This window comes from Mastigoproctus giganteus, chromosome 1 (assembly GCF_048544385.1).
Source record: "Mastigoproctus giganteus isolate SK-2022 chromosome 1, ASM4854438v1, whole genome shotgun sequence".
In the NCBI taxonomy this organism is placed as follows: Eukaryota; Metazoa; Arthropoda; class Arachnida; order Uropygi; family Thelyphonidae; genus Mastigoproctus; species Mastigoproctus giganteus.
This window is the reverse complement of record NC_143575.1, coordinates 175,698,661-175,755,171: the sequence shown is the minus strand read 5'-3', so window position 1 is coordinate 175,755,171 and position 56,511 is coordinate 175,698,661. Positions and strand designations below refer to the sequence as shown.

At 38.4% G+C, this 56,511-nt stretch overlaps 1 protein-coding gene across 1 annotated transcript; it reads left to right on the top strand.

Annotated features, from left to right (window-relative positions):
* Positions 1-17,912: 17,912 nt before the first annotated feature.
* On the top strand, positions 17,913-32,542 carry LOC150091290 (uncharacterized). The gene is made up of 2 exons (XM_090383131.1): positions 17,913-18,033; positions 30,910-32,542. Exons 1-2 carry the CDS (start codon positions 18,020-18,022, stop codon positions 32,339-32,341), a joined length of 1,446 nt encoding a protein of 481 aa, XP_090239257.1. The 5' UTR covers positions 17,913-18,019; the 3' UTR covers positions 32,342-32,542.
* The last annotated feature ends 23,969 nt before the right edge of the window (positions 32,543-56,511 follow it).

Sequence of the window (56,511 nt, the reverse complement as noted above, 5' to 3'; positions counted from 1 at the left end):
AGGCAGTTTAGACCACGAGGTTTTCATATATCGTATGTGTGAATAATGTTAGTCTATTGTTGGTTTGACACTTTATGGGCTCCAGTTTTCTTGAGCGAATATCATGCAACTCTCCCTTAGACCGAATAACTCGGCCAAGGGTGAGTAAAGCCCATTAAATAATTCCTCCCTTCTAGATGGGAATTGAAGCGAAGCCTTTTCCACAAGGTATGTAGGAATAGCAGTTGTAGTCACTGTGCTAGAAACATTTTTAGTGGCGAGCGAAATTCGGAAGTGGAATCCTACAGGTGGACCCAAGTTGTCTTCTGGCTAATTTAAAGCAACTTTAACACTTTCACTAGTTTTAATCGTTCTCTTCAAACGAATTCTGCTATTTCCGCCGAAATTAGCATGAAACATCTCCGAAGGGCTTTCCACCCAACAAACGAGACCCATAAGAATAACTGATACTTGTCGAGAATAAATGGCACGATCAAGACTCTCCTTTGAATGGCCTCCTTGTTTCTGCAGAGATCTGTAGTCGTGCAGTTGTTCCAAACGACTAAATTTAATCAACGTAAAAACTAAACCATCCCCATGATGAAAATCGATTTGCTGTGTTCTCAGAAAGCAACTATAAATTTGGCCTACTAGCATTTTTTACATATTTATTTATTTACACTATGTACGAAGTTGCAGTACCCGGTGGTTGCCATAGATTTTCATCTATACTTATGAAAAATAACTGCCATAAGCATTGCTGAAACGAGTTCTCTTGTATTTTTCTCAAAGACGATTTCATTGGCCCCCTTCGATGCAAAATGAGACGAGGCATTGGGCATTCGTCCAGTACTCTGAAAGAACTTTCACAAGGTGTAATCCGAGTTTTGGTTAGAAATCACGATTGCAGGTTCAGCCAATCCCTACAGCTTTATGTTACAGCAAAGTTAGGGTTCTCTGTGAGCGAGTGTAAGTGTACGTACTTTTACAGCCCTCCTCATAATTTATTAATTAAGTACATAAATATATTCGCTTTAATCCTGAAAACACCGAAATATTTGATGCTTAATTATAATTTCGTTTCTCAGAAAATGAATATTTGAAATCCTCTGAAGCTAGCGATTGTATCTTTGGCTGTGCATCAGCAGCAAAAATATAAAAAAAAATAATAATAATAAAAGCAATAAATTTTGAAGTCAGAATTTGTTAGCGAAGTAGGATAAGCTTATATTTAGTACACTCGCTTAGGACTGCCACGAAGCCCAGTCTAGAACTAACAGCACAAGACTCTGAATAATCATTATCCTATTGAGGTCGCAAAAATATATACCCACCCTCCCGTCCTGATAACAAACTCCGCATGCAGCACAGAATTCTTTAAAACCCATTCGTCTCTACTTCTTTTTATAATCACCGTCTCTCGTGATCTTGCTCTCCACTTACTCTCTCTGTATGCTTTATTTTCTTCCTATTCCGATTGATATCCGCCGCTCCGCGTTTTTCCATTAATTTTTTTTCTCTGTCATACATTTTAAAGCACATTTTACAGTTTATCAATGAAAAATGAAGAAAGAGCATAACTTAATCTGTAGCTTTTGTTAGGAAGAAAATGCCCTGAGTTGAAACGGAGAGTAGCAAACACAAAAAAAAAAAAAAAAAAAAATCAAATACATTTAGTACACCTGCTATTGTTTTTTAAGGGATAAAAGTAAACGATGGTAGTAGACGTCAAAGAAGGAGGCTACTTAGGGAAATAGTAATGCTCTTGTTAGGGTTTCCATGGTGATAAGAGACGAGATGCCAGAACATTACATTTGCGTGTGGTTCTCAGTTTGTGTATCTTTTCCTTTTACTCTACTCATCTCAGCTGAATAAAACAGGCCCTGTTCGAAATCGGCTTATCCAACATTGCAGAGAAGAAGGTTCATTACAAATACAAACTGTAATCAATCTTGATCTCAGCTGAGATGGAACACAGCTTCTTGAGGGAGCCCTTTGAGAGGAGGCGCCTTGGAATAATAAGGTAGTGTTGCACTTTTCTTGTCACATGTTGCAAAAATGAAAATATTTGCTACAAAATATAACACCAAGATTCTTCGCATGGTTAGTTTTTTTTTTTTTTTTTTTTTTTGAATTTCAAATGATCCCCTATTCTAATTAAAATTACGCAGAGTGATGGCTCTAGAAGCACAGGAAGACTGTGCTTTTAGGGCCATCTTCTAGAGCCACTTGTTAATTGTATAGAATTATTATTAATTTGAATTGAATTTCAAAAAATCATCCTTTAAAATGTTCCGAAAGAGGAAAGTCGATTTGGAGTATCGTGTTTTAATCAAAGATGCAGCACAAATTTATTGGTGGCACTAGATCACAGTACAGTGTAAATGACACAGCCCAACTCGTTATCTTCATACGTGGAATTAATGATAATTTTGTACCAGTTGTTTGAGAATCCATTTACTTCTATGGCTCAAAAAACTACAATCCCAGCTTGCATTTTGAAATTGATATTCAAGCCAAAACATGGTTCAACAATAAGTATGTGGACTGCGAAAATAAACTACTATACTTGAATTGTACAAGACTCTCCCATCTGAAGATGTACTGCATATAAAATGCCATGAAAACGCTACTTTGTTCTGATCAACGTATGTATGTTTGCAAGCAATTTTTTTCACGCATGAAATCAAATAAATATTCAAAAAGAAATAAAATAGCAGACGAACATTTTATTAATTTTCAACAAATTTCCAAGGAGCTGACCACATTTATCATTGGATTACATTAGAACTTGCCAATACCAACGGCTTATTACATATTCCGATTCTTTGAGCGTATTACAGGCTTTATTATTAGCGTTGAGATAATTCTTATCCAGTCCTCTCTCGGGTTTAGCAGATGCAATATTTTCTTTCTGAGCGTGAATTTGACGTCAGCTTCTGCTGGATCCCCTGCGACATTGGGATTACGAGAAATGGCTGCCAAGACAGTAGTTCCAACGTATAATCTTCGCCTGTCAGTACCCTATCCCGACTACAGTCAAATAATACATAATAACATAAATTCTAATGGTAGGATTTATGGAATAGAGTCACTGTTACGAGTAAATCATATCAGATAAAGCGTGTAATTGACTAACTTGAATTTCATATCCTGTGTTTTTGAATATACTGTGATATTAAGTAACAGGGAACAACCAAATCATAAGTGTAAGATGCATAATTTTACCCAAATTATGTCAAAATTTCCTTTTTTGGGACATATATCATCCAAGCCAACTAAAAAATCATCAGATCTTTCTTATCTAGCAATACTCTAAGAAAATCGACTGCTATTAACAGTCTTTAATCTCTTTCCATCAAATTTCACATAAATTTTTTTATTGATCCATTGAAAAGCTAGAGGGGGGGGGAATCGTCGCTCTCTGCTGCGACGTTTTTTGCTTCTTCTGATATTTAACATTTTTAAATTTAATTTTGTGGTTACCATGTTTTTGTAAGCATATCATATTTGTATACTAGCAAAGTAAATTATCAAATAAAAATATATAAATTATCAACATGAAAAATAAATTAAATAAAGTTATTCAATTCATTTAAATGAAATCACATAAAATAAATTTTAATAAAATTACGAAATTTATAAAATAATAAATTAATAAAATATTAAAACTATACCCCTGTAAAGCGTGCACCTCTGCACAGCAGCACGACAATGCAGAGCATCATTCATTGGAATACCAGTATACAAAGACAGAAGAATAGTCAAGAACGTTGCAAGATTCATTTAAATGAATGATTTTATTTTAATTCATTTCATGATTTCAATTAAAATAAAATAAAATTTAATGAAATTTATAAAATAAGAAATTATCTAAAATAAATATTTTAAATAATATTTAAATATATTAAATAATATTAAAGCTACCCCTGTAAAGCATGCACCTCTGCGCAGCAACACCACAATGCAGAGCATTATTATTCATTAGCATACCAGTACAAAGACTGAAGAATAGCCAAAAACCGAGACAAAATTGAGTGTATAACCGAAAATCTACAATAATAATAATAATAATAAAATAAAAATGGGACAACGAGAACTTCAGCATGTTTTGCTAATTGCTAATATTCGCTTTTAAATGAAAAACAAATATTAACAAAATAGGAAGTATGGTAAAAATTAGATTGATTCACTAAATAACAAACCTAGCTCGCTCACGCTAGAGAAAGTTTAGCTAGTTCGTTCACGCTAGGTTTTCCCAATGATATTAACCTTCTTACTGCCTAATCATATTACAAAAATCTCTACGTGTTAAATTTATGTTAATTTATAACAATGAAATAATTTTTTTCGCATCCAGACAGTTTTGTTCATTTGAAACAGTTTCGATTAATTGATTTCTGAAAATATTCTTTTAATGTTTCCATTGTGTGGAATAGCAAACAGCCACCTATTTTCTGTTTTTCTTTCTTTTTTGATTTCCGAAGTCTGCTCTAGAAATACAAAACTCAAAAAATTATCACAGTACAGTCATCATTCCTCGCTTTTAGTGATTCTAAAATAATATTTTAAGGAAAAATTTACTAAAAATGATTCTGTTAATTTGAAATAATATTTTTCATATAATATTTTGTATTTTCTCCCAAAACTCGTGTACTTTTCGAATATTCATTCCATAAATTTTACTTATGGAAGGGTTCGACTCTTTTAGTATCCACCTCACAACCTTTCGAAATTTGATACTTTAAATTATAAATAGGAAAATGTTTGCGTCTTTTCTCTCCCTTTGTGAAGAAGTATTGTAAGCAAGAAAATCTCAACGATAGAACTTCACTGTTTTCGATAATACGTCTGACCATCCTTTTATCACTGAAATCTGGATGACAACATGTAAGTTTACCTTGCAAAGTATCCTTTGGTGTAACTGATGAACCAAATGGTGAATAGCGGCTTTTATATACAGCGCGTTATGCGAGAGCTGATCAACAAGAAAGATGACGCACACCAATCTTTCGGGATTTCTGTAAGGGCTGGAGTGTTAAGAAATCTACATAAAACATTGGGACACCTCGGGAGAAAGTCACTCGGGGGATGAATGATATATGGCGAGATGTGTGGTCGAAATGCGCTCAAGGTGTTCAAGGAACTTGTAATGTCAGAATCTAGTTAAAATTTTTGATATTGGCAGATGAGATTATTTTCTAAAGTGGCGATAAGTAACACGAAGGAGATTCTGGAATTCCACGATGCTGAACTGATCATTGAGGATCTGGTTGAATTGGTAATTTCAATAAAAATGAAAGAAAACCCAACAACTAAGGGTAAGAGTGCTGTAAAAAGAGGAAAACCAGCTAGCACGGTCAAAAAAAAAAAAAAAAAAAACAGCTCACATCAAAAAGGTTGCCTGAACCTTCAGGTTGTTCTAGAAAGTGAAGGACATTCCCGTTAAAGAAGAAACGAACGTGGAACGTAGTTACAAGTTCAGTAGAGAACTAAGTAATCTTTTGAACTCATATAATGATTTGCATTTCAAACTTTGGTCCTTGGCTTCTTAAAACATGAATAATTTGGTATCACTAGCCAAGTATCTTAATACTCAACGTTTATGTATGTAAAGGTTTATTATTTACATTCATTCATCGAATGAATAAAGAATCATCTTCCTCAATTTCACGCACCACTTGTTCGGGATCTTACAAGCCTCTTCTTATCCTTTAAGCTGATCAAAAGCTTCTTTCTCCATGTTCATATTGCTTTGTGTAATGATGAGGGATGGATAAATTTTGACAAAATACTTTTTTTACCCTTTTATAGTTATTATGAAAGATAATGATTCAGGTTGTATTTCTTTTCTTTTTTCTGTAGAAAACTCCATCCTTCACAATCAGAATACGTTCTTACGTTGAACGAACAGGAGGAGAAAATATATAGAAATCAATTTGTTTCAAACATTAAGGGGGTCTGTCAAGACATTGTATAATCTTAATTATCAGTTTAAAGTAGCTCTATTGATATCAAACTCTACGAATTGTATACAAGATTCTTCATAAATTTACGTATTATGAATTTGAAATAACCAATAAAAATAATATTGTTTGACAAGAAAATTAGCATGTCTAGTTCAGTATATTAAAATATCTTTCTTTGAGATCTGATGATTGGCAAACTTTATTTCGATAGTCATTCAATTCCAAAAAAAAGTACAATATATTTAGGGCGATAATAGAGTAGATTTACACTTCTACAAGATATTGTAGCCAAGAAGAGGAATGGTTCTTAGATTCTTGGGTTTCCAAAATATACCCAGTCTTTATCTTCGAACCTTTCTCCTTAGTAATAAGTGTGTATGAAGAGGATTATCGAAAGCTTTCTAACTGGATTTTAAAAGAGGATTTTGAAGACATTTTGAAATATGGTAATTTGCGCAAACTCCAAAAACGAAAGAGTACAAATAGGCGAAAGGTTTTCTCTCTAGAGGCAGGCGGCTTAGTTGGATTAAAGCATCTCTTCTTCTTCTTCTTTAATGCTGCCGAATGGCGTTTGCGACTTCGTTTTGATATTGTTCTCTGTCTAGCGCTGCGTGTAGAATTTGTGCTGTTGTCATGTGAAGCCAGGTGTTGATGTTATCTAGCCATGCCATTTTCGGTCTGCCTGGGCGTTTCTTGCCTTCGATTTTTCCCTCCAGGATGAGTGGTAGTAGGTGATATTTTTGTTGGTTCCTAGCGATGTGACCTAGGTATTTGCATTTCCTGCTGATGATGGTTTTGAGCAGGTCCCGTTCCGTGTGCATGTCCTGCAGGACCTGTGCGTTGGTTATCTTGGCTGTCCACGGAATTTTCAGCATTCTTCGGTAGAGCCACATTTCGAAGGCCTGGAGCTTTATTGTAGTGGCTGATGTTAGAGTCCAGGTTTCTACACCGTAGAGCAGTATTGGCCAGATGTAGCATTTCAATGTGCGTAATCTATCATTGAAGTTTTCAAGGGAAGGATAATCCAAGTAGTTTCCCGTTGCTTTCTTGGATCACAATTTAGTTGAAAAGGTCGTGTGTGGACCTTTTGAAACGGGTTTCGTCTGACGTCTCCACTGAAACCCATGAATGATTAAAGCATGAATGAGAATAATTTTTCCGCTGTCCCTGTCAACTACCGAAGCCCATGCAGTGTATTTTGAAATGCTTTCACTATGCTACTTCTTGAAAGCTCGCTTAGGCTTCTGAGGACGCGTAATTCGTTAGGAAGGATTAATGTGTGGGTGAAAACATCTCAGGTGAAGTGTGTGTTGTGAGGTGCGTTGCTGTTTATTGTCTTTCTCTGACCATAAAATTTTCTCCAGAAGCTTATATTTTTATCGCTTTCAATACCTCGTCTTAATAGAGGTGTCAGAATTTGGAAACTTTTAGTTGACACAAATTAATCGATGTAAAGCTGATATTTTTAGATATCCCCAAGAATAAAAAATCATAAATAAACAAAACGTTTGTTGTTTAAAATGTTTGAACATTTTAATAATACGATTAAAATGTTCAAACGAAAATCGCACATATAAATAATATGAAATATAAATCGGATAAATTGCAGTTTCAGTAATTTTGATAGCACAGTGTACATTGCTCTGCTAAAATATCTTGCTTCAGCATTCACAATAACCATTTTCAACTTAATAAATATCTGCCCTCAGTACATAATTCATAATTTAACTTGGTGAGAATTGTGCTTGTATGAGGATAATTAGATTAGCGCTTCGACTTCAGAATATGAATGAGAATTCTTTGGAATATTTCTCCTTTGAAACTAATTCATCGTCCCGTCCATCTATATCTGAATTGTGCCAATATATGTGTGTGCGTGACATGGAGTAGTTGGTTTAACGATAAATTGGGGGCAATCTTTCATGAATTTATCCCCAACTAAAATCCTATCTTTAAATAAACAAAGTCACCAAGTTCTAGTGTATTTGTTCAATAATTTGAACAGCGGAGAGCAATCTCCTTCTTTCCCGGTTCAGTTATCTTCCCTCATGATAGTCAACGCGTTGTCAACAACAGCCCCTATCGCCAATTGCCCTCTAGATCGTTTACTACTGTGCACCTGTGACCAATAATACGAACTTTGTCTTCCACTTGCAAGCAGGCCATTGCATTGGCCAAGCTAATTTATGAAAGAACTATTGGACGATTATAAACAATCCGTACATGCACACGCCATCACTTGTAACCAGATAATAATCTCTAATTTAAAGTGTTACCCAGTTATTCCTCAATTTTTACAGCACATTGTTTTTATAATAAATTTTAGTAGGCTTTATAATAAAGTTTTGGATTATTTATCTGTTTCTCTTTTTCCTCTATCTTTTCCATCTTTTTTAAAACTTTCCCTTTTATTCCTTCTTTCACTGTTTCTGTCTCAATTTGTTTGAATTTATCTCTCTCTTTCATCCTCCTTTTGTTCCTCTTCCTCTCTCCATCTCTCTCTGTCTCTTTGTCAATGGTGTTCTCTTTTAATCCACGCGCTTATGTTCTAATCAACATTTAATGGACTAGGACACGTCAACGGTAATGATTCTTCAGAATCCTCTTACCCTACAGATAAGTCATATTCCAGGACTGTCTCAGCGATAGCTGTCAGATAGGGCATGCTTAATAATCTTCGGACTTCAGTACCTCTTGAAGTGTTTCTTATTTCTATACCATCCACCTTTGACAAGCAAAAAAGCAATAACTGTCTGTTCGCTCGAGCTGAGACGTCATATAAATTTATTGAAGAGAACAGAATGGTTTGAAGTCGACTTATCTAATATAAATGAGCTGTCGAAGTCGCAGTTGTCTAGGAATAAAAGTATTGTACAAGGTGTATATCGAATTCCTTGCTAACGCGAGATATCTGTTGAAAGAGGATCATGAAAGATGGAGCTCAATAAAAATGCGGTTTTTTTTATTCAAAGAAAGATTATTCTGTCGTATTTCTTCTTTGTCTCAGTCTTTCATTATTCAGTTAAGCCTGGAATATGGCTTGTGCTCTGACTTGGCATTTCTATAGAAAAGTTGTCTTCAAAGTTGTATGACACTTACAGCTGTTGGCTTCTTCAGGAGTGTAAGAAATTGTCATGGATTCTGTTCGCTAGTTCTCTTCTTAATTAATGAACAGGTATTATTTTTGATGAAGTAATTACTGCAGCTTTCTGCAGTAGTTTTTGTGGTATTATGCTATTTATTTGAATAGCTTTATTGCATAAAATAAGCATATTCTTCTACCAGAACACGGATCTTTTCTCTTTTTAATAACTTCAGTTTATTAAGGTCACGTAGATTATGATAATAAGAATTATTTTTGAGGCAATTCTCATGACAAGTGATGAGCATTATTTTACAGCTCTTCTTAGCATCATAACTTCAGTTTATATCCCTCATAAGTTTACTCTCAGCATGTGGTACTAGCTATTCGTTAGAGAACAAGAATTTAATAATTGAGATAAAGGAAAAAAAAATATAGTATTTTAATCTGTTATGCGTTTATTACGGTGTTTAGATTTTCAAAAGAAAAACAAATATAAACAGTGAGTAATTAATTAAAACGACTAATTAAACTTTTAAAAAATAATTAAACTCGACCAGTTAATTAAAACGCAATTATACTTGCTTGTACTTCACTAATTGACTGAAGGAAACGGCCCTGAACTTCTAGCTATGAATTCACACCAGAAGGGCATCTATATTTCAATTCACTATGCCCTTACAATGTATAAACATATATGTCGGTCTGTTTGAAGGAGGAAACCCTCATTTTATAGGGATCAGTTATTTCCGGTGTAATGTTGAACACTCCACTTTTGTTTAAGGTTAGAAATTGAACCCGCATCTTCCCAAAATAGTGGGGATACCCAGTTTTGTTCAAGGATTGACACAGGCTGAATGTGATTTCTGACTGGGATCTGTGAGTGCCAACTCTCCTCCTTAGGGCATCTCAGGTATGAACAATGGATTTGAAGTCTAAAGAGCTGCTGAAGTCATCAAGACTGCTAAGTGCTGGCTAAAGACTAGCTTGAGTGTAATCTGAAGGGGGACAGCCTCAAGCAGGAATACGTTAGAACTAGTTCTTACGTATTTAATTCAACGATTTATACAACTTTGGTTAACAGATCAGAGAGAGACAGAGATTGTTTTATTTTATAAATTTCAAATATTTGGTTCTATTTTTATTAGCGTTTAAAAATGTATTCGCATTTTTCTGTTTGTTTGTTTCTTAGAGTTTGAACACGAGTTTAGATGTGGATGAGAACGAATGAATATTCTAAAATGCCCAGACCGTCAAATATCCAAGATCAGTGAATCTAATGGACTCGAAATAAAGAAGTGTAAATTGTCCAAAATTTCTTTTCTAAAATAAAAGAAATTTCGGATAATTTATTCCAATATTATTCCAAATATTCTAATTGGAATGACATGCCATATTGCAAATTATCTGAGCAGCCTGGAGACTTTTGTTTGTTTCCCACTTGAAAGAAAAGGCTTTTGTTTAATTACGACTTTTAAGAACGGGGTATTTTTTCTTGGCACAAAAAGCGCTCTAGTATTTAAAGTCACCCTCAAGGAGTTCTTTTATCTAATATACTATTGAAGAGAAATGTGTCCTTTTCAATTATTTTATCACGTGATATCTTAATTAAATATTTGTCGCTGTATAAACTGTTTTTTTTTTTTTTTTTTGTAAACCAAATAGTGTGCAGAACACCAGGAATTCTTTCAATAGTCGAATGAAAGTAAGCATGCTAAGTTCATGCTAAGAAGTCGAGTCTATACAGCGTAGATGATTTTATAAACATATTAAATAATGTACCCAATTACTTAATGTTGGGTATGAGAAGTTCGCATTCACAAGAACTATAGATGCGATATCTTTTGCGTTTTAGGTACCCTCCTATCGCTGCTATCCTTTTCAAACCCCTTCTCCAAATTTGTGGGCCCAGAGTGTCTGCAAACAGAGCTTTAATTTTCATGTGAAATCACAATAATTCAATTCAAATTCATTAGAAAAGTTTTGTTTCTGAGTAATTTCCAGCAATGGCCAAAAAATGGTGAAGAAATAAAATAAAAAGCGAACGAATAACAAAAGAAACATTTAATTTTCAGAACAGAAGGAATTGCTCATTTACGAATCGTACTGGAATCAAATTAAATGCAAAGGAGGAGGAATTTATGTAATCTAAAAGAAGGATGCTCTTTTCGGTATGGACGATGTTGAAAGAATCATTCATCGTCGACAGCTGAACGAGATGCAACTCACAGAGTGCTTTTATGTTAAAAGAAACGGCGAGAGATCTTGTTATTTAATAGAATCCTTGATTGCATTCTCCTCACCAGCGAAGGCAACAAACGGGTTCAAGTGAGCAACAGAAACAGAGCAATTGTAATCTGCCCAGTAAAAACTCCACGTATTTAACTGTGAAACGGAAAACTAAGATGCTAATGAGTTACAATGCAAATAAAAACGATTCGATTTTAGTTTAATGTCAGGGTTCCTATGGAAGCGCATATTTGATGTGAGCACAAAGGAATGAAAGTTTCAGATGCAGATGTCGGAAATTTCTCGAAAATTATTTCTGGATTTATTTAGAATTGTTTAGAATTTCTTGAAATGATTTAGACTGAATTCCATTGCCGGAAATCGATCTGAATTGCATGTTAGGCGTCAGAATCTCATGCTTTAATAGCAAATGCAAACTTTCACACTAAACAACTCGTTTCACATACAGGATGATTGCGGGTTTCCTATGCATGCCATTAGTCATTTCTTAATGAGATTTTCGTGTGTTGATGGCGTAAGAGGCAGGTGCCATCATCTGGTAATGAGAGATGTATGCGAATGTCGATGACGAATGTTACATCGAATAAAAGATGCATGGCTGCTATTGTAATAAGTGGAGATGCAATAGGTTTATCCATCCAAAGCACTTCACATTGGTTTATCCATCCAAAGCACTTCACGCATACGAAATAATTATTTAAGTAAATGTTGCCAGTGGTGATCACAGTACAATACAAGAGATGAATTGTACATAACAACACACAAGCTTCCTTATAAGAATACGGGGGGTAATTACTTTGAGATCTAATGGATATGAACCTATTTGGAGACAGATAAAAAGCGCGCAGCCTCCATACAGGAAAAGTACTATTTTCACTCTTATGAGATATATGTATTACAGATTATTGCAGACACTCAATGTTTTTCCAACATTTTCATCTGTTTCTGAACGAAAATTAGGCTGTTATCTCGATTGTTATTGTTGTAGGCAACTTGAGCCATATTTCCAGATAGAATAGGTCTGTAAATTGGGTGTGTTCGGTGGTCGATTTTCAGTTCGTTGGAAGAAAAACCTGAGTTTCTGGGAGAAAAAGCCATGAGACCTTTGCCTGAGACCGACTAACTCAGCATTGTTATGAAAAAAGTCCCATAAAAATCCTCTTGTCATCTATGGGACTCGAACTCAAGCCTTTACTACCTCGTGTAGTGGGTGGGATGGCGATTCTACCAACTGTGCTACCCATGAGGGCTTTTTCTCCACCAAAATAGGCAAATTGACCAGAGAACACACGCATTTTATTGACCATAATACACATGGGCTATTAGTTCGGTGTTCAGTGTTTCTAATATGACAGTGCTGTTTTATTTATTTTTTTATGATATAAAATAATTTCTTTCAATAAAAATGTTCGGGCTCTTTAAGTTAATTATAATCAGTTTAATTTGTAATTAATATTATTGATTTATTTTTATATTTATTTTATTATAACTTATGAAATGTAGGTTTTATTCCTTAATTTTATAGTTAATAATCCCAATATAATGTACCCTACTCTTTTCGCTAAAGGATATTTTCGCCAAAAGGAACAACTATGGAACGATGCGAAGTTTTAGAGATCTTTTTAAGCTTTCGCTATCCTTTACTACAACTATGGAACATAAATGTGTTTCCTCTTCTGGAGCCGACAAGCTCTCGACCAGACATAGAAACCGAACATGACACGTCGCAACCGAAGAGGTTTAAAACCAACTCCTCAGCGACAGATTTTCCTGCATTTCTCATAATGCACTCTCTTACAGATCAGCCTCTGACTACACTGTCTCCGTTTCTTATCCAAAACACCTGGAAAGTCTGGTAGGATCTCCTAAGACAGTGAAGAGACTGCAATCAGAAGACCTACTAGTAGAAACAAACACAAACAGTCGGAAACATTCAGAGCATCTACTGAAAATTACAAATTTTGTTGGAATTCCAGTAAAAGTTTCTCCCCATGGAGCCCTAAACACATCTAAGGGAGTTATATCCAGCTGGGATCTATTGAATGTCTTAGAGGAGGAGATAAGTTAAGAGCTTCAGGAGCAAAATGTAATTGCAGTGAGAAGAATCATGATTAAAAAGGACAATACACTCACACCTACAAGGAATATTATACTCACTTTTAATACCCCAAACCTACTTTCGTCCATAAAAGCAGGTTATCTTCTTTGTAGCATTCGACCGTACATTCCTAATCCCTTGAGATGTTATAAGTGCCAAAAGTATGGCCACTCTCAAATGGCATGTAGAGGAAACCCAGTTTGTCCCAACTGTGGATCCTCCGATCACATTGAAAATGATTGTTCGGTAACAGAAATGAATTGCTCTAACTGTAAAGGCAACCATCCTGCTTATTCTAGGACATGCGACATGTAGAAAACTGAAAAGAAAATTGTGAAGTATAAGATTGAAAATAAAGTAAGCTTTCAAGAAGCGAGGAAATTAATTTCTCCCAGTATTACTAAAACGTACATATGACAGTGTTGCGCAAAAATACCAATCAGTGGCCACCCAAACTGATGTTACAGTCCCTTCAAATACCTCAATTTCTGACTGGGCTCGAACTGTTCTCTCCCAGCAACAGGCAAATATCCCCAAGCAGCTAAACCAGGCAAGCAATACTGCTCTTAAAGTACCAGCGAAATATTCGTCTCCTCCTCCTCAATGATTGCTGCTGCATCAAATAATCGAGGTTCAAACAAAAAAAAAAAAAAAAATTCACGATACATCCATCCATACAATTAACTCGTCCAGACAGGAAGACCCAGTCTTAGAAATATACGTGGAAGAAGATATGGACACCGGTTGGTGGGCCATTCTTTTCCAAAAATGACAAACCGAAGTGTGAACGCCATAAACCAGTCACATCAAAAAAACAGTCAGATACAGCTTCTTTTACTAAACACCAATAATGCCTTATATTCTATAATGGAATTGTAGAGGATTTCGTAGAAAGTTTAACGATATTCAAGACTTAATTTAACCACTACTCTCCGGTTGGTTTCTGTATACAGGAAACCTATTTAACTTCTCAAATTTCTACCAGCATAAAGAACTGTTCTATCTATCGACGTGATGGTAATATTTCAACTTCCGCCCCTGGGGGTGTGGCCATCTTGGTCAGCTCAAAGATCCCAACCAAGCAAATTGTTTTGAAAACTGAAATTGAAGTTGTTACTATACGTTTGATAACCCAGATTGAGTTAACATTAGTATCAATTTATCTCCCACCAAGTCATACCTTCTCTTATCAAGATCTTGAAAATCTACTAATACAGCTACCCTCCCCTGTCTGTCTCTTGGTGGATTTCAATGGCCACCACCCCTTATGGGGCTCTACTAAATTTGATAGGCATAGCCGACTGATTGAAACCTTTGTAGATAAGCAAAACCGTACGTATTAATACCGGTGCACCTACTTACATACAATTACCAACTGGACAAACTTCTGCAATCGATCTCTCGATATGCTCCCCTTTTCAGTTTCCAATCATGGAATGGTCTGTTGTGGACGATCCTATGGGCAGTGACCATTTTCTAATTATTTGTAATTTGCTCACTGCACAACCACCATTAGCCAAACCCTGAAAGAAATGAAAGTTCTCTCGAGCCAGCTGGGTCAAATTTCAGTCAGCTGTCGCTCTGGATGAGAAATTTATATGAACACAGTCGATAGATGAAGCCACAGATTATATCACTTAACACCTACTATCTGCACCTAAATGTCCAATTCCATTGTTGAATCCCCGGTCCCGACGGCACCTTAACTATTGGTGGAATGAAGAATGCACAAAAGCAAAGAAGTTAAAAAATAAACCATGGAATTTATTTCGTAGATCCCCAACCACAATTAATCTTATCAACTACAAGAAATTAAGGACACAAGCACGTCTCATTCAGAGGCAAGCCAAGAAGAATTCTTGGATTCGGTTTGCATCTACCATAAATAGAAACACTAACTCCAGGTTAATATGGAAGAAAATTAGGCAGATTTCCGGCCAATTTCCAACCAACCCTTCACAAATTCTTTCATGGAATGAGCAAGAACTCTCTGCTCCTGAGGACATAGCAAATGCCTTGGGCAAAACCTTTGCCCAAGTTTCAGAGGCATCAACGTATCCTCCGGATTTCCAGAAAATAAAGACCACGACTGAGCAACGTGCCATCAACTTTCGAACCTCAGTTTCCCTTCCGTATAACCAGCCTCTTCAATATTCTGAACTAACACCATTAAAACAACACGCAACAGTGCCGCTGGGCCAGATGGAATATCTTATATATCATGTAACAAAACCTTGGTTAAAAAATTTACAAATACTGCTAGTCTACTATAACCTAATATTTCTGGAAAACATTTATTCCAGCTCTTGGCATCATGCCACAGTTCTTGCCTTTTTGAAACCTGGAAAATATCATACCAGTCCGTACAGTTACAGACCAATTTCCCTCTCCAGTTGTCTGGGTAAATTACTTGAAAAAATTATTCATAATCGACTCGTTTGGATCATCGAATCAGAACACCTAATGAGTAATCATCAGCATGGCTTTTATAAGAACAGGTCCTCCTTAGATCTCATGATCAAAGCTGAGTCTGCAATTTGTAAAGCCTTTGTAAAAAATGAACATCTTGTTATGGTTTTCATAGACATAGAGAAAGCATTTGATACTACCTGGCGTCGTGGCATTCTCAGTGACGTTCATGCTATTGGTCTACGAGGCAACCTGCCTATATTCATTAGGAACTTTCTCCAGAATCGTTCGTTCCAAGTTCGATATCAGAACTCACTTTCTGCGACATTTTTACAGGAAGAAGGGGTGCCACAAGGCCTGTACTGAGTGCAACCCTTTTTGCCCTTAGAATCGATTCCATCACAAAAGAATTTCAAAATACTGTTCAGATCTACCTTTACGCGATGGTCTCTCTATTTATTTCCATTCTCAGAACATGAGATCCATTGAACGGCAACTGCAGATATCCCCGAATAAAGACCAAATGTGGTCAAGGTTAAATGGCTATCGTCTATCACAGCAGAAGACTGTTGCAATCTACTTTTGTAATCAACGGAAAATGCATACAGATCCTGAACTTCAGATGTCAAATACCATTCCAGTGACTAGCAACATCAGATTCTTGGGATTAATCCTTGACAGGAAATTAAATTTCGTTGAGCACACTAAATTTGTACGTACTTCCTGCCTCAAAAAGCTGAACATAATAAGAGCTTTATCTGCCTTGTCTTGGGGAGCAGACCGTACATCTTTGCTGCTCTTATATAGAGCATGATCAGATTCCATTTGGATTATGGTGCTCCAATCTATGATTCTGCCTGTAAGAGTACACTACGATGGCTGGATCCTATCCAGCATAGTACATTGCGGATTGCACTTGGCACTTTCAGGACATCTCCTACTCATAGTTTATATATTGAAGCTAATGAGCCCCCTCTTTACCTCCGCAGAAAAACGTTGCTTCTTAAGTATGCAGCCCGAATACAAAGTTGCTGGCAGCATCCTATTGAGCCATACATACCTCTTTAATCCACCACTGCAAAATCTCCATAGAAACAAACCCACTAAAATAACACCAGCAGGACTCACTCAGGTCAACTACAGCAATGCAAAATTCGGACTCGCTCTGCTCAACTACAGCAATGCAAAATTCCTCCTACAAGGTTCACACTGCGTTAAATCAAATCAGAGGTCTCCTGTTGCAAATTGAAGAACGTAATCAATCAGTGACCTTTTTGCTGGATCCCAGCGCATTCGGGGATAAAGGGGGAACGAACTCGCTGACATAACTGCTAAAAATCTATCGACTTTTGATTTAACTTCCGTCCATGTTCCAGCCTCTGACTACAATCACATCATACAAACAGCATGTCTCGCGCAGTGGAAAGATCTATGGCACACCCAAACCAATAATAAACTCTACCAGTTGAAACAGGACCGAAAGCTTTGGCACTCTAGCACCAAAACAGTGCGAAGAGAAGAAGTGGTACTTGCACGGGCACGAATAGGGCGTACGTATCTGACTCACCTCCATCTACTCACAGGAGAGGATCCTCCTCAGTGTCCACACTGTTCAGCACATTTATCAGTGAAACATATTCTAATTTACTGCCTACAGTATCAACAGGACAGAACATCCTTCCTGTCTTCCCTGACATATCTGCGAGAACCGATGACATCAAACCATATTATTGGCGATGAAGCAAACATAATAAGTGATGAAATTCGAATTCTGTGTTTCTGTTTTGGAATTCATACATGGTGCATACGTTTGTAATAATTACGATATTGTGATCTTGCAGATGGAACTCTTTCTGCTCAATAACTTGGTATTAAGCAGACCTCTCTTACCCCATTTCCTATGTTTACAATGAAAGCAGCTTCCACTCCTCTTTTCTACCACTGACAAGTTAAACACATTTCGCCAAGGCTAGCGTGACATACTTGTGTAATTAACGCGTCTAAAACACGTCACTGATACGTTATCTGAAGTGTATTTACAAAGCGTGGAAATAGATGCGTCTTGCGGATTTTGTTTTTCCCAAGCTCCTTTCTTCCATTATAATGTTTAAGCAGTAAAAGGCCTCGTGGACAAGTGAATGGCAGTTACAACATTTACGATTGACACTGTGACAGTTTCTGCCCAAGGGAAGACGAAAAAAAAAAAAAGTAACAGGGAATCTCCCCGAGAAAATGGATCCTACAAGGTATTCTTTCTCTTATATTGACTGCAATATATCGACTCAACAGCGCCTAGAAACCTTTTACCTTCTAAGATTTCTCTGCTTTCTTTTTCTATCCAAAATGCCTTTCTTGATATAACGTTGCTGTTGTAAAAGAAATCGCATTTCGTCATGGACATGTGTTGCTGTCTTCAATTTTTATTATTTACGCAATCATTAAGATTTTTGCAGGTAGCCAATTTGACTAATTTTGTTCTTTGCCAATTAATTCAAAATACATCTCACACCTAAAAAACTGAAAATATTAAAGCATTTCTTTCAGAGTGCATACAAATGTATTCAGAGTTTATATACGAATGAATACAGGAGACTAGAGTCTATATACACCTATACTAGAATGTATGCACACATATATTAGAGTGTACACACCTCTATTAGAGTGCACACACACACCTATATTAGAGTGTACACGCTTATGCAAGTGTATACACGCCTATACTAGTGTGTACAAGCCTATACTAGTGTGTACAAGCATATAATAGAGTGTACAAGCTATATTACAGTGTACAAACATATACTACAGTGTATACTAGAGCGTACAAGCCTACACAAGTGTATATTAGTGTACATGCCTATATAAGTCTATACTAGAGTGCACAAGTATATACTAGAGTGCACAATTATATACTAGAGTGTACAAGCATATACTAGAGTGTACAAACATATACTAGAGTGCAAAAGCACATGCCTATACTAGAGTTTAGAAACATATAATAGTGTGTACAAGCTCATATAATGTACACTAGAGTGCACAAGCCTGTATAAATGTATACTAGAGTTACAAGCCTATACAAGTGTATACATGCCTATACTAGAGTGTACAAGCATATACTAGAGTATACAATCATATACTAGTGTGTACAAGCCAATATAATGTACACTAGAGTGCACAAGCCTATATAAGTGTATACTGGTGTGTACAAGCCTATACAAGTGTATACATGCCTATAACTAGAGTGTACAAGCATATATTAGTGTACAAGCTTACACTAGAGTGTATAAGCTTACATAGAGTGTACAAGCCAATATAATGTACACTAGAGTGCACAAGCCAGCCTGTATAAGTGTATACTAGAGTATATGCAGCAAATCAACAATTTTACTGGCTTAAACACACTCACCTTACACAATATACAGAAGCCATAGTGCTGCCCTTAGTGCATGTTCCAAAACATTGACATTCTTTTGGCAGGTTTTGATCTGTACGTATTTATTTTATCGACACGAAAATCAGCGGTGCTGATGCGGTCTCCTAGTTGGCTAAGCACACTTAGCAAAGTAAAATAAGATTGCTCACTACGGAGCTTTGTCTCTAATTAAGAATCTGTAAAAAGCGAACCAAATAGAAGGAACGGGGATTTTATTATCTTATTATGTTTTGATGAAAGAGCATTTTCAGATAAAATATTGCAGGATTTCTATTAATTGGGGGTTCGCTTCATAACGACATGCTTTTCAGCAGATTTAAGTGCTTAAATAGCAGTGAGATGTTGAAAATTCATCTATATTAGACCTTATTAGTGAGGGCCTAATTTTCCACACCTCCGCACGACGAATAATTTTCTTTCCTAAACAAAGCACGCTCAGCACAATTCCTTATCTACACCCACCACCGAAGTTACGTGTCTATACATCTACTGCGGTGGCATTTAATACAGTGAAAAGAGGGACTTAATAAATATTAATGATAGTTTCGTGTCTGATGGATTATTCACTTGTCAAGAGAGAGCAGCCTAATAAATATTTGGGAAAATAATTAAACACACACAATTCAAGGGAACTGTCAGAAGTTGTTGGCTAGAATCAGAGATCAGGCTAAACCGGAAGAGCTTACTCAGTTTATGCAAATACTAATCAGTGTGTGGATTCTATACGCTCGAATTTACACAACCTTAAACACCTGAAATGAGTTTAAGGAGGAAATTGAACGTTTTAATTTCAAATTTCCGAGTTTTGTAGACTTCCGGCGAATTATGCAAATAAAGTTTGGTATTTTCGTTTAGGAAAGTTTAATTGGAAATTGCAGTGAGAGTTGTGATCAAGCTAAGTTTTACAATTGCAAGTAAATGTAATTGGGAAACATAATTATTTTTAGCGCCATAAGTTTTTGCACTTATTTCTAGTGCTGTTTTTCTTGCGAAGAAAGAAATGGACCATGCAATGGACCATGGTCCATTTGCATGGTCCATGGTTCATGGTCCAAAACAATGCAGAAGTAGAATTTAGGTGTTCATTTGGGGTGGAGGACCCAGTGATTTCCATGAAAACATCCCCGAACCATGATACCACCGCCAGTGGCCTGTTTCCGTCCAACTACTGCAGTGTGGTTGCAGCTATTCACCTGCCCATGTCTCAGTCGTTTTTAATTATTTAAAGTCATCTTTGGTCTTATTTAAAAATGTACCTTTTATACCGCTGATATAGCTTCATCGTTATACCTCTTGATATAATGACCTAATTATATCAAGAGGTATATTAGTGCAGTTCTCCAGGGTTAGGTGTTGGGCTCATTGTTGTTTTGTATATTATCAATGATATTGCTGAAGATATGTTAAGCTTAATGTCCAAGTTTTCAGATGATACAAAGGTTGGAAATGTTGTTAATGACAGTATGTTATTGCAACAGGATCTAGAAAAGCTTGGTACATGGGCTGAGAAGAGAAGTGGCAACTGAAGTTTAACGTTGACAAACGCAAAGTACTGCATATGGGTAACAGTAACCACAGAGATACTACACTCGGGGTGGTAGAGGATGAAAAAGTCCTGGGGTAATTGCGCAGTCAGATATGAAGTTTTCCGGTCAGTGCAGACAGGCTGCCAAAGCAGGTCATGGGGTGTTGTCAATGATATACAGGAATTTTGCTAGTAGGGAGAAGGAGGTGATTGTTCCTTTGTATAAAGCAATGGTCAGGCCACGCCTTGAGTACTGCGTACAGGTCTGGAGACCTCATTTTAGGAAGGATTTAGAGTTGTTAGAACGAGTGCAAAGAAGGGCAACAAGATTGGTGAGTGGAACGAAGGGGTGCTCTTACCAAGAAAGGTTTAAATTCTGTAAATTGCTGCGTCTGGAGACTAACCAACTTCGAGTTGAACTGATTTTGGTGTATAAGTCTTTGAGTGGGTTGAGCAGGTTCAATGTTGATGAGATTCTTCCTCTTTCTCAGCCCCTCGACGTGGGCACCTGTACGTGGTGAGGGGACCGCCCAGTGACGCCACTAGTTTTCCAGATTAGCATCACTCGGATCCAACGTCCACAGCCTAGGTTCCAGGCTATGGAATCCGGCGTGCTTGCCATGCGCTGCGACCCGTGGAAATTCGTAAAGTGAGATCCTGGTGGTTGAGGGGCCCAGCTTCAATACACCACTTTGGCCCTTGCTTCGACAAGACGGGTGGTCCTGGATGGCTAGACCAGGATAAATCGGCTAGTAGGATCGCCTGCAAGGGTCAACCGTGTCGATGCCATGCCCCTACTCCAACGGTCCGAGAGACAGGATTCCGGCTGGCGGAGGTGCGGGTATAGTGTCTGGGTAGTCCTGGCGTCCCACTCCCGAGCGCACTTTTTGCTTGCCGGGTAGTGGGCGTCCCGTTTAGGCTCCGTGGTGGGTGGGGAGCCGGGGCACTGAACCATTCCAAAACACTTAAGAACCCTGAAACTCCAAACTTTTCTCCTGGGGCCGCAACACGATCCCTACCAGTCAAAATACAGATGAACGGAATATGACTAATGCAGCCAAACGGCCAAGAACGGAAGAAAAACCGGACCAATCCCACGCTTCGTGGTTATCCATTCAACATCTGAATGACTCATTGGAAAGATATCGCCTTACTTTATTCAGAAGGGACTGGAAAGGTTGGCAGGTTCGCCGAAATCAGTCAAACGGCTACGCTCCGGCGATATCTTAATAGAAACAAAAAACGAAAAGCACTCAGAACAACTTCTTCGCGCCACCTCTATCGGGAGAATTCCGATTATAGTTACCCCTAATAAGACATTAAATTCCTCTCGTGGCGTGATCTCCGAGTGCGATCTTATGGAAATGTCAGAAGAAGAAATCTGTTCTGAACTTCAACCACAAGGAATGACAGCTGCCAAGAGAATATTCATACTTAGGGATGGGAATTTAGTGCCTACTAGAAACTTGATACTTACCTTTAATATGCCAATATCTCCTAATGAGATTAAAGCTGGATATCTGACTGTAAAGTAATGCCATATGTACCAAACCCTTTAAGATGCTTCAAGTGTCAAAAATACGGACACTCGCAAATGGTCTGTCGTGGTTCCCTTGCATGCGCTCGATGTGGTGCAAAGGACCACGAAATAACTGGATGCTCAGCTACGAAAGCGGCATGAATTAACTGCAATGCAGAACACCCTGCGTATTCAAGAGCTTGCCAGCGGTGGAAGGAAGAAAAGGAAATACAACGACTAAAGGCAGAACTTAAGATCTCATACCAGGAGGCCAGGAAAGCAGTTAAACCAATAAGTAGCGGTAAAGCAACATACGCCGAAAAGGTATCCAAGGTTCGATTGGGCCTCAAACGGATATGACCGTACCACCGAAAGAGTCATTCACACCCATCGCCTGCTATCTACGAAGTTTAGAAAAACCAGCATAGAAATCTCAGTGAGCTTCCACTCCAATATCGGTACCTCCCAGTGCTCCAGCACTATCAAAAGCGAGCACTAAAGTAACAGTACAAAAAACTCTACAGCCCAAGTCAGGGCAAGAAAAAATGGATGTCGAAAACAAGGAGGTACAGGACGATTCAGTCTTGGAACTCTTCACGGAGGAAGAAATGAACTCAGGGCAGCTTCCATTCTTCCCCAAAAGAGAAAAAAAAATCCAAGACTGACAAAAGTAAGCTCTCAGCACCTCGGAAGCTGCCTGATGGACCCACCAAGCCAAAATGATGGCTAAAATCCTACAGTGGAATTGTCGTGGATTCCAGCGAAATACTTATGGCATCAAGGCACTTCTGCAAAAGCACAAGCCAGCGTGCTTTTGTGTACAGGAGACCTATTTAAAGGCAAATGATGACCCCACCATGCATAACATTACCATCATTCGTAAGGACAGAATTATGGACGGTCCTGCTCATGGAGAGTTGCAATCCTCGTGAGCAACCAGATTCCCTTTCAGCCTTTGCAACTTACAACTAGCACAGAGACTGAAGCAATTCGCCTTACAGTGGGGTTCTTATTAACCGTTTACTCTGTTTACTTGCCACTTGATATTGACATCTTCCAGGAAGACCTTGATGATCTCATCATGCAATTGCCCCCCCCCCCTTTGTTACTTCTGCATGTCATCATGCAATTGCCTCCCCCTTTGTTACTTCTTGGAGATTTTAACGGACATAACACTCTGTGTGATAGTGGTAACATCAGGAGAAGGGGACGAATCATAGAGTATATGCTCACTGACGATGACGTCTGCCTCCTAAATGTGGGAACAAACACCTTCTTCCACATGCCTACCCGTACGTTTTCTGCCATTGATCTTTCTGTCTGCTCTCCTTCTCTTCTTCCTTCACTTACTTGGGAGGTGGAGGAAAACTCGTATGGAAGCGATCACTTCCACGTGATAACCACCCTAACTAGTGATAGGCCGTGTGAGCATTTAGTTTACCGCGGTGGAAGATGGATCAGACTGACTGGAATTCCTTTCAACATCTGGAAACTCTTGGCATCGCTACAGTTAGTCAGGAGCATATCAATGACGCAGTCCCGTACGTCACAGAAAATATTGTCCATGCAGCTGCAATTGCAATCCCAAAAATATCCAGCCGGTTTCCACTATTTCCTAAACCTTGGTGGTATTCATAATGTACAACAGCAAAAAAGGCACAAAACAAAGCCTGGGGTATATTCCGCCGATATCTCACGACCGATAATTTAATATCATTTAAACGTGCACGTGCAAAAGCACGTTATATCCAACGTCAGAGCCAAAGGAAATCTTGGATCCGTTTTACATCATCCATAACCCAGACTGCTAGCTCAAAAGTAGTCTGGGATAAATGAAGGGAAAATACCCACCATGCCCTTTGGTGATCCTCGAGCACAATGGATGTCCAATTGCAGACCGAACTGCGATTGCAAATACTCAAGTGGAAATATTTGCAAAAATCTCTGCAATAACAGCATTCTCCCCAGAGTTTTTGGTCCTGAAAGAGAAACGTGAGAAATTTCTCTTCAAAAGGGCTTGAACCGTATAACAAGCCCTTTACACAGGAAGAGTTAAATGCAGCACTCTTTCTCACGCGTGCAAGTGCTGTGGGTCCAGATGACATCCACTACGAAATGATAAAACACCTGTCACCACAATCTTAAAATCACCTATTAATTTTATTTAATAGAATTTTTCTTAACAAACAGTTTCCGGATTCCTGGCGAAAGGCCATCGTTCTTGCCTTCCCAGAACCTGGAAAGGATCCTAGAAATCCTAGTAACTATCGTCCTATCGCTCTGACAAGCTGTTTGTGCAAGATCCTGGAAAGAATGGTCAGTGCCCGCCTTGCGTGGTATTTGGAAACAAATGGTCTGCTTTCCAGGACCCAGTGCGGCTTCCGAAGAGACAGGTCCACTTTGGATCATTTAATCCGATTTGCAACATACATTCATGACGCTTTTATTAAATCCGAGTATCTGGTAGCAGTTTTCTTTGATATTGAAAAAGCGTACGACACAGCCTGGCGATTTGGAATATTACAAGCCCTCTATAACTTTGGTCTTAGAGGTAACTGCCCTCTTTTTATTAAAAACTTCCTTTCGAATCGCCATTTTCAAATCCGTTTAGGTTCCACACCCTCTGGAGAGTTTTATCAGGAGGACGGAGTCCCACAAGGATCCGTTCTAAGTGTCACGCTTTTCGCAATCAAAATAAACTCTATCACAGAACAACTTTCACCCACGGTAAACAATGCCCTCTATGTTGACGACTTTACTATATTTTGTCATTCATGCTATATGAGGGTCATTGAAAGGCAACTGCAGAAAACCATTGATCACCTTACATCTTGGTCATTGGCTAATGGGTTGAGATTTTTATCACAGAAGACCGATTGTGTACACTTCTGTCACAAACGTAACCTTCATCCTGAAGCAGATTTAAGGCTTGGACAAAACAACATTCCAATCGTAGCAGAAATCAAATTCCTTGGACTTATTTTCGGCAAGAAGCTGACATTTTTTAAACATATTCGCCAGCTTAGGACGAGGTATGTTAAAGGGCTTAACATTCTTCGTGCCCTTTCGTCAACTTCATGGGGCGCAGATCCGTCTACCCTTCTTCGTCTCTATCCCTTGTCCTTTCCAAACTCGATTATGGGTCTAAGGTTTATGGATCTGCTAGAGATAGCGTACTTCGGTGGTTAGATCCAGTCCACCATCAGGCCATTCGGAAAACCACAAGAGCATTTCGCTCTTCTCCTGTCCAAAGCCTTTTCGTTGAAACAAACGAACCATCTCTATCTCTTCGACGTAAGCAGTTGTCTTTACAATACACCTTTAAATTGAAATCCCTGCCCGATCATCCCACGTGGGCATCAGTTTTTGAGCCACGTTGGGAAAACCTCTACAACACCCGTCGGACTGCCAACAGACCTTTTGGTATTCGGATCCAAGGGCTGTTAAATGAACTAAACATGACGGTAGACAACGTTGCCCAGTCACCAAGGCAACTCCTTCCACCCTTGTATGCACATCTTCCAACTTGTGACTTCTCCCTTAAGATCTAGGAGAAGGCTAGTACGCAGTCATCTGTCTACCAACTCTTTGCATCACATAGGGAGCGGTACTCTGACTTTCTGCCCATCTATACAGACGGCTCGAAGTCAGAATCTTTATCAGAATCTTTTCTGCTGTCATATTTCCTCAAAAAACATTATCATTTAAGATCCCAGAAGAAACTAGCATCTATACTGCAGAGTTGCATGCAATTGAAATAGCCGTTGAGTTCAAATAATACGCTCTAAATTATATTCCCAATGGCAAGACTCTTGGCATGGACAGACCGCAAATAAACTACTTCATATTAAGCCTGTAATCACGCAATGTCAGTCCAGTCTACGCAGGGTTCGAAGAGAGGAAGTTGTTCTTGCTCGGCTCCGCATAGGTCATAGTCATCTAACACATTCCTTTTTGCTGAGAGTGGATGACCTACCTGTGTGTGAATAATAGACAGCTTTCTTCTAGGGGTTATCGAGGGTCCTAAGAACGACGGTGGTGTTGGTTTGATTGTAAGATTCACAGGATAATATATGGATCATTGAATGCCCTGTCTTCAGAGAAGCATTTTGTAGAACTTTTAATAATCTGGCTGAACCATTTACACTCAGTCAGATTTTAGGTGACAGAGACAACATGTCTGACGTTTTTAACTTTTTACAATCGATCAATTTAGATACAAAGATTTAAGTTTATATTTTAATACTTTTTATATAGCTTTTAACCATGGTATCATATTTACCGTTTTGACATGGTAGCCTGATTTTAGACTGACCAATATTTTTACATTAGCTTTATTTTTTGATTTGGCGCATTAATGCCACAGTTGCCAATGCGACATTAAAAAACAAATCATCATTCTCTTTCTCAGATTACGAACCTCAGGGGACATAAGTTAAAATTGAGCAAGAACAGTTGTAGAATAGATGTTTGGAAAGTTTCTTTTAGCCAGCAGGTGGGTGGTTGCTGGAACAAACTTCCATCTGTCGTTGCGGAAGTTGATAGCTTAAATAAATTTAAGGAAGAACTGGACAAAGTTTAGAGCGAATGGTATGAAAGGTTGTATGAAATGGGATTTTTTTTTTCGGCTGATGCTGTATAAGCTTGTTCTCTTGCATAATATGCTAATGATAATGCTAATGCTAATTTTTTAGGTCATTGAAATCTTTTAATTGTAATCTTTTCCATGGCCAGGTTTTGGCGCATCATATCCTGAGTTGCTAATGCGTCAATAAAACCTAAACCTAAATTATTCACATGCTCGCCTTTGAATACGCAACTGTCCATCGGCATGATGTAGTGGGGACCTTTATTTTTCGGATCGGACGACCCATTTCCTGGCTTTTAATGTCTAGAAATGCTGTTCCCACTGCAGGCAGATGTATCGATGACAGTCGATCAATATAGGTAGATGAACAAGTAGCCTACTCCGTAGTTGTACCCTCAAGAGCGTGAGTTGGATCGTGTGCTCGGAATCGTTTATCTGCGCTATGATTGCTTGTAAGTTTAGATTAAACCAACTGGATTGTCCTCTGTCCTTATGATCTACTGCTGGAATGAAGTACACTTCGACTGTAAACCAATAGTGGTCTCCCCGTCTCGGCACGTTGGGTAGTTGTTGCTGAGATAATGATCCCCCTCTTTCTAGTGCCGAAAATCATTCGCCATTCAAACTCCACGAGGTCCTTTTCTTTCCCCATTGTACAGGCTTCGTACTGACGAACTTCGAACTGACAAACACTACTCCTGCTTCCACGAATTGGTGCTGTGGGATGCGTGGATTCGTGGAGACAGGGGTGATCATAATGTTTTGGCCCATGAGTGTACTTGTGACTGCAACGATCAGGTTGCTTAAAATTGGTCCGTGCTCGACGAATAACACAATCGTCACTAAATTAGGATGTAATCCAACAGCGGTATTTTTAAAATAAACAATCTCTGCTTATTATTGATATTAAATAACTATTAATTAAATAATCACGATAAAGATGGCTTTTGAAGTAAAATACATTAAAGCGTACTTTATACAATGGCATAATTTATTCACAGAAAATTTTGTGAATAAAGAGACTAAATGTTTAGAAACGAAATTTCCATGATGAGGTCTGTTGATTCATATTAAACATGGCTAGGTGTGTACATGTTGCTGGTAATTACCAGGCGAAAAATTGTTCTTGATCCCAAACTCAATAGATTACTGGTATCCCCCCCCCCCCTTCATGGATTGAAGTTTGTGGTGTAATATTGATTGCTGGTTTTAAAGTTTAAAATATTAAGCTGCTATCTCTGATATTTCATATAAATTCCTCCATTACTTCCTTCCTTCCTTCATTATAAGTACAGTAATTTAGGAAGCTGTGCACCAGGGAAAACTGTTAGAAGTGATAACATTCCAAAGGAAACGAGCAGCCATGTATTTCCGGTGGCGTACATAGTCGAACCTCTACTTCCTCCTGTCTGGATTTACAGTAACAAAGCTCACATTAGGTGTTTAGTCACTTCGGTAGAAAGGTAAGTAGTTTAACAAAAAAGTTTCTTTTCTGCTATTTGCTTTCTTTCAATTACACGGCAACAGAAAAACAGAATAATTAGTTGATTAAACCAGAATGGGATGTACGACTTGGGAGAGTTTTATTTATTTAAATAATAAGGCAGTAATTTTTTATTATTAATATATTTATTAGGTTTAAAGCTGGGATAATTCATTTTCTTATGTGAAAAAGCTTGCTTTTTTTACGAAACGTTGTACTGTTTTCTGTACACGTAAAAAGCTTTAGCAGTTAAGAAGCACCTTTCTTACGAGAGAAACAAATCTTTGCCTTTTGCGCTATACCTGGTGAGATCATAAAGTAATTAATTGGTGTATTTTATTACACAGATTTTACAAGCCCAGTTTGTGAATGTCACTCACGAAGGTAAGTTCACGAAGTATTAGCAATATTCATGAAAGAATTATATTGCGCATTTCTTGTGATCTGAAAAATAAGTGATATTTTTGAAGAGCAAAGGATTGATATCAAAATTTCTGCAGCGGTGAGGAAATATGAATACGGGATAACTGAGATTCTAAACCAGTTTTCGAAAGATTATTAGGTCAACTGATACGAGGAAGGAGTATTTTTTATACATCTATCAGAAAGTAAAATCTTGATCACACATACGTTACCAATCCCCAAAACTTAACCAAACAATTCCACTTTGGACTGTACCAAATATTCTGTCTGAACCATATTGGATTTTACTAGTATACAACTCGCTGAGGAAGGCTAACTTCGTGATATTTCGCTTGTGTTGCTTCCTGATATGATTTCATTTCCTGATTTCAGTGACTTTATTTAAAATTAAATCTGTGCAGTTGTTCAAATCAATGAATTTGTGAATTCTTCTAAGCTAAGCTGCGCTTTTCAATTCCGAGCAATTGATGAAATATGGTGCTGAGTTATCTTAAGGCGCAAGTTGTGCAACTGGCTGAATATAATTGACTGGAAGAATAAATATGAAGGTTCTTTGATAACAGAAGCCTGAAATTTTTAGGCATTCTGTACTAGGTTTGCGAAATGAAGAAACGAGATTTCCAGAGGTTGGGGAGGGAGGAAAATAAAATATTTTCTCGATATTTAATAACTCAGTCACGGTGTGAAAAGAATCCCATAATACCACTTCCTTCCCCATCGTCTTGACCGGATTCAAACCCATTCAAATAGGTCTTTTTCCCACCGAATACGAATTAGTCGGTCTCGAATGAGGCAGCATAGATTTTATCTCTCGGACACTAGGGCCTGTCATCCAGCAAAAATATTGAAGAACAAACGCAATTATAAACACAATATATTGATGTCTTAGCTGTCTTGGTGCTTAACATGAATCTGTATATGTCTTTAAACTATATGTATCCTATAGTCGGTTTGACTGATTTGGTTGGATGAAAAACCATGGCAACCTTTTCCGTCATAGAAATTCAGCGAACAGTTCCACAATCTCGCCCTAGCCAAAACTGAAAATAGTATACATACCGCAATAGGATCAAGTTGGTGGATTTTTAGTTTTCACTGCTAGTGCACGATATGTATGGTTCATACTCTACACCTTCTAAACTTATGAAATCCTTAAATTAACTAGATGCTCATCTCATCAGACAATGAACTGCACGGCTTTCTGTCCATTGATGGGTTCGAAAAGCAGTTGGTGTAACTGACTAACTGGGGTCAAGTACACGATGAAACTCCAATTACGAATTTGAACGAGTCAGTGCCTTTATATATTTGAACAGTAATTATAATTGCTTACTCTTTATACCATGATTAAATCATACTCTGTTATAAAGAGTGTCCATTAGAATTAAGCTTGAGAGCTCTCAATACAGCCCAAAATAGGCTCCTCTAGGTCTTTTCTATTGCAGTGTGGATCACAATATAATTGGAGACAACAGATCAGAAAATGTGCCCCTTTTTATTCCTCAGACTTTTTTTTTTTACTAAATTATAAATCATGGAGGCTTTTCATAAATATTAAACGTTCTTTAATCTCAATAAACAAAGCTCTGCTAAGGGTAAGAAAATTTATTTATTTATTTTTTAAAACAACGTGGTGCAAATAATATTCCATATCACGAAGAAGATGCTAAATATCAACCATCTGGGTACGATAAATAATTCATTAATTAGTAAACCTCTTTTGCTATGCTATTTTTCTTTTTTGGAAAATATATTTTTAATGTGTACCTCTTTGATAAACCATTTTTATTCTTTTGAAGAAAAGAAAAGAATAAACCATGTTTATTCTTTTCTTTAAGAAAACAACTGCTACTCACAATAATTGGAACCAATCAGTTTAAAGGTTTTTTCGCAAATAATAGTGAAATAAGCACACTACTTTTCTTCTTAACAACAGCAAATAAGCATGCTTATAAGTAACTTTAAATAAATAAATAAATAAATACGTTTATAAGTAATTAACAAAAGCATTAATTTACTTTACATTAGTACTGCTTAATCTGGAACAAATGTTTGTTTTTTAATAGACAACCCTCCATATTTTATTAATATTTGCCTAAATTGTAGTGTTTTAAATTTTTGAAGAAATAAAGCAGTCTTTATATTTATTTTCAGAGAGACTCCCACTATGGCACAGCATACATTTTGTCTCGTTTATTTTCTCTTTTTAATTACTTTCTTAACGTCTGCCATTTTGACGGATGGTTCCTGTCCAGACCGAGATTTGTGCTCCTGTGAAGAGCTAGAAGTATTCTGTTCCTGTAAGCGAAGAGAAAATCTCATACTCACCGCAACATTCGATACATCTGTGCAGAGTGTGAGGATCGCAGGATGTGGAAAGGTAAACTTTTATCATCCTTTTAGCCGAATCTTGCAGACAGATCGTGAATTTGGTGAAATTGAAGACTTGAAGTTGGATCTGATGGAATTTGTTGATATTCAAGAATTACACGTGCACTCTTTCGCTATGAGTCCAATTCTGAGTTTTTCGGTGCTTCAGCTGACTAATATTGGCCACTTGAACATCACAGCAGATGGACTTACTGGTCTTAGTAATGCCCGCTTGATATCAATTATTAATGCTTCGATGGAAATACTACCTCATTGGGCAATTGGCGGAGTTACGAATATTGAAACATTCGAATTGATAAATTCAACTATTGGAATACTAGAACCCGGTGCATTGGCTTTGAATAATGTTAAAGAAATTAAGATAGAGAAGAGCAAGTTTGGAACGCTGAGCGAATCTGCAATAGTTATAGATAATGCCGATACTGTGACGTTCTCCAGTTGTTCATTTAGGACTACACATAAAAGTTCTTTTTATCTTCTCAAAATAACTGCTCTGGAATTTATTGGATGTTCATTCCAGGAAGTGAGTGCCGATATGATTATTGCAGACGTGCAGTCCTTTGCTTTTGAAAAGTGCAATGTGGAATTATTTAAACGGAATGCCCTGGAGTCATTAAACGTCACGGGAAATTTGAATTTTTCTGCAAACAAAATAAAAGAAGCAGAACCTGGCTCTCTTTTTCCCACATCCAATTCATTTGATGACGCTGACCGAGAAATAAGTATAGTAATAGCTAATAATTCCTTTTACTGTAACTGCGGACTTAATTTATTGTTCCTTGACCAGAAACACATTTTCTATCAAGCTCTGTTGAATACAAGTTATTGCTATGGACCAATAGAACTCAAAAATGAGGAACTCATCGATTTAAAGTTTGAGCAGGACATTGGTGGTCAGTGTACTGGAATTAAATCAGAATCATCGATTAAGAAACTTACCACTTTTTTATATCCAAAAGCAGCTCCAACAACCAGTCCATCTGTTGAAGGCCTTTCAACTGCTAAAGTTCCGACCACTGAAATAAACGCATCAACGATAAAAGGTCTTTTTCCCACTAAAGCTCCTTTGAAGCCTGCTGAACTTACGGAACCCCCTCGTGCTTCTTCCGTAGTTCCTTCCAATCATCTATCAGTGGATGTGAATGGTAATTTGAATAATACTGCTGTTGTTGTTCTATTTATTCCTAAGAACTAACAGTGTACTAAAAGTTAGAACAGAAGCTTCTTTTATCGATATCAGGCTATCTTCTGACCAGATGGAAACAGCTAATCTATAGGATGGATTAGACATGAAACAGTTTGCTCCATAACATTTCATTAGTGCTGTAAATAATCATGTAATATCCATGTGAAGGTCACGTTCCGTGAGGTACCTTTGTGCAAAGTGTTATCAGCTCCACTCCAAAAAAAAAAAAAATAATAAACAATTGTAGACTGTTATGCAGTTAATATTTCTTTAAAATAATTTTTCAATTAAAATAACCTGCAACTATGTTCTAACACTATAAAAAAACTAAACAAATCCGTTTAAAATGTCTATTATTCTGTTTATAATTTACGAGTGAAAACAAGTTTTCGATGATAATGTAATGGGCTGGTAACTTTTTTCAGGAATTTTTTTAGTAAAGTACAAACAAAAATGAGAATAATCATTCTAGTTTATAATTTTTATGGTCGGAATATTGGGAAACCATTCAGGTGCTGTTTCATTCCCATATCTCCTAACCAGGTCACCGCAGGCTGTGTTGTAGCATGGCGTGGCGCTGAAAGAGAAAAGGGCCGTTCCCCATACTGCTACCGCCACAATGGAATAATGAGGGTATTGTCCAGAATATCAATGTACCACATGATATTCATTATATTAGGAACAAATATCAATGATTCAAGTTCAAATCACATGAAACAATTACCACCATGTTGAAATCCAGTTGGAACCCACCACATTCTGGTAAATACCTTCTCCAGAAAGCCGCCGGACATAAACAAGGCCTCTCTAAATCTTCTTGAAGCATATTGGCATATATGCATCAATATAATTCAATAGGTCTGATGTATTAAATACACTATGAACACACACAGTTTCGTCACAGTAGCTTGTGTCACTAAACATCATTCCAACGACAACAACAACAAACAAGGCCATCAGCTTGGATGACCGTGTACAATGAGGATTCGTCAATCCATAATATATTCTTTCAATTTTTCTGGAAACTAACATGGTTGGTTGTGCAGCAGAAAAGAAGAGACTAATATTGCAAACGTGAAGTTTGTTTTCTGTGAAGTCTGCAAAATCCGAATGTTTTACAGATGTAATAGCACCATGATGTTTCATTTCGTGACTACGTTAGCTATAGTCGATCTGGAGTTTTGAGGTTCGTGCCATTACAGTTTATTTTTTTCAGTGCCACTAAGAGCTAGATTGTTAATATGGCATCCTGTATTACTCTCGCTCTCTGGAAGGCACCGAGCTCAATCCTTCGATTTTCGAATTTCGTTGATCGATTTGCTTCTGTATCTATTCCTGACACGGGGATGGCAGGTATGGTTCAATTTTCCCAAAATCCCAAGGATGGTGGATACGTTAGCAGTGCAGTTTATGTTTCCCAAGTAATTTCCAACATAGCTGAGTGTACATCAAAGAACCACGATCTAAAAGAAGTATCAAATTTCCCTTGTCCATTCTTTTAATTAAAGGAATATTCAAAGCCAGGTAGGCTATATTAAAATACACAGATAAAAGAAACCGATTAAATTGTTTTGGATGGCATTATCTTTGGGCTCAAATTTTAAAATTGATAATTTAATTTGGATTCTTTAAATATAAATTATAAAATTATTCAACAAGTGGTAATTCACTGTCCTACTCCTGGAATATCCCTCTGGTCTCAGGACATCATGTGTGACCTGGAAACAGGATAATAGTTTTGTCTAGGCTAGGATTCATTTCAGACATGTACGCGAAAGATGGGCACGATATCAATGAATGAATGGCAAGCACTCAGTCATCCTTTAACGGGATTAACCTCTTCATCTGCACCTGCATCATTTCCGTGTTTTGAGGTTACTAGAAAATCATTTATTTAGTTGTTCTCTCATTTGATCTTGTAATTAACTTAAAAAAAAGGGATAAAAAGCAGTTCTTCGTTAGTCCAATCTTATCGGTATATTAAAGAGTTTCACTTCACTTTTTGGTTTAAGTTTGAACTGTTTTGTTAGCTGCAAAACAAAAAATTTATAGAATAAACAATTCTTTTTTTTTTTAAACATTGTGTTGGATATGGTATGATTGCTACAGATACTGTGATAGAAATGTCAGAGGTTTACCGAGACAAATATTTGAAGAAAAACTTGAATTCGAATGTTATTAGTGAATTAAAGAAGTTCGATAATGACCTCGAGAGTAGCACAGTTGGTAGAATCGTTGTCCTCCCCCACATCGGGTGGAAAAGACCTGAGCTCGAGTCCTGTCGATGATGGGAGGAATTTTTATGGGTATTTTTCATAACGTGGCTGAGTTAGTCGGTCTCAGGTATGGATAGCATGGCTTTTTCTCCCGGAAACTCGGATTTTTCGTCCAGAAAACAGAAAATCGACCACAGAGCAAAGTACAATTTACAGACAATATACTGTACATGGTCTTAGTTGCCGATGCTCCTAAAGTATAGTTTCAGAACGACTTATATGGGAAGAAGATTCCTCTTATTCCAGTATTAATTCCTACGTTAATTTCACTATTCTTTTAATTCAAATGTAATATCAAAACTGAAAAGAAAACCGCAATAAAAATATTCTATTTATTTCCCCCTTTCTCTCTCACTGTGTACTGCTCTGCTTTATATGCATACCGAATTGGAATCGAATCTTAATACAACCTTTTCAACTTCCCGTTTACCACAAATTAAGAAGTTTATTGCTGACTTGATAATTGGCAGTGACCAGCAGATTTCGTTAGTTAATCAGCATAATATTTTTCTCTGTAAATGGAAAATATTTTCACAATCCTAATTGGACTTCATTCCATTAACGTAATGAGACTTTCCTTTGCCACAACAATTATTGCAGTGATCACGTAACTGTGGGAAATGATTATCAAGAAGTGTGCATTACAACCCAATTTCCTTCCCACATATGTACAATGAGGCTTTTACATGTTTTATGAGCAAATGAACAATTTCTCTCTCTCTCTCTCTGTCTGTGGCCTATGCTACCAATGTGCCATTAAAAACGGAACCAATCTCTCTCTCTCTCTCTCTCTCTCTCTCTCTCTCTCTCTCTCTCTCTCTCTCTCTCTCTCTCTCTCTCGCTCAAACACACGCACGTTAATTTACAGAAATTTTTTCGTACCTTTAAAAAAAAAGGTTAACGAAGAGAATAAAAGATACAAAATTAAATATTATGTTGTATTTGTAATTGTGTACATTACATCCCAAAAGAACTAAACTAAACTTTTGGCAAACCTTGAAGATTGGTTGGCTAGTTTATTGGCACCATGTCCTAATAGCAAGTTGGACCACCTTTCGCTGATTTACTTCTCTGATGTCTTGCAGTGCAGTTTACGAGTTTCCTGACAGGTGTCAGAAGGAATTCTCCACTATGTAGTTAGCTAAATATTTTTCAATTGTTACAGAGATGTAGGGAAAGGAGAGTCTTCAAAGATTTCTTTCCAGTTCCTGCACAGATTATTAGCTGGATTTCAACCTAAAGAATGCGATAGTCAGGGAAGATGTGTCCTTATGTACGCATTTGGTTCATGTTATCGTCTTTGATGTAATTACTGTATTCCTTATTATTTAATTATATTATTTCGGTTCGTATCTCGCGCTAGACATCACGCCATGGACTTCTTTTGAATTGTTTCAATGAGAGTGAAATTCTAGCCTCGGATTGAAAGTGATTCCCAAGTCGATGTGCATTCTCAACAGCTGAAATATTTTAGCTCATTGAGAAGCTAATGAAGATAGCCAAGGAAGGAAAAATAACTCTATAAAAGTTGAATCGATGCCGGAATCCTGAATGCACTAAAGGCTGTTTTCAAGTCAGCGTAGGTTATCGCAGGCTTTCAGTGACTTTCTAGCACCTGTAAAACAATTGTAGTGTGCACCAGATTTGTGACTGGGAATCATTAAAATGTGGACAGCTTTTTGAATGGTGTACAGGATCTGTAGCGGCTTGAACAGGATTATTTTATTGGTAATTATTGTAAATGTACATTCTAAGTAAGTCTTAATACACTGGAGGTACAGCAAATAGATCAAAAATGATTTAGAATAATCCATTGGATCATTGGATATGGTCTTATTTTATAGACACCAAACACAAATTAGTCACCAGTGTAATTTTTCAATTAATAATGTGCAACCGCTCTTTTAGTATAAATAAGTCACATCATGGATTGTCGTTGGTAGGGATTCAACTAGATCACTTAAATAATTTATATTATTTATTATTTATTAAGCCGTCCAAAAAAAAATTAGCAAATAATTCACATATGTTTCGTGGATGGTGTTGTTGTTTTCAGTTTCCCGTCAAGATAATTCTGTAAGTTCTTTATAGATTTAAATCTGGTGACCTGGCTGGCTAATTCATCCTGCCAATCTAAAACAAGGCCCTGTGAAAGGGGCGGGTGTCATCCCGAAATACAAGTGTATAGAAACCATGAATATCCCTCAAATTTTCAGAAAAAGGCACAACCCAAACATCCAGAATATTTGTAAAGTCGGTCTAATTAATCCGGGTTGATATTTAAAACAGATGACCAACTTAATTACAGTTATAATATGCCTAAAACATCCCTCACGCACCACCAGCTCGTACAACACCTTGAACACAATCCGGATGAAATGCCTCATTTCTTTCTCTTGTGTACTCGGTGCCTAGTATCATTAAAGTATATTTTAATTTATTTCTTTTTTTTATTTATTAAAGAGCGATGTCCCAGTCAACTTTCCTGCCAACCGATATTGTACAAGTAATTTCTTGCAGGCCCCGAGTGCCAATCGATAGTGACAAGCGATTTTCTCAGTGATTTATGGAGTGCTCTTATTAAATAAAAAGTTTTATTTGTTTTCTGTTTTATTTACTTCCAGTGGTTCTGTGCTTAAAGTATTAAGTAAGAACACAGAAAGGAAAACAACCTTTCTTTATTTAGTATATATATTTTATTAATAACAAACAACTTACTTCTACAACCACTTGGTCACTGGTGGCACCGCTCCTGCCTCCAAGTGGCGGGGCCGGTAACCTGGGAGAAGAAACTCACTCTCCCAGGGCAAAAAGGAGCTACAATCGATAGCAACAGAAGAAACAATTACGGATCTCTCGATCCAGCTCCATCGACCAGGGATGATATAGCTACATCCAATGCAAAGAGGCAGAAAAAAGAAGGAACTGAAAATCCTCCTCATTTTCTAATTCTGCACTCCTTGACAGACAACCCATTGAGTAAGCTTTCCCCATTTTTAACACAGAAATGTATTGAAAATGTGGCTGGCCCTCCAAAAATGGTCCGAAGGCTTCAATCTGGAGACCTAGTTGAGACGAGTGAACATAAACACTCAGAAAGACTGCTTAGAATATCTACACCTGGTGGAATTTCCATAAATATTACCCCACATGCCACCTTAAACTCCTCTAAAGGGGTAATAGCGGAGTGGGATCTCCTTAACGTTTCAGAGGAAGAGAGAATCGTTCAAGAACTAAACGATCAAAATGTCATACATGCGAGAAGAATACTCATCAAGAAAGATGGAGTACTTACTCCTACTCGGACAGTGATTCTCACATTCAGTACACCAACTTTGCCATTAACCGTAAAATCTGGTTATTTGAGATGCAAACAGATACACCTGATAATACTCAATAATGCGTAAAATCGCACAATGGAGTTGGCTCGCGGACTCCGAGCCAACCTAAATGATGTTTATGATCTTATTATACAATATGCGCCTGCTATTCTTTGCCTACAGGAAACAAATCTGAAAACAGATATCTATAAGCATAAAACATTATATAATGATTAGAAAAGATAGGAAGAACTCTAATATAGCTCATGGAGGGGTAACACTGCTAGTCAACTCCAGAACTCATTTCAGATCTATCTCTCTGAAAACAACATTAGAAGCAATCGCTGCCCCAGTCAGGGTCGGGATAACAACAACAGTTGTTTCCTTATACCTTTCATCCAATCGTTCCTACACTTTTGCTGATTTAGATGATTTAGTCACTCAGCTACCACCACCTTTTTGTATCTTGGGTTACTGGAATGGGCACCACCCCTTATGGGGTTCTTTACATCTTGATAAGAGAGGTCAATTGATTGAAAAAAATATTGAAAGGCACAACTCAATGTTGTTAAACAATGGCAGTCACACATATATGCATTTCTCCTCCAGGTCAATTTCTGCAATTGAACTTTCAATATGCTCACCAAACTTGTTTCCACTTATTGACTGAACAGTTACTGGAAATCTACGTAACAGTGACCACGTTCCAGTATTATGCACATTTTCAACTGACTCTCCACCGCAAACTGAAATAAAAACAATCTGGAAGTTTGACAAAGCTAACTAGATGAAATATCAGACACTGGCACATTTAGATTTTCAAACCATTGATTCTGCGGTAAGTTACACCACTCAAATTATAATGGCAGCTGCAGGATCCGCCATACCCAAATCATCTATCAAAGCCCGCTCGCACCCAAAAAATATGGTGGAATGAAGCCTGTAGGGATGCCAAAAAAGAGAAGAACAAATACTGGAATTTATTTCGTAAAAACCCCAACCACAACTAATCTGATAGAGTTTAAAAGAGCAAGAGCTAAAGCTCGTCATATGCAACGTATAAGCAAAAAAGAGACATGGTCCCGATACGCCTCCACTATAAACAGAACCACAGACATCAAAACAGTTTGGAATAAAGTGAGAAAAATTAATGGAAAATATCCTGCTATAACTGTTACGATTCTACTTTTAAAAGGGAAAGAAATCTGTAATCCTGTCGAAATTGCTAATTCTTTAGGTAAAACGTTTGAAACACTTTCAGCGGTGGCCCCGGGTGTCAAGCGAATCTTGAGGCCAAGTGATCTTCCCTGCGACTTCTACTGCGATTAGATTAGAGAGATAAGCTTTTCCCTTTGAGTTCACACGTTTTTTCTTTCGTTATTCAAATACATAATAAGAATTCTCTTTCTTAAAGCATAAGGAAAAAGGAAAGTAACCTTTCTTAATTTTTCTGTGTTCTAACCTTCTATTTTACTCGCTTGGTCACTTGGTGGCACTACTCCTGCCTCCCCGTGACGGGGCAGGACCTGGGTGAAAAGACACCACCCAGGACTAAAAGAAGTTTAAAATGGACCAAAAAACTAACAACACAAGATTGGAGAAAGTTAGCTCCAATAAATCTGAACATGTCTCAGGCTAAGAGAATGAAAATTAACAGCTCTCAGCCTACTGTTCCTTTCTTTTTGGTGATACATTCGTTATCAACACAACCCGTTGGGAAATTATCCCCTTTCTTAGTTCAGAAGACTATAGAGTCCATGGTTGGATCACCAAAAATTATAAAACGATTACAATCAGGTGATCTCTTAGTAGAAACCTCACTATGTCATCAATCTGAGAAATTGCTAAAAACAAAAACTTTTGCAGGACTGCCAGTTGAAATTACCCCACATAATTCCCTGAATACATCGAAAGGTGTTATTACCGAATGGGACCTTTTGACTGTTTCAGAGGAAGAATTACTGCGCGAACTAACAGAACAACAAGTGGTACATGTTAGGAGGATAATGATGAAGAAAGACGGAATTCTCACTCCAACCCGATCAGATATTCCTACCTTTAACAATCCTTCTCTTCCCCACTCAGTTAAAGCAGGATATTTAAATTGCAAAAGTGTTACAACTGTCAGCGATACAGACACTCTCAGGCGATGTGTCGCAGTGATCCCATCTGTCCACTCTGTGGATCGAAAGAACACAATCAAGCAAACTGCACATCCTCTACACCACTCTGTCCAAACTGTCACGGAAATCACCCTGCTTTTTCGAAGACAAGCGAAATGTGGATATTGGGAAAGCAAATACAAAAATACAAAGTAGAAAATAAAATGGAAAATAAATCCGGAAGCAAGAAAACAAATACTTGCAACCAAACCTTCACGTTCCTATGCTTCAGCAGCGAAACGACAGCAAACTATAGCCACTCAAACGGAGGTAGTAATACCTCTAAATCAAATTATAGACTGGAGTAAAGTAATTTTGATGACAAAAACAGCTTCACAAGAAACATCCAGTGCTAAAGAGCAGGATACTTCCGTGCCTGGAGAGCAGAAATCAGAAGTAACATCTTCAAAAACAAAGCAAACAGCATCTAGTAAACCGTGTGAACAGAAACAAACAAACATAGACAAAATAGACACAAACATAGACACTGACGAACAGAGAGAGAATGTACTAGAACTACACCCTGCCGAAGATATTGATACACCTCTTCCTAATTTATCGAAGAAAGACACTCAAAAGCGCAGTCAGATTCAACAAATAGTTCCGAGACCTAAATAATGCAACATATTATTGAAACTGTCGTGGTTTAAGTGGAAAATTGGATGAAATAAAATATATTATTCAGCAGTATAAACCGGTCTGCATTTGCTTTCAGCAGACCCATCTAGCACTTCAATCTTCACCCACATTTCAAAATTATACACTTTTCCGGAGAGACCGAAATGATAACAGAACTGCCAAAGGAGGAGGGCCAATTTTGGTGAATACTAATATACCAGCTAAGCAAATAACATTAAAAACCAACTTAGAAGCAGTAACGGTGAGAATAGCCATCGGAATTTCTATCACAATCTCATCCTTTTATCTTCCACCAAATATTGCTCTCCAGATCGGAATTAAACGATCTTACTACGCAGCTTCAACCTCCCTATTGCCTTATGGGAGATATGACTGCCCATCATCATCTGTGGGAATCTTCCCACACAGACAATAGAGGTAACTTAATCGAAACTTTCCTAGATGATCAACAGCTGAATATACTGAATGCCGGATCTCAAACTTATATCAGTTTTAATACAGGTATCACTTCTGCAATAGACTTAACAATATGTTCTCCATCAATTTATCCCAGTATAGAATGGTTCGTATTAAGTGATTCTTACAACAGTGATCATTTTCCGATAGTATGTTTCATACAGACACAATCGACTGTTACAGTAGAAACTAGAACAGTATGGAATTTTAAAAAAAGCTAATTGGAGTAAATATATGCAATTAATCAAGCTGGATAAGCAATATACTATAAAGCGTTTAGGGCGTAAGCCTCAAGCTATGGAAAAATCTAGACTATGTATAAGTATAGTGCGAAAGCATCAATAATACATAGCCAAATCTGAATGAACAGAATATTAGCAAAGCGGCATCGTTTTAAGTTATTGTGAATACCTTCACAACGAGTTGCCATGATATTGCACTACTTCGAATAAGTAACGCTTCACCTGATTAGAAGACCAATGTTACTTATTCTCAAATGGATACCACCACACAGACGACACCATTTCAGGGCTATTTTGTATTTGTGTGGGATAATAACTCGACTATCCAGTTGTCCCTATTAGACTTATAAAAGCAAAAAGGTAGAGGGAAAGTAATAGTAGGAGTGGAAGAGGAAAAGAAACGGTGTAGAAGAATGATAGGGACAGTAACTCCTTCAACTCACACCACTCAAAAACTCATAAACTCCTCGAATAGGCAACGCTTCCCCAGTGGAGAAGGCTGTTGTTACCTATTCTTGGAAACTCCGGACATCATCAGGCTCCTCCTGGTGCCGTTTCAGGGCTATTTGGCCCTTCTTCGGTGGGTGGGTAGGTACCCGAGTGATGCAATGATGGCAAAACAGTTATGAAGTATAACTCCACAATATGAGAGATGCCTGATGGTGTATGATGTATTTAGACTATAAGAAGGGCCAAATAGCCCTGAAACAGTGGTATCCATCTGAGAATAAGTAACATTGGCCTTCTCCTCAGGTGAAGCGTTACTTATTCGAAATAGTGCAATATCATGGCAACTCGTTGTGAAGGTATTCACAATATGAGATATAACTTAAAACCATGCCGCTTTGCTAATATTCTCTTCATTCAGATTTGACTATGTATTATTGATGCTTTCGCACCATACTTATACATAGTCTAGATTTTTCCATAGCCTGAGGCTTACGCCCTAAACATTTTATAGTCTAAATACATCATACACCATCTGGCATCTCTCATATTGTGGGATTATAGGTCATAACTGTTTTGCCATCATTGTATTACTTGGGTACGTACCTACTGAAGAAAGACCAAATAATCTTGAAGCGGTACGATTTCGTTGGGTGACATTCTGAAAGAGGAAAGTTTTTCTGGATATCGTAAGTTTTAATATTAAGTTTGTTTGTTGTTTTTTTTTTTTTGCTGACCCTGCTAAGGGTCCCAGGGTGGGGTTAAGTGCCTGCGGGCACGATTGTTGGTAGTTTTTTTTTTTTTTTTTTTAAGAATTTCTATATACGTGAGAGAACATTGGAATTCACTCTGGATGCAGAGTATGAACCACGACAAGTGATTGAGGGTTTAGTAAAATGTGCAAGTTTATCTAGATTGCAGGGGTTTACTCTCCTGCCTTTGAGGAAATACCAGGTAGTTTGTAAAGACTGTGTAACTAGAGACACATTGTTGAGGGGTTTTCCTTTTGAAAACCAAGTGATACATCCTCATGTGGCGGGTAGTATCAGAAAATATATCACTACAGAACGATATCCAATCGAAATGCTGAATACATATCTAAAAAACTCATTAGAAACTTATGGTAAAGTCACGAGAATAGAAATGCATGCGTGGGAGGGTTTTCCAGAGTTATATACAGAAAAAGTCAGTGCAAATGGAAATGAGAAAGCCGGTTTCCAATATTATTTATGTCATGGGCAACCGACTACTTCTGAACTACAGAGGGGTAGCGAAGAAATGCTTGAAGTGTGGCAGCTTGGACCATTTAGGTGCGAATTGCACGAAAGGGCGCTGTTTTAATTGCAAAGAAGTGGAGCACATTAGTAGCGACTGCTCCAAAACATGCAACAAATGTGGGGAAACAAGCCACAAAGCGGGCAGCTGCTCAGCCAGATCATACGCAGATGCTATTAGAGGAGGGGAGGAAAAGGGAAGTGAAGAGAATTCGAAAAAGAAAAACATGGTCATTTTAAAGCCACAGGGAGCCACAAAAAAGATTCTGTCAGTAGAACCAGCGAACTTAATAACAGAAGCAGAGGAGGGAAAAGGGGCTACAGATATAAGAAAAGATACCCTCACTTTAATGGAAACAGAGGAAATAGCAAGGGGTCAGAAGAGGGAGGGAAACAAAGACGAAAAAAGCCTAGCGGGAGAAGGAAAAAGAAAGAGGCAAATTGTGGAAAAGGGAAGGGACATCACACAAGATCTGAATGAGTTAAGTTCAGACAACTCTGAAATAGGAGCATTAGGTGAGGGAAGTGATAAACTACTGGGGGTTGTGCATTTAAAGAAAGACGTACCAAATAGGAGTGGAAACATTAATGGTTAAGTTAACAGAATGGGAACAGCGGCTGGGGAAGCCCAGAATAGTTAGAACACACCCAGGAAGGTAAAGTAGGCAACATTCAATTTATGTGGAGGGACATTTTTTTATGTCCCTCCACATGAATTGAATACATATTGCATGAATTAAATACTTAGTTGCTGGACTATTCCCAGTAACGGGAATAGTCCAGCAACTAAGTAATTCCCGAATTTCATGGTTATTGGGATATGAACAAGAGTTAGGCAAGACCTTGTATGCTTTAAGCATATCTTTAGCACAATAGTTAAAATCTTCTAAACTAAAACGAATTGCATTCACATGGTAATTATGGGCACGTGGAATATACGGGGCTATGCTTAAGGGCAGGCTCAGCATCATGTATGGAGGAGCATGCTGTTACTAGGCGTAAAAATTTTATTCATTCAGGAGAGTTATTTTTTTAATAGCGCTCAAGTACGAAATTTCCAGAACAGATTCAAATGTCTAAGTTTCTGGAGTTTTGGTTCAAGGAATACCACGGGGGTAGGCATTTTATTGGATTATTGGAAAATTATTGGAAAATTCTGCAATCTTCAGAGGGATATAGACGGTAGAATAATCTGCATTGACTGCAGATTAGGTTTGCACACAATGACTGAGAAATGTCTATGCACCAAACATCGCTTCGGAGTGGAAGCGAATATTTATTAGCTTACATCTTTTTATGTTGGGGACCAGACTGATTATTCTAGGAGAAGACTGGAATTGTGTTTTAGACCCAATTAAAGACAAGACAGGTACGGAGGATCCCACAAGAGGCACAGGGTGCTCTTTGGAGCTCAACAGTTTGTGCTTAAAGCAGGACCTGATAGATGTTTGGAGAATGAAATATCCCATAAGTCATGGAGCAACCTGGTCTAGGGGTACGGTAGGGACCCGCATTACCGGTTCTGTGTCCCAAGTAAGATAGCAGAGAAGGTAACTCGGGCAAGACATTAATATTTCCGGATCCCGTTCTATAACGGATCACAAATTAGTCCTAATGGACTTTCCGTTAGGTTTAACTGTAGAACAGGGAAAGGGCACCTGGAGGTTAAAACCGGTGCTCTTGCAAGGTGATCCGCATGGCATTAAAAGATTAACGCATCATTTGAGAAATTCTAGTGACAGGACAGAAGGCAGCTGGACGAACTACAAGAATGCAATAAAAATATCTTTTCAAAAACTAACAAGAGAAAAGAGTATGGAAAGCAGGAGAGAAATAAGGAATCTCTATGAAGTTCGGAGACTCCTAAAGTGTTGTCAGGACGGAGTGGGAGAAAGAAGCACAAAAACAAATTCTGTCACTATTAGAGAGGCAGGCAGAAAACGATGCTGTCCAGATGCGTATATGTTATAGAAAAGCAGATAAGTCATCTGCTTTCTTTTTTAAGCAGTTCAACAGATCACACAGAGACAGCAGTCTTATCCATCAGATACAGGAAGGCCCACACCAACATCAGAATACTGGCGACATTGTTAAGTGTTACACATGTTTATAAGCAAATGTATACGGCATTTAGAGGACCAGCTTTACCAGTGAGTTGGGAAATGCCAAGGTTTTTGGCAGTTCATAGACAAGAACAAGACCAACCTATCTCGTTGAATGAACTATCGTTAACCTTGAGGGAGATGAAAGGAGGTAAAGCGCCAGGTCCAGACGGATTAACAGCAGACTTTTATAAAAAGTACTGGAAGGAAATTGGACCAGTAATGGCTGTCCTTTTCTCCAAATTTTTCTCGGAAGGGGCAGTCCCGGAAAGATTTATAGAAACCCAAACCATATTCCATAAGAAACAAGGTAAAACGAGCAAAGAAGTGGGCGAATGGAGACCAGTGTCATTACTCAACACAGACTATAAGCTGTATGCCAAAGTGTTAAACGCCCGACTTAAAAGGCATTTAGAGCATATTATAGGTCTCAATCAAACATATGCAATTCCAGCAAGATCCATGATGACAAATCTGTCATTTCTAAAAGATTTGCAAGGATATTGTAAACAGAAACAATACAGCATAGTGGTGGCTGTACTTGATTTGGCTTTTGACAAGCTTTCCCATGAATACCTAAGAAGTTTGCTACATACAGTCCAATTGGGTTCTCTATTAAGAACAGCTATTATAAGTCTGTACAAAGGGGCACAAACTACTCTTTTGATTAATGGTTATAGCTCAGAGAAAATAAAAACAAGAACGGGGGGTCAGACATGGGTTTCCACTGAGCCCTGCACTATTCTCATTGGCATTAGAGCCCATATTAAGGCAATTAAATAAATAAATAAATTCTTTATTGCTAATAAGTACAGGACATGTACTAGAGACAATAATACTCAACACGGCGACATGGCCAGGAGTTTTACATTATAAATGAAATTATAAATGAAAATAATTGGCAAAAAGGAAAAAAATTACCGTTACATGGAAATTAAGAGTTACAAACATGTAAATTATGAGTTACAAACATGTAAATTGTAATAATGAAAAATGAGGACTAAACGTCATATGGAGGAAATTATCCCAGTTCCACAGATGGAATCCACTCGAAGAGCATGTGACGGTATTTGTAGTCGGTAGCTAATTTCTGAAGGTCGACTCCAAGACGGAGTAGTGCCTGAATTTTGGGGAGTGCCTGGGCAGGTAGGAACCGACTACACAGTTTCAACCGGTTGTATTTGAGGATTAGTGTGGGCTCTGACCTCAAGGATGGCGTAGGATTGTGCCACTGACAAAAATCCCAGATGTTTGGGGCGTTTATTACTCCTGTGTACATTTATACTGAAGTCATTAAACGCCTACTGTCAATTAACCTCGGGATCCTGGGTACATTTAGCTGCTCAGCCATGTCAGTTGTTCTCAATTGAGGGGGTCGGCGATGCTTATTTGTGGCCCATTTCAGGGTCCAGTATTCACACGAGAACACCGGTTTTTGAAGTGAAGGCGACGCAGATGCCCAAATTTCAGCAGCATATAAAATAGCCGGATAAACAGTGGCTTGAAGATATCTGGTAGTGGTTGCGGCATCGTTGGAATGAAGTAAGTGTTGTTTCGCGCTCCAGCGTAGGGTGTTAAAACGCTTCCGGAGGTATTCTGTGTGATCATTAAATTTCAGCTTCGGATCAAAATATACCCCGAGATCTTTATGGCAGGTAACCACTGGAATTAGAGTACCTAAAACTGAAGGTTGAATTATTGTTGGTTGCTGTTTCAATGAGTAAGTCATTATTGCAGATTTTGACGGGTTAAGGTTTAATCCAAACATCTTCAAGTAAGTTGAAAGAGTGGTCAAGTTCTCTGTGATGGAAGACGTAATTTCCATTGGGTTTGCAGACGGTGGGATTAAGGTAAGAAACTTTATATCGTCGGCATATATTAGAGCATCATCACGATGACTCATGAAAGGAATCAGAATCGCTGAGAAGAGAAGGCCAGACAGGACACCACCTTGAGGGACTCCTGCATTAATTTTTCTTGTAAAGTGGGTTTTCTTCAAAGTGAGGTGGACACTTCTATTTTTCAATAAGGCGGTGAGGAAAGCTAGTAGGTCTCCATTAATCCTGAAGAAGAATTGCAGGAGTCTGAGAAGGGCTGTGACGTCTAGGCTGTCAAAAGCAGCTTCAATGTCAGCGTACACTATAGCTAATTCAGATTTAGTTTCGAAGGCTTGAAGAATTGATGTCTGTGCGGCCATGAGGTTTGTTATGGTGGATCTATTTTCAACTGCGAAATGGAACTGTTTCGGCTTCTGTGGCATCAACTGTTTGTTTAATGCCGGAAGGAGTACCTTTTCTAGAAGTTTGAGGAGGGTGGAAGAAGTTGAGATTGGTCTGAAATCTTTTAGGCTTGTTGGTGCTTTAACCTTAGGCAGTGGCCTCACAGAGTATTCATTCCACTGAGCAGGGAAAACTCGTGTGGAAAGAATAGAGTTGTAGATTGAGAGTAATGCATCTAGAATATAGGGGCTAAGGCATTTAATTATGAAATGAGGTATCTTATCACGGCCTGCGGTACTAGATGGTCGCAGGGAGTTAATAGCATATATCAGTTGCTGTCTTGTGATGGAAATTATGGAAAGGTCATCAGTAGGAGCAAATTGGAAGTTTGGGAGAGGAATTTCAGCAGAGGCGGAATTGGTATTGAATCTTGAAATGTAGTCCATCCAGTTATCTAGATCAAGATTTGAATTAATGCGACTGTGTCTTGATGAATATGGCGCTTTTCCTTTAGACAAGGTAGCATCAGTGTATCTCTTTAATGCTGATGCCTTGAGTCTGTTGAACATAGCTCTTGCTCTGGAGTATAGGATTCGATCTTGGGTTGTGCCAGAGATTTTCCACTGCCTGTGAAGATACTGTTTGTTGTGGAAACTGCACGCTAGATCTTTGGTCCACCAAGCTCTAGTTCTTGGAGAAATGTGTACGGTTTTAGCTGACGCGTAGAGGGTGACTGTATTTATCCATCTAGTGATTAGATCAACTGCGAGCATTGGGTCACATCCATCAAGCACATGCCATGGAATAGACTGCGCTGCCTCGAGGCACTTTTTTGGATACAGAAAATTTGGAGAGAATATGATTTTCTTTTCAACAGTATTATGGCAATTGAAGTTGGGCATAGGCAGAACAAGAAGTAATGCAATTGGGTCGTGATCTGAATTGAAGGACGTTTCTGGTGGAATGTCGACTCTGCAAATTCCAGAACATAGAATCAAGTCAAGGCGATTGGTGCCTCTCGTTGGCTCCTCATTGATAATCGTCAACTTTAATGGAGAGAGATTGTTCATTAGTCGTTGAAAGAGAGGGCTCAGGTGGGGTGGAAGATTAAAATTAGTTATTTCCAAAAACATCAGTGGGGTTCATCTTCCTGGCCCGCACTCTGATTGTAAATATATAACACATGCGGATGACGTGATCTTAACTTTAGCGGACAGCAGTTCTCTACAAAGAGCGCTGGATATTTTCAGCTATTTCAGCTTATCTAGGGGTCTGTCTAAACAAAAGCAAGACCAAATGTCAACAGTGGGGAATTGAGGTTCCAGTACAATTTCCAGTAGGCCTCACGGTCTCGGCAGTCCCTGTAACTATCCTGGGGGTACCCTTCGCGAAATGTCCGGCAGTATCATCCCGGCAATTGCTAGATTCTTGGGAGGATGCTCTGTCAGAGTGGAATCTGGGGGTGTTATCTTTCTCCGGAAGAGTTTGTATTATGTGGACGATTTTGGTACAGATTTTGATGAACATTGTATCAATTACATCATTCAATTATTGTAGTACTACAGTTGAAGTGGTTAAGGTGGGCATATGTGTTAAAGCACATCCGAACGGCCCTATGGGGAACCCACGCAGCAGCTGCCTTAGTGAAATATAATATGGGGAGGTTTACTGAATTGCTAGGAACGGAACATACTGGTCCAACAGTAGAAATAATAACACCCTTTTATAAATTGGTAATCAAACATTTACAAGATTTATCTGCAGGAGGCCTGTACATGGGAAACAAGCTTAAAGTTTCAGAGATATATTGTAAGTTATTCGATATGAATGTACCGCCAATACCGATGCCGCGAAGCTGGCTGAGACTGGACACGACTCAGAAGTTGAGCAACCTACATCATCATATAGGGCATGAATCGCGGAAAGACCTGGCATGGAGAATAATACACGGGCATTTGCCAGTGGAGATGAATAAAGCAAATTTAGAGGGCACATGAATGTTGAATGCTTATACTGCAAGGCGCGTGAAACAGTGGAACATGCATTCTTCTCCTGCCCGGTTATCCAGCGTATCTGGCTAAGCGTACACAAAACAATGGGAATACCGCGCTTGACCAGGGAACAAGTACTATCCTTACAGTTTCGGCCCCGATTTCCAGAGCGACGCTCATCCTGATATACTTCTTAAACGAAGGCAAATATCAGGCCTGGAAAATTAGGAAAAGAAAAGAAGCCTCTGCAACGGAGGTGTCAAAGTGCGCCCTTCGAATGATGCATGCTGCAATCAAACGATTTTTGCTACTAGTTACTACAACTTGGAAAGCAAAGATTTTTACGATTATGGTGTTTTTCCACACCTTTATGTCGGCTAATAGGTGATAACATATGTGCAGCTTAGATGGTAATGGTCAGTCTAGGTTAAGGGAAGTGTAACTACTAACTTGATCAGCTTAGCTATTAGAGGGATAGGGACCAAGTCAGCTGCAGGCATTTGGTCTCTCTCTCTCGCATGTACGGCGGCTGAGCTTTGTAAGCTGCATGTAATAAAAGGAGCCTGAAAGAGGGGGACGACCCTAGAACCCATGTAGGGCAAGCCAACTACAGGAGGCTGCCAACCTGGTGGTCGCATGGACTGGGTCTTCCTCGGAGTGTCAGTGGGAGAGTGAGAAGCCCAATTGGATTGAGGTATATAGACATGAGTGGATAAGGGCGATTGTCCCTTTCCGTTTATCACAGGGGGTAGGGTTTTTTTTCTAAGAACCATATAGACCACTATGTGGTCCCACAGCAGGACCCATATAGAGTCCTTGATGGGTTCAATTTTCCAGAAATATCTGGAAACTGGAAGGCACGTCTGGTTTAACCAGGATGCCTACCTCCCCACTGATGAAGGCTAAAGAGCCAGAAATGGCACCGGCGGGAAGAATTTAATCAACTTTGTGGGACTCCGATTGGGTAATAACAGTCCTCGGTAGTGGGGACACATTACTCAGTCGGGGTATGGAGCTTTGAGTTTGCGTGAGTATTAAAACTAAATATCCCTTTCATTTTTCTACGGCATCTTTTCCTCTTCCTCTCTTACTGTCACTTTCCTACCTCTTTTTCTCTTTGCTCAGTCTCATAGGGATATTGAGGATAGCTGAAATCTTTATCCAATACTATTTTCAAAACAGTGCCGTCTGGGGGGCATGATGGCCACTGAGTTTCCTCGAAATAGATAACAACAATCTTCTCTACTGGGGAAGCGTTGCCTATTCGAGGAATATGAGCTTTGAGTGTGAGTTGAAGGAGCAACTGTCCCTTTCTTTCTCCTCAGTTGAAGCGTTACTTATTCGAAGTACTGCAATACCATGGCAACTCGTTGTGAAAGTATTCACAATATGAGATAACTTAAAACGATGCCACTTTGCTAATATTCTGTTAATTCAGATTTGGCTATGTATTTTTGATGCTTTCGCACTATACTTATACATAGTCTGGATAAGCAATTAATAGAAACCCTGCCAATAGATGATGCTGTCGTATATATCAACGATCAACTGTTAAAAGCTTCGAAAGCTACAATACCCCAAATAAGCAGGGCAAGGCAGGCACGGCACAACTTTTTGGTGGAATGCAGAACGTGCAACAGCAAAAACAAAAAATCATGAATGGAATAGATTCCGGAAATATTCAACTACCCTCAGTTTGATTGCATATAAAAAAGCCGAAGCGAGGAGAGTTCAGAAGAAGGCAAAGAAAAATACTTGGATTATGTTTGCCTCCACACTTACTAGGAATTCGAGTCCCAGTTTGGTGTGGAAAAAAATAATTCGGCTATTAAGTGGAAGATATATCCAAGCATACAATCTTCCATTGAGGACTTCCAGGACGTTTCTACAACAGACGAGATATCAGAAATTCTGGCTGAATCTTTTGCTTTTACATCAGCAGTTACAAGCTACAGCACTGGCTTTCAAAAATATAAAGAGCAAGCTGAACGGAGTAAATTGAATTTCTCTACCAAGACATCTCATTCCTATAATCTACCATTCCTAAAAGAGGAATTACTTCAAACCATTACAAAATTGCCTAATAGCGCACCAAGTCCCGATGGCATTTATTATACTATGATACAACACCTAAACTCTGATTGTCTGGATATCCTAACTAGCTCTATATAATAGAAATTTTCTGAACAACCTGCATCCATCCATATGGCGGCATGCAATTGTCCTTCCATTTCCCAAACCCCGAAAAGATCTTTCTTATACATATAATTATCTCCCTATTTCATTGACCTTAAGGAAAATCCTTGAACGAATGGTGCACAATAGACTTACGTGGTTGCTGGAAAAAGAATGTTTTGTCACCCCACCAATTTGGATTTAGGAAAAATAGATCAACAGTTGATTTACATGTCAAAGTTGAAACAAATATTAGAAACTCATTTATAAGAAAGCACCACATGGTGATGGTAAATCTAGATCTTGAAAAAGCTTTTGACATAACATGGAGATTCGGAATCCTACGAGATCTATTTCAGTTAGAATACAGAGGACAACTTCCACAATTTATAGAAAAATTCCTTACTGACAGAACATTTCAGGTACGATAAAAGCTGTTTATCTACAATATATACACGGCAGGAAGGGTCCCCCAGGGCTCAGTATTAAGTGCAACCCTGTTTGCACTGCGGGTGAACAATATCATGAAGGTTATACCACCTTCACTGGAAACATATGTACGCAGATCTTTCTATTCCATTTCAATCACAAAGCATGAACTCGATTGAAGGACAGCTCCAATTATCCATAAACAAAATTGAAGCATGGACTAAAATATAGAATATCTGAGAAAAAAATCAGCTGTTATACACTTCTGTAAAATGCGTGGTCTTCATCCTGAACCGGTCTTATACTTAAATAAAATTGCTCTACCTGTTGTTCAAAATTTCTCCTTCTTGGGCTTAACGTTAGATAGAAAACTAAACCTTTCATGAACATATACTAAGACTTCGAACTAGTTGCCTCTCAAAACTTAACACCTTGCGTACATTATCTTCAATGGCCTGGGGAGCTGACAGGTACGCATTACTACAATTACATAAAACTTTGATTAGATCTCGTTTGGATTATGAATCTCCTATATATGCTTCAGCAAGAAGGAGCATGTTACATCGCCTAGATACCATTCACCATAATACTCTCCGTATAGCTCTAGGAGCATTTAGAACTTCACCGATTTACAGCCTGTATGCAGATGCATCGGAAACCCCTCTGCATCTTCGACGAGATTATCTACTGTGCATGTATGCGGCAAAAATATACAGTCAACCAGCACATCCAAATTGGTTCATTATTCATGACCCACTGTGGATGAGTAATTATGGTTGCAAGCCAAATGAAAATAAACCAGTAAGACTGCGTCTCAGACATTTAGCTCGAGTTTGGGAAATACATTTCCAGCACATTTCTGCAGTAGATATAAACTCAGAACCTCCTTGGATTCCGACTGTGCCTTTGTCCACATCACATCTTACAAACAGGAATAAAAAGGAGATCTCTCCAATCGTTATACAGAAGTTCCACGCACTGCACAGTTTTGAAAATAGAAATAATAATCAGATTTACACGGATGGGTCAAAATCTAAGAACTCAGTAGGTGCCGCAGTAGTCTCCCTTACCATTCACCATAATACTCTCCTTAGTGCAGTAGCAGCTCTACAGAATAGCAAATATTCCTCAAATTCCTTGATTCAGCATCTCAAAGAACACCTCAGTTTTGCATAAAGCAAGGAAACAAATGTCTATCTGTTGGATTCCCAGCCATGTTGGAATCCCAGAAAATAACCATGCAGACCAAGCCGCAAAAAATCTACATCTTAATATACAAGATAATTTTCAGTTTGTACCATTTATAGATTATAGGGATGTATTTCTTACTAATTATACTTCCATTTGGAAACAACTTTGGAGGGATCAACCGTGCAATAAACTCCGCAGAATAAAAAAAAAATCTATGTTCATGGCGTTCGAGCTCACGTACAAATAGACAGGAGGAAGTTATATTGACAAGACTGCGCATTGGGCATACATTCCTCACTCACAAACATTTACTTCTAAGGGAAAATCCCCCGCTCTGCTCTGTCTGTCAGATACACTTTATAGTAAGGCACGTCCTGATTGATTGTCCATCCTATTCAGCCATTCGAACCATTTCCAATCATTAGCAAACTTGCAAGCTTCTCTAACCCTCTTTCATATACTTGGTGACAAAGCAAACCTAAGTGAGATTTTTTTATATATATTAAACATCTTGGAATAATAAATACACTTTGATATATCCATCCTTAAATCATTAAAATGAACATAGCGACTCTGACAGACACATATTGGCCATAGTTGCCCTTGTGTCGTGAAATTTGCATAACAACAACTTTCAACAGTAGCATATGATCCAACCTTTCAGTCACATAAAGTACAAGCAGAAAAATATAATTTAGATTTCAATACTACAGCCAGCTTCCGTATAACGTACCCTTTACTATGACAGAGTTAAGTAGTGCACTTTTACGATCAAAAAACAGTACTGCTGGCCCTGATGGAATCTATTACGCAATGTTATATCATTTGAGTGAAGAGTCACAGTCTGCTCTTCTGAAACTATATAATAGAATCTTTCTTAAGTGCTGTATCTGCTCTTCAGCGTGAACTTCCTTCAAATCACCCCTATTTACAATAAATTCAGATAAATTCAGATAAATTTAGCGCAGCTTCATACAAACAAGCAAAAAGTAATCTTCTGTTGGATTCCTGGACATTCTGGAATCAAAGGCAACGAAAAAGCAGATTTTTCCGCCAAGAAACACGTCATACAATGTGCCGGAAAAAAAAATAAATGGCTGTTCATTTGGCAGGAGAACAAAACCAATAAATTGTTCCAAATTAAAAATGAACACAAGCTGTGGACATCAAGCCTCAGAGGGAATAGAAAGGAAGAAGTTGTACTTTCTAGATTGCGGATTGGGCATATCCACCTAATTCAGTTACCTACTCACACAGAACGATCCTCCACTATGCAGCAACTGTCAAACTTCACTCACAGTAAAACATCTTATTCTTCATTGCCCATTATACTTAAGAGAACGACAAACAGCTTTTCCACATCTATGTTCCTCAAATTAACCTACTTTACAGAAAATTCTCGAAGACTGACCAGATATTAATGATCTCTTTACCTTCCTGAGAACAATAAACAAATTCCATCTAATCTAAATCTACCTTGCTATTTTTTTTTTTTATCAAACCTGTACTAAATAATATTGTAATAGGTGCATTATGGCCTTTAGTAGCCATTGCACCAATAAATCAAACCAACAACAACAATTTCTTGCATAACATATACTCCTACTAGTTGGTTATCATTCCTGGCACATGGATGGAGATGGTCAGGAATCGTCTGCAGCATACAGATGATATCAAATACGGCGTCGATCGTCTGCAGCGTACTGATAATATAATACGCAGAATCAATATAATACTCCAATCTAGAGGGTATGTCAGTTCATTAGATCGAATTTCAATGAAATAGCAAATACAGCCTCAATATAATACTCCCCCAATTCCCCTCAGCGTGGGCACCTGTACGTGGTGAGGGGACCTCCAAGTGATGCTGCTGGTTTTCCAGATTAGCATCACTGGGATCCAACGCCCATACCTTGGTTCCAGGGTTACACCATTGGAATCCGGCGTGTGCAGCCGTGCGCCGCGACCCGTGGAAGCGGAAAGGGGGATCCCGGTGGTTGAGGGGCCCAGCCTTAATACACCACTTTGGCCCCTGCTTCGACGAGACGGGTGATCCCGGACCGGCTCGACTGGGATCAATCGGCGGGTGGTTTTATACTGCTAGGGTCAACTGCGTTCCAATAAATCTCCCTCCCATTGGTCCTGGGACGGGATAAAGACTTATTGGTAACGTGGGTATGGTGTTCTAAGCGAACTCGACGTCCCATTCGTGTACGCAGTACCTGCTAGTTCACGAGTGGGCGTCCCCTCGTAGGGCTCCGTGATGGGTGAGGTACTTAGGCATCAGACATTTTCTCTTTACTCCTATGAGTAATTTAAATCCCCTTTCTTTTAGGGCCCCAACAAGGCCCCTACCTAATCGAGACGATGACAAAGAAAACACCTCTGCAAAAAGAGCCAGGAATGAGGATACACCACCACCATCAGTGACACCGTTTTTCCTCATTCTCCATTCCATCGGAGAACAGTCAATTGGAAAGATGTCACCCTTCTTTATCCAGAAAGGATTAGAAGGGTTGGCAGGTTCACCAAAATCCGTTAAACGACTGCGTTCTGGCGATCTTTTGGTTAAAGCTTCCAGCACAAAACAAGCTGAAAAATTCTTGAACTCTACATCCATAGGGGGAATACCTATCACCGTAACCCCCCACAACTCTGAATTCTTCACGTGGTGTTATATCAGAGTGGGACCTTCTTCATGTTTCTGAAGAAGAGATCTGCTCTGAATTGAAAGACCAAGGAGTGACAGCTGTGAAAAGAATATCGATACGAAAGGATGGGAATCTCGTCCCTACCGGAGTTCTTATCCTCACGTTCAATACCCCACGGCCTCCAAGTTCCATCAAGGCAGGCTATCTAAACTGCCCAGTGAGGATTTACATCCCAAACCCACTGAGGTGTTTTAGATGCCAAAAATACGGCCACTCACAAACATCTTGTCGTGGTAACCCTGCCTGTGCTCGATGTGGTATTAAAGACCACGAGAGCAAGGAGTGTTCAGCTTCAAAACCGATCTGTATTAATTGCCAAGGAGAGCACCCCGCCTATTCTCGAGCATGCCAGCGGTGTAAGGATGAAAAAGAAATCCAAAAACTGAAAACAGAGCTGAATATTTCCTACCCAGAGGCCAGAAAACGTATCCAACCAATAAATAGCGGGAAACCTTCATATGCTCAGAAGGTTTCTGCAAAGTGCACTATCGGTACTCAAACTGAGATGACTATACCACCGAAAGAGTCATTCACTCCGATTGCAC